Genomic DNA, 72,089 nt, shown 5'->3' with positions numbered 1-72,089 from the left:
CAAATATTAGGCCTTTGACCTTATAGATTTCTAGGAATCTAAAGATTTTTGCAAAGTCACCTAGGATTAGAGCTACAAGAATGTGCAGTTTCCAAGTCCAAATTCCCAGAAAATATTTTTTGCTTATTTCCAAGAGAGAAACTGGACTAATCCTATTTTAACAAAACTCTGAAATTATTTGAAGATTTCTGGAAACCAAAAGTTCAACTCTGAGCCATGGCTAGAATTCTAAAGCCTTTGACAACTAGATGACCAAAACCAAATGAAGCGTAAACACCTTGATCATGCCTGGGTAGCAGTTAGTTTATATACAAATATGCTGACCCTTATTTTAATGTGTTTTATAAGCTATGTGCAATTTGAGTGGTAAAAAAGACACAAAATAGCCAGCCTTTTCCATGGCCCATATCATCACAAGCAGATCCCTTGTCCCACTGCACAACAGGTCCATCCATTTTTCTCCTGATAACATATTTACAGAAAGCTGTTTTCCTACCCTTCACTTCCCTTGCTAATTTCAACTCAAACTGAGTTTTGGCTTTCCTCCATCCACTCTGACAAGAAGGGAAATGCCTCTGCATTTCTCCCATGTAACCTGTCCCCATTTCTGTCATCTGTATACTTCCTTTTTGTAGCTGAGCTCAGTCAGGACCTCAGTCTTCATCTTTGTTGACCTTTTCCCAGACTTGCCTGACAAGAACGGACTATGCTTGTGCCCTGAGGAGGTTGTCTTTGAATATCAAACAGCACTTGCATTTGGAAAATCTTCATCTAAAAAATGCAAAACTTAAGTTTGATTTAAAATAATAACTTTAGCATAATTTTTTTCTGTCAGTTGTCTGGTTTTTGTGTTGGTTTGGTGGTTGGTTTTTTTTGTGTGTTTTTTTGTTTGGTTGTTTTTTTAATTTTGTTTTTTGTGTTTTTTGTTTGTTTTTTTTTCTTTGTTTGTTTGTTTTGTTTTGTTTTTTCTGGAAGCTTGATACCTTGCCATCTAATTTAATTTTCCAAGATTCCAGTAGATATATAAATATTTTTTTCAGCAATGAAGTACATGTAAATACTAAGAATGGTGGATAGATTATGCTGCTACTTGTGTGTAGCTTCATTTTCATACTCTAAAACTCAGTTGTTAATTTCAATCTGTGTCCCCAGTTAACCCGTAAATATTTGATCATTTGTTGTGCAAACAAAAACATATAAATATTAAAGTGTTTCTAGATCCACACTTTAAATTTCTTTATTTTTCTTATTAGATGATCAAACTTCAAAAATCAATCCTCCCAATGGAGAAAGAAAAAACAATGGTAAAAAACCTGGAAAACTTAGGATTAGAAGACAATTACAACATCTTGTCCTTCTTACATATGAGAAAGTTATATACAGATTTAGAATCACAGCAGCAAGCTGTGAATGATATATGAAATGAAAGAGTCCTGCTGATTTTACTGCTGTGCTGTTTGCTATGACCTGTAGACATTCAGGCGCACAATATTCACATTGTGGACTGAAGAACAGCCCTGCAATGCAAGACTTTAAAAGTGTGTCTGAGAGAGTTTTCAGTGTATGCTCTGTTTACCTCTTGCCATTCTTTACTTTAAAGACCCTGTTTCCAGACTAAAGCCCATGAAGAAAAAATAAGAGCTTATTCTCCAAAACAACCTACTTAGCATGGTAAAGAGCCAATACAGGTTATTTGTTTTTCCCTTTCTCATCCCTAGGCAAGATATAAAGTTTTGTTTCATGCATAAAGATGAATGCAAACAGCTTGCAAATGGAAAGGAAAATAGTTTACAAGTGGTTTTATGTGCCTACATTTGAAGGCTCTTATCACAGAGACCTTATGGCTGCTATCAAATATTCACAGGCTTGTCTTGTGTCATCCAATGCGCTGGACTTTTCTTCTATATTGAGTAAAACGTAAGGACTTACCTCCTGTTTGTCCAGTATCAGTTAAAGAAGAATCAAGCCTTCAGATATGCAATGTTCATCAGTAAACAAATAATCTCTCACTGGAAATTACCAAATGTGTGCCAATTTTACTTATGATATATATCGATTTGTCAAGTGTGGTGTGAATTTTAAACTTTGTGCTTAATAAACAACTTCTTTCTAATTATTTTAAAATTTCCATCTCTTCGGGTAAAGGTTTTCAGATAGTGCAGACATACATTAGGTAGCAAATTATCTCTCCCTAATCTCTGGATCAACTCAACTGCTGCATTGCAACAGCAGTATTCCTTTTAGTGAAAAGATAATTTTAATTTGTGGAGGTTTTCCTGATTTATTTAAGTTTGTTTAAAAAAATAGAGGTAGATTTTCCAGATGGTTTAGACCTTTTATTATTTTGCCAAAACATGCATGGCATCAGAAAGCAGTGTCATGACACAGCCACGCTGACAGAGCTCAGAGTGCCACGTTGACAGTGATGAGACATGGGAACTGCAGTTATTGGATGGGTAGCCAGTAGACATTACTGACACAATGTCTAGTAGAGCGAAAATTTGTGTATTTTTAGTTGGGGTAAACTTTTAAATTTTGAGTAAAAAAAGAGAAGTCTATTCAGAAAAATATTTTCCAAAATATAATAGGCTTTGAAGCTGTACTTCAATATGACCTCTTTAGTATTTTCTTTAGTAAAAGCTTGGGATATACATAATTCATCTGCTGCTGATAAGGTCTTCTTGGAGATTTCAATGTTCTCCCATCTCAGAGATTTCTGAAGTAGATTGTTTAGTAATCTTTCTGACAGGTATTACATGCAGCAATTGCTGCAAGATTAGGGAGGCCTTATCACTGAGAAAGTCTATGGTTGCTTACACTTGTCTTTTAGACACTTCCAAATCCCTCAGAGGTATAGTAAAGAATCTGACCTCCCCTGTAACTAAAATGATAGACCAGTCTTTATGCTTATGCTTTTTTGCACGTGAGTCAGTGTGTACAGGTAAGGGCAGAAATGGTAGGGGAGCAATGGAATATCATCCCCAGTGCTAGGGCACAGTGGGGCCGTGGCTCCCTGGGTACCAGATGTGGGGAGTGGGGGGCGATCCACCAGGGCAGGCAGAGCATTGGCTCACAGCCAGAGCCCACCCTGCCATTGCAGCCAGGGCCAGGGCAGGCCTGGGGCGCCCTTGGGCACCGTGGGGCACCTCTCCAGGGATGGGCTGGAGCTGGGGCACAGCTAAAGCTGGGTCAGGACATCACTCTGTGAGTGAGGATCAGAGCCAGGCCTGGGGAGGGGAACCAGGGGCAGACACAGCCCTGCTCTACATTAGTGTTTCAGCTTTCTTTTATTGAAAAGTGTGCTTTTTCAATTGACTTCTTGTTTCTGCTCTGATTCCCATTATGCTTTCAAATCATTATGACTTGACTTCTTCCTTTAGAATTAAATTATTTAGGAAGATGCTCTCCAGAATCACACTGAATGTTCTCTGATTGCCATTGGTTATCATGTTTAAGTTGCCAAAGTAGAATTAGCTCAAAGTTAAATTTCCTGTCTTCTCAATGCTGTGCTACTGCATGGAGACCTAAATCCATTTTTCTGTTTTTCACTTGTAAAATGCTAGCTTTGATTTCTGAGAATATTGATGTCCTTCAATGAGCACAGAATGCATGCAGCAATCTGAGTCAAGCATATTTTCACATCACTAGTTTTGCTATTGAATTCCGTCTTAAGGCATTGTGAAAGCAAAAAACCAATCTGGTTTACTACTACTAATTTAGTAGTTTAGTAGTTACTACTGCTACTAGTTTCAATATTAATTGTAAGTTGTGGCCTGTTTATAGTGCTTTCTGACAAATACTTTTTTAGGGAACCAAAGGGAAACAATCAATTACCATGAGAGTTCTCATCTGTCTAGTTGTCTCATGGCCAATGCTCAAAATAACATGCAAAGGATCCAACGTACTCATGCTCTTTTACCTGAAACCTTGCACAACTTATTTCAAATTACACCTTTTCATTGCATAGAGTACAGACTTAACTCTGACCTATACTTTTCAGTGAAGTGTTTCAGCTCCTGTGAAGTAAACAGTTCATGACAGACACAGACTGTTCTATTCAAGGAGTGTACCTTGATGTCATACCTGAGATTTCAAATCCTTCCTCACTTTGTTGATTCAGCTATTGTACTTTTTCTTCCATAGTTGGCTGAGTCACAACTTCTATTCTCTTTTTTGGTCTCTTTTAAGGGCTCTATTCATACTCAACAGATAGCAGAGAACCTGAACAAACTAATACTTTTAGTGTGTCACTGTCGTAATAATTTTAAACAGTGTGGAAGTCAGTGCCATGTCTTACCTAAATGATAAAATGACATCAGATATGTCTGCTGCAACAATACTTAATGTCCAACCCACTGTGGATTGGCTCCTGTGGTGACATTTAGAAATATCTTGACTACTCATCCTCATCTGAAAATCTTAATAACTTGCATTTATGCTGATTAAAGAATATATGTATAAAAAAACCACCAGCCTTTATGAAGACATCAGAATCTGTCTGTTCATTCATCTAATTGCTTTTTCCTTGCATAGCTAAATAGAATTAATTTTCAAAACCCTTAATTATATCTAGATCTAATGTACTTGCCTGAGTTTAAACTTTTAAAATGCACCATTGATTTAAGGAGCCACTAAACTCTGTTGATAAACCTAAAATGCCTGTAGCAGTGAAGAAGCATCAGTGGATCTCTGTTTGACCAAGATCAAGCATGACTCACTGACAGAAGCAGAAATTCCTTCACTTCAGTCAAGATGATAGATTTGGCTCTTGTGGTTTCCACTATTATGTGGCTTGAAGAATTGTGCATGAAACCTTCATTATCATTATAGAAAATGAATGGCATTGCCAATTATTTAAGCTGGAATAATTTAGGAGCTGGCTGAGTGGAACCTAGAATGAAGCGAGCCAAAAAGCATTACTTTAAAAACAAAAGCAGTGTCTCTAGCAGAGTTATTTAAATATTTTCATGTGTTATTACCATAGACAGAACAATTCATGGAGGCTAGACTTGGATTTTTTTAATTGATATGGGCTTCAAATTTTCATTGATATCCTAAAATACACCAAAAAAATTTCATGTCTTGATGTTATTAGAAATCAGTTATATGAGACTGAATACTAATGCAGGTAAAAATGTAAGCACAGGAAGTGACAGACTTTTTTAAAGATACAGTTTTTCACTGTATTTTGTGAACAATACTGGACTTGCTGCCTAAAAAATAAACAGAAGAAACAGCATTATCTGCTAGAGGGTTTTCCTGATGTCATATTTAGCAATGTTGCCCTACACTACTGTGTTGTGTTTTAAAAAAAAAATAATTTACAGTTAACTTCTGCAAAGTCTTATTGTTCACAGAAATAAATAGATTATTTTGACAATGCAATACAGAAAAATAGCTGCTTTGGCTGATATCCTCAAAAGTATTTGTTGTCTCTGCGCTATTTTGTCGGTACAGTTTGTGGTAATTAGAAGTGGGGTTGCGGCTCAGCCTCATCCCCAATGGGTACAACTGAGAGCATCAGGTGAGCAGCATTGACAGCAATGAGCTATGGAATGCTGAGGTGCAGTGCATGAACATGAGGGTATAAAAAGTTGAGCTAAAGAACAGGAAGGGCAGATGCTTGATGCCTTTTGAAGTGCAATGTTGTATCGGTGAATGCTTTTAAGCCTTCTGGTACTGTATGGTGGCACTCCATGTGTTGTGGCTGTCTTGAATGTGATATGTGCTGTGACGCTATTTTTCTCGTTTGAAACAAGTTATTGTCCCTGCCCATGGAAATGGGTTTGGAAGTAGATGATCTTTCTGGTCTCTTCTAACCCAATCTGTTCTGTGGTTTTATGATTATTAGAGGGACTGACTGCTTGTATCATTATTAGTTATGAATTATGACAACTTCTGTGTGTAGGTGCAGTGTGGTTTAAAAACTCGAAGGACTTCTGGCTTTGTCTTGCATTTTCCTTAGCAATAATTATTCAAGTTGGTTTGGTTTTGGGGTCTTTTTTGTTGAGAACTGATTATTGAAGCAATACCGCTATTACTAAGTTAGTGCAGTGTCTTTCCTTAGCACCTAGTTTTGGGAACTGATAAGTAGGTAGATGAAAGTACCTACAGTTTTTCAGATCTCCTCTCTGTCATCTGATGACTTCATGACATTATAAACCATACATATCTTCCAGAATTGTCCATTGGACCTGCAAAATCACTATAAGAATCTAAATTGCAGTTAATTTTTTTTCTCAAATCTTATCTTTCTATTCTGTTAATGTGAGATATATACAAAAAAAAGAATAATAAGAAGGTGCAGGTAGGCTGATACCACTGCATAGAATGGTGATTAGCAATGTCCTGTGCTTTGATGCTCAGACTTTACACATATATGTTATTCTTACTGTTTTTACTTGTATTCTAGTGGCAGACATAAGCAATCATAAGAAAATACATTAAAGATCTTGGGAGCCATCATATTTTTCACCTTATCATTTCCTTTATAACAGTTATGCATAATAATGGGTGAATGCAAAAAACACTGCTCATCATATTTATTTTTCCTTTAGAATTATGAGATAGGCAAAAAGATATCTAATCTGGTTTTTGGGACTCTGACTTTTTTTTACTGGTATAATCTTTTAGTGCTTAATTACCCTTATTTGAAGGGTAATAGAGTAATTACCCTTATGTTAAAGAATGCAACTACATACAAGGTGGAATTTGAACCTATTCAAAGGTTTCACATTTTTTAATATCTCTGAATCAAATAATCAGGTACTCTGTCCAAGTTCTCTTCAATAAACTGATTAGACTGACTTTATTGAGTCTCCCAATGTGACTCTTGCTTTCTGTGCTTTGGGTCATTTAAGAGTCCTTTGTTCACTTTTCTGCTATTTTGACAAATTCTAAAAGCAAAACCAACCGCTTGATATGGTGATGTAATGTGCAAGGACAAAATCATACCCCTTCATGTTCTCTGTATTCTCCTTCTGAGCCCAAGGATCACATTTCCCTGTTTGACCTTGGCAGTACTTTCTGACCTTATGGTAAGTCTTTAGAGGTGAGATTTCCCTTAAAGAAGTTTTTCTAACTCAATCTGTATAGGACAGAGTCGTCTGCATTTTTCACGGCTACTGAAGTCATATGTGATGAAAAAACTTAGAAAAATTTAATTTCTTCCAATGGTTTTTCAGTAGTGGTCTTATGGTTGAGTTTGATGTGGTACTCAGAGTGTATTAGGCAAATGCAAAGGCAAACCTTAAATATACTTTTCTCAGTTTGTGCTTGATTAGTTTGGTAATAAGCATACATTTGGCCTCAAGACTTAGATCCTGTTGCCTATGTTCATAGTCAAAAAAATGTCTGTTAATGAAGATTGTAATCAGAAGCATGCATGTGTAACTGAAATAAATAAATATTCAAAAATATTGGATGCTGGAGTGGCAGGTAAGGTAACTTTGTCAGATACATGTTGAATTACATAACACTATCATATCTGTAAGCATACAGCAGCGTCTACTTTTTCAACAGCCAATGTGTCTCTTTTGCTGCTCATCTAATAAATAAGTGCTAAAATACTGCTTCAGGCTTGTTTGCATGACAGTTGACATTTCAAAATACTGACAAAAATGACATATCTTAAGAAAACCCTTCTAAATAAGTTGTCTCTTTCCAACATGCTTTTTTTTCTCATATAAGCAGCAGTAAGAATGCAACAGCGCCGCTGTCATTACTGGCATTTGAAGAAAATGTTTCTTTAAAAGTGGAAATTGAAACAAGATTCCAAGAAGTGTTACATCAATATGTTTTATATTTGAGAGCACAAAACTTGACAGTTACACTAGTTAGGTTTGATATGTAGAATAGAGAGAACTACACACTAAAAATATTCAGATTTTTACATGATTACAGGCCAGTATTTATCATTAGGCAAGATTTTGCTTGAGTTTAATCTTTTATTTGCTCTATGGAGTCTAGGAGAAAAGAGGGAGAAAATTTTCTCAGCTATTTGACACCTTTTTTTCAAACTGAATTTTAAGGGTGAATAAACATTATACAAAGAAATGTGATATAACAAAGATTAAGTGAGCTAGCACTTTTCTTTTCAAAATTCTTTTCTCTTAAAGCAGTTTAAGAGAAAAGAATTTCTTTTTCTGTGTCTTATTTCAATTTGTTGTACTGACTTGAACTGATTAAAACAGTTACTTTTTTCAAAGGACGACAAAATGTCTTTTTCTCTCAGTTGTCCTAATTTTTCTAGCATAAACTTTGTTAATAATTTCTTAATATTTGCCTAAGTTGCATTCTGTATACCTGTAACGTGCAAAAGCTAGTTGCAACAGATTAGCAGTATTTTCAGAATCAAGAAGGCTTACTTCCAGTGAGTCTGAGCAGAAAGCAAATATCTTCTGTCCTGGAGAATTCAGTAAATCTAGTTTGGCTCACATTTCATGCTCTCTAGCTTAAACCTGGGCACGAAAGTAATCTCATCTTGCAGACACGACAGGAGCTCCTGTTCTGCACTGACATGAATCCAAAGCATGAAAACGTTCACAAAAATTAGAGTCACATCCAAAATAATATTACAGTACTTTATTTGTCTTTTAGTAATCTATGTTCAAAACCATGGCCTAAATCATCATTAATATTACTATCATTATCACTATCGTTATTATTTTCATCCTTATTCTTTCACTTTGCATCTCTGTCTTCCATTTTCCTTCTCTACAACTGTCTTTCTGTGTGCTTCATTAGAAGTTGTATTTTCAATGTGATGTTTTCAGGAAGAAAAGCATCCATTTTAATAAAGTAATGGTAAATCATTTCATCACAACATCATTGAATGGTTTATCCTACATAATTTCCCATGCCAGCTTTATTTGTTTCATGGGATAAGCTTTTGAGGTTTTAATTTGCTTCCTTATAGTTACTATTATTTACTTTTTTTTCAAGATGGAATAATTTTAGTCATAAAGGGTGAATCCCACACTAATGCTAAGGTTTAGGCTAGCACCTAAACAACATGTTTCAGAATACCCTTTCTCAGACTGAAAGAGGAAAAGAAGTATCAGCTCTCCTGATTTCTGAATAATATTTTTTCAATTCTTAATTTACATTTTTGCTACATTTAAAGATTTTGGGGTTTAGTCTGTCACCAGAAAACCTGCTACTCCCAACAGACAAAGCAGCATCTGAAAGTTCTTGAACCACTGCTAATTCTGTAGCTGTTTGTTTTTGGGGTTTTTTTATGTTGTGCTCTTCTTTCCTCCATTTCCTTGTTCTCTGAATGGGCACAAGAAGAACAGACTACCACACTTGCTATTTGTTTTCATGAGAGTTATGCCTGACTGTCTAATGTTACTTGCTTATCCTTACATTCAAATATGATACAATTTTTGTAGATGTTCTAAATGAAGCTTTTCCAAAAATTTTAGCATTGAGCCTAAGTAACAAGCATGTTTTTAAAGTATTGCAATTTTCCCTTTTGTAGCTGAAAAACCATTTTTTTTGTATCATGCTAGCAAACACATTGTCCAACCTATCCTCATTTTGTTCTTCAAAAGAGGTCAGAAAAGCACATTTTTAGTAGAGGTAAATAAAGTATTTGGAGAAGAGTTGGATAATGGGGACAAACCAATGGAGTTGTTACTTTAAAATGTATGGGTATTGTTCTGATACTCTACAATGATGATTTAGACTGAATATTTTAATACCAATCCTTTCTTCACGTCCTAAATTTCCCAGCAGAACTTTAGGCAGGATTACTTAACTTTCAGGCTGCTCTCAAGTTTTAAAGAAACTTTTAATTTGTGGTTGTGGTATTTTGTAGTTTGTTTGTTTGGTTCATTTTGTTCCTTTTAAAACTTGTAGTGTTAACAGCTTCTTTTGGAAGAAGGCATCACATTAAAAACCATGAGTTTGGCTTGTGTATGTGATTTCTTAGGGTTTTGGTCAATATATACTACCTTCTGTGTATAATTCTTAGTAAAAGTATAATTTATTATTTGAAGATATGATTGAACCTATTCATTGTTTTATGGTTTGTTTTTTTTTTACCAGGATAAAAATACTAAACAAGTTTCTTGAAAAAATTGAGAAAAAACCTAAAAAAATTGAGAAAAAATATGTAGACATTGTTTATTTGTATTTTAATGGCCTAATAATACTTGAAGTATAGCATTTCAAGATATCTGTGTCCTGGTAAAATTGTGGTATTGAATAAGAGTTCTTGAATACTTTTTGGTTTAACATGTTAAAATTAAGACCTTTGCAGAACTCAGAAAAGATTTTTGAAAGTTCATATGCAATACAAGAATACTTCCCTTACAAAAATCTTTCAACTTGCATACTCAATGAATAGAATAGCCTTTAGGAGCTTACCTCAGGACAGAAAACTATTTTTTCAGTTTCCTTATGTATGCTTTGAAGATCAATCTAGCTGTTTCAGTTAATTAATTTAAAAACAGCAACAAAAAATTTCTCCAGAATTTAAAAAACTCCAAATCTAAAAGCTAACAAATTCTTTATGGTCTCAGAAACCATTAGTAGTTGCAGGCGTATCAGAATACAGGACATCTTCAGCATTTAGATCATTATGAAAGCATGATTAAATGTTGATTAAAAGATAATTCAATCAGGATTAAATTTGCTATTTTGTTGCTGGGAACTTCTCTGTTGAAATCTGTACTACTTCCCCTGAGAAGAGCAAAATGAGGTATGGTTCTTTATAGTTAAGACATACATTTTTGTGATTTTTCATGTGTAACTATAGCTTGACAAAAGTATGGTTGTTTCATGCCTGAAAAAACAGAAACAAAAAAAAAAAATTCCTGAAGTTTACATTTCCTTTGGGAGATAATTTTTATCAATTTAATCCACCAGGGAATCGTTAATCTTTGAATCAAGCTACTTTGATAATTTATTAAGATTTCCATTAAATGTTCTGAAAGTTTTCCCAAAAGAATGAAGTTTTCTAGAAATTTCATTTCTGCTAGTTGCCTTCAGAGATTCTTTTTGAGCATTTTCCATGTTCCCACTTTCATGTTTTTTTAATGACATATAAATCAATTAATAGTATCAAGGGATTTGGAATTAAAAAGCTGCCTGATTACTCTGTTTGCCCAGGTAGGCAGTGTCAATCTCTGTATGATATTTAAATGTAAAATAGATTAATAACACTTATGAACTCTGAAGATGACTTGTCAATGCATTAAAAAGTCATATATAATCAAATAAAAGAATCATATGGGATTTAATCATCAAATGTGCACATCATCAGGATACTGATTCTTAAAACTTTTAACAAAATACCATTTCTTTACTCTCTCAGATAGAAGATTAAAAAGATTTAAAAAAAGAAACAAAAAACCCAAAACAGAAACAAAACAAAAATAAACCCCACCTGTAACTACTAGGAGGATATGGTTTCCTTTTTCTGAAAAATTCTGAAATCATATAGTATCTGGCAAATCTAGAAAAAAAAGTATTTATAGGAATTTTTAGTTACTTAATATGAAAGCAGTAGTAACCAATCCCTGTAGTATGATGATTATATATGCAAGCTAATAAGAAAAGGGGAGAAACAACTCAGAAATGGCAGACACTCCCAGCATGTATTTCCTGTCCTACAATACACACAATTCTTAATGAGCATTTTCCATGCATTTTTCATGAAACGTAGGTGCTTTGTGAGCTTTTCATTTAAATAGAATGATGATAGTTTGAATTACACCACTTATTAAACTGACTAATATTTAGCCAGCTTGATAATCACGGACTACATTGTTTTGATTCATTGTATTCAGGCAGCTGGGGAAAAAAAAGGAAAGAAACTCTCTTTGATCATAACTCTTAAGCAAGATAAAAGAGAAGAGTGTACTCAAGCAGTTATTACAGAGCAATCAGTGCATTGTTAATCACCACACTTACCTTGGATGTGAACAAACCTAAAATTAGCTTTCGCTGAAGAATTTCTGGGAAGAGTTAAGGAAATAATGTGAGAAGTAGAAAAGGATCACAATGTGATTAGAAATACTAAAAGCAAATTTATTATTTAGTTAAAACTTCACAATATCTTTTTTCTTGTTTTATGTCATTCAGTTGTTTTAACTGAAATAATATTAAAGAGAAAGTAGGCAAATGGAATTACTTTTAGGATAACACTCTGATTTTGTAGAGTTATATTAAGATTATTTTATTACCTATCTTGACAAATCTCATCTATTTCATCAGAACTTCAATACCTGATAAAATCTTTTTTTGACCCCATAAAGCCATTCTTCACCCACTGTTCCATTTCCTGAGGAACAGAAGATTCCTGTAAGGAGTTCCTAGGACACCACATTCTTCCTTTGCGCAACTTGGAATAATTTCATAATTCCTGTAATCATTAAAAAAATTCTTATCCTCTCTTCCTGTAACACAGTATGGTCCAGCTTCTCTCGTTACCTGTTTTGACCACAAACACTGGAGTGATTTGACTTTTCCTTTCATTCCCTACATAAAATGCAAAAAAGTCCCTGTGTTGCTTTGAGTGACGGTTCATGGTCAGATGAAACAGATTTTCTATTATATAATGAGCATATGCACTCAGTATAGATTTTTAAAATTTGTCTGTAACTTTCCAGGTTTGATTACATAAAACCAACACCCACCAGCAAAAATGTTTTTTTCATAAAGAAAATCTTCTTAAGCACTTAAACTTGAAGCACATGTAACTAACCAGCCAGTTGCCAAATATAATCTTTCCTCCATTCCCTTTGTTTCCAAGAAAATATTCAGGCCACATCCAACAGCTCAGCAGTTGTATCTGGCCTCGTGTCACTCCATCACAATTGACTCTCCTTCCGTTCCAGTAGAACGCCCCTAGCATCTTCCAAAGAAGATGAAAGTGCATCATTTTCAACCTGAATTGAACATGTAGTCACCAGTTTTAGAAGTTTCATTGTAAAAATGAAAATGTTTATGTAATTTGGAGAAAAGAACTTTATAGCACTCATTTTGCTTGCAGTAACTATATTTCTTTTAACCAGTTTTTATTATTGGCATTCATCTTTATAGAATATACTTAAAAGTCTACATTTTAGTACCTCACTTCCCTCCATGTGCATATCTTTAGAATTAAAACATTCTCAAACTTTAATTGTTCCTTAATTTTTTAAAATTTCATGTTCCTACCTAATATGATCTATTATTTTTGTAATAAACTTGCTCATAATTCAGATAGTCAAACTACAACATCTGATTTCCTAACTCTTATGAACAAGTAGAACGATGTTTTAATTGACAGAACCAAGTATTTTACATTACTTATTTCTGTAAAATTATCACAGTATAACAATCTTCAAAACTTTGCCTCCTTTTCAGAAAAGTCTTCACTTCTGAAAAATTAGTAAACTCAGTAAAACAAGGAAACTAGAAGTGGTATAAACTATTGATTCCACTCTATTTTATGCCTATTAATTTTCAATAAGTTATCAATTATATTAAAACCTGAAGTCTTTTTTGTGCATAGCATAATACATTTTCTCTCTAGACAAAAACCTTAACATGTTTTATTGCTATTCTTTTCTGGGTTTTTCATTTTGTTTGTTGTTGTTGTTGGCTGACAGGTAATACCAGTTAAATACATTAAAAGAATTTTTTTTCCCAGCAAAATTGACCAGTCTTAACTGTAAGGATTGTCTCTTGTCATTTCTATCATTTCATAAGTTCACGGTTTATGAAATTCTTAAGAAAATTAAAGTAAACCTTCTTTTCTTTTAATTGAATGAATGTATAGGCCTTGAAGGAATAAAAATATCTTCAAATCTGTCACATGTAAATTTTTACCTAAAAAAAGTTTATATATTATTTTAATAGTTAAATACCTTATTTCTTGAAACAATTGCTTTATTTCAAAGTGGTCAAAACAAAGAAATAAGATAAAATCCTTAAAAAAGGAAATTCCTCTTATACTTTTCATTTAATTGTCAAGCAGGGGAAATCGTAGAGTCATAGAGTTATAAATGTGTTGGCTTGGAAGAGAACTGAAAGATCATCTAGCTCCAACCCCCCTTCCATGGGCAGCGACACCTTCCACCAGACCAAAACCCCATCCAGCCTGGCCTTGAACACCTCCAGGGGTGGGGTATCCACAGATTCTCTGCTCCAGTGCCTCATCACCCTCAAAAGTGAAGAATTTCCTTCTAATACATCGTCTAAACCTGTCCACTTTCCCTTTAATGCCATTTTCCCTTATTATAGGCGCTGACAGAGTCCCTCCTCACCCTACTTTAATTACTGGAAGGTTCATCTAAGCTCTCCCAGGAGCTGTCCCTTCTCCCTGCTGGACAATCCAACTCTCCCAGCCTGACTTCATCATTAGCCTCCTTTCACTGCAAAATTGCCTTTCCCTTCCCAAACACGAGCCTCAAGTTTCCAGATTTGCTGTGCAGCACTTGAAGAAGCAGCTCTCATATGACCGATATAACTGCACCCATAAATACCTTCTCCTGCAATTGGGAAGAGCTGTATTACAGTAGCCAATGAAGTGAATCCTCACCATTAAGAAATATTGTACCACTTCATAAACCCTCCCAAAATGCTGCTGTACCGAAGAAAATTACAAGTCCTTAAAATTTTTTACTACTGCGTGTTTAGAAAGAATGTCTAAGGTTAAGATGTTATTTGTACTCTAAGCAATTTCAGCAACCAATGACTTTCAGAAGAATTCTGTAATAAAAAGGACATGTGCAGTTTATAAATTGAAATCTTACATGCTAAAAATTTTTGTGCAGCACCTCAATATGCCAATTATTTGACTTCTATTATGGGTTATGACTTCTTGATGTTGCCAACAGAACCCTGTTGATATTCTATTATCCTCTACATATTTTTCATTATATTTTTCTGATATGTGAATTTTGCCTTTTAATTTTCCATTTTTGTTTTCTAATATGTTCATTTTAAAATTTTTTCAAGTGTATTAAAAGATTAAAAGGACAGACATTCTATTAGCTACCGTTTTGAATCCTAATGAATCTTTAATTGCTTATATTGCAAAGATGGGATATTTATAGTATGTTTTGGATTTTTTCTTCTCATTTTACTATATGTGTTTATCTTGTATGTTAATTCCTGTATTTTACCTTTTTAAATTATATGTAGAAGAGACTGAGGCAAAGCTGAGTCATAAGGAAGAAAAGCATGAGAAATTTCACGTTTTTTATCACAAACAATACAATATAGCAAACCTTTTTAAAAATAAAGCTGCAAAGAAGAGAAATATAAGTTTTGGCTGGTGAATAAACATAACGCAAACACCTGAAATAATTAAAAATAAAAAAAAATATGAAGTCTTTCATGCCTCTTCTGGTCTTTTCTTCTATGCTACTTCAGAGCATAGACAGTTGTGCCCAATTTTATTCTGGCTGAAAATACAAATGCCTATATTCCCTTCACCAAAATTATACCTCTTTCCTCTTCAAACACCTGAAAATTTTATTCTGTATAGAAAAGACAAATGAAACCCACTAACTTGAATAAGAATTAATTATTGAAGCACTTAAATGTTTAGGTGTTATTATTCCCTGGACCTAATGGAATATTCTAAGCATAGGGGGCTCAAATTCTTTTGTCCTTACCTTTCCCCAGTTTGCTTTTAGGTTGATTTTCCATACTATGAACTTTGCATGTCTGAGAACAAAACTCTGATATTGGCAATTTAGAAAAAATCCCCACAAACCAAACATTTACATTAAAATAATGCTTACAAATTCCTTTCTTCATTCTGATTATTTAGCATAATGTATGGCATTATATGTTACCTGAGATTTTTAGGTGTCTCTGCTTCTGAAAGACATCAGTTTTATTTATTAAAAAAAAAACTTAAAGTTTTTCCCAGTTCTGAAAATAATTTATAATAGCAGGAAGAATAATGAAAATATAAATGCAAAGATGATTTCTTATTTTGCAACACTTATCTCCCAGAATTTTTATTATATTCCCCATTTAGAATTGGTACAACTCAATCCTATACATCATTCTCAAACCAGTATCATAAGTTATAAGTCTTTTATAGATGCATATGATCCATATGCTATTCTTAAAGCTAATTTTGGGTCACACAGAGAAAATCCTTCAGTGTTCCAGTGACTCTTACAATATGCCTTAAAAGCCAGTACAAGTTCATACAGAATGTCATTATCCAACTGGCCCAAAGAGGAAATGCTTGCCAAAAAAGCCTCTGTTTTTTAATCTTATAGAATCTGTCTCTCCAAATCAGGAGAGTAATAATTCTGAGTAATATTCTGGAGACATAGATTTTCCCATGCTTTTACTTCATCTGTTACAGAGAAATGTTTCATATTACCTTTTGGTAGCAGCAGAAATATTTACTATGAGACAAAGTACTTTGGAGACCCACCTTCCCCCTAGGATAATAACACACGGGGAAAAAAAAAAAATAGAAAAAAAATTTTACCGAGTACTGAAAAAATTATTAGTTAATTAGCATAGAAAAGAAATTGATTCACTGTTTGAGTTCAATATTGACAAATAGGACAAAGGGGAGCCACAGCTGAGCTTACATTTCGTAGCACTTTATGAAAAGCTACATTTCATAACCATTCCCTCTGAGAAATATTCCTGCCTTGGGAGCAGTTTTATATGGATTCCTTTAACTGGTAGCTCAGTGTGAACTAAAGGAAACAGAGTTCCTGCCTAATATATATCCAGTACTGGATGACAGGTATCCTAGTTCTGATATCAACAATGAGAAATATCTATGCTACCAGTTACACTTTCTTTCCTCCTTCCATTTAAAACAATACAAATCACAAATACCCTACCCCATCTGTCTGATGGAAAAATGCTCCTCTAGAATACTTAAATTGCTCTCTGTGAAAGTTGGTTCTTGTGGCTTAATGGCAACACTTTGTGTCCAGTTTCATCAGTGACAGACATTTGGTTTGAAAGAACTCTGAGGAAGTAATAAACTCCTGAATTCACACACAAATTCTAAAAGGCAAGAAAATATATAGGGGGAGAAAAAAGGAAAATAATTATTTTTGACTCTACGTATGCATCTATATTTAAAAGCAGGATTCTTTTATTTGTCACCCAATATATGCTGTTTCATATCCAGTTGTACCAAAAGAATTTTTCTTAGATTTTATCTCTTTGAACACTTAGAGGGGGATGATTCTGATGAATTAAAATGTGACTTAGCCCTGATATCAACCTAAACTCTTAAGCTGGCAGACTTAACTGGCCTCATGTCATGCAGTAATTCTGGATTTAGGCTTTTCTGTGTGCTGGGAATGTTGTCACAAATAATTTCATCAGGTCATTGCTCTCCTTAAGTGTTCAGAAAGAACAGTGTTCAGAGTTCTGTGAACAGCAATAAGTAGTTCTGCTGTACATTTCTGCATGGAAAGTCTCAGAGGAATAATTCTATCTATCTATCATCTATCTATCTATCTATCTATCTATCTATCTATCTATCTATTTTTCTATCTATCATGCATCATCAGTCTCATCTCTCTTTTGTACATTTCATCTCAGCTGTTACATTTGAAATAAAATGTAATGCATATATGTACATATATGCTGCTTATAGACATTCCATTAGTGTGCAATAGGGCCTCTTGATGTGAATCAGAAAGCTCATTCATATAAGCGCCTTCAAAATTTTACTTAGGATATTTCAATCAACGTTTGGAATCTAATGTGAAGTAACATGGATCCTAATAAATTCATAGGGAAATATGCAGATGGCATTTTAAGGTTATTTTATAAATGTATGAAAATGACGAAAAACTCTAGAATAAATATTTTTACAGGATGACATCCAGTATTACATGTACCTTTGGAATTCTATCCCAGGATTGTCTAAGTGAAAAAAAAATTAAAAATCATCATTTTTTAAAGAATTTTTATCTCTGTACTCTAGCCAATTCCTGTGAGTATTTTATTTCCTGAGGATAAAGACAAGATACCTCAATTTTCAGAAAATGGAGAGTTACAGAGGAATAACATTAGGCTAATGATGAGAAACATAAGAGAGAAGGTGAAACTTTGGAGCCTTCAGAATTTTGGCCCAAATATTTTTTATGGATTGTCAAGATATATGGAAAAGTAATGCAAAGCTTGCTTGTGACTATTGCCTGTGCATAATTTCAATGAATATCAGCCCATGAATTCCAAATGGACAAAGGTCCTTTTCAGTAACTTTCAGCAGGAAATAAGATTTCATGCATTTCAAAATTAATTATTTTTGGATAAGCAAGGGTGTGTAATTTTCTCTAGGCTAGTCTGCTACTAAGACCTGGCTAATTTTGAGCTGCTCAGCTCTATGGCCCTGCACTACTCTGTGCTTAATAGATCCTTTTGTGCTTAATAGATCCTTTGTAACACTAGTACTCCTAGAGCTGTTTGTCCATATTCCCACCCCAGAAGGCCATTGGGAATGTTTTCAAGAAAAAATCCAAAACAAGAGGTGTGATCAGTTTTGTAGTTCTTGATATCAAAGGCAATGCTGTGCAGAAACAACATGCTTCTGTAGCAGAAATATTTGCCATACGTAGCTCCTTTATATTCTGCATCAAAATGCAGAGGAGGCTAATAACATTCTAATCTTGTTCCCTGAGCACATTTTCAAATAATTTTCATTTTTAATTCACTTTTCATAAAAGCTAAAAAGAAAAAGCTAAAAAGATCTGCAGTATTGTATAATACATCTAAGGAGGGGAAAACATAACAGCAGAAGAGAAGAAACAGAAATTGGGTACTGTGTGACTACATAATACATGCAATAGATAGATAAAACTATTCTAATTACCAACACAACACACTTTTCTTCAATAAAATTAAAGAAGTGTTTGTTTGAGAGTTATAGATTTATTTATTTAATATCCTTTCCCTAGAGAGTTATCAGAGGTTGTTCTCTTGCTGGAGTACATTCCCTTGTCTTGAGCTCTGAGTGCCACGATTTGAGTGGAAAGCTGATTTTTGCCTGCTTCTGAGTAGATGCACATTGCTGAAGGAGCTGTTCTCCACTGAATCACCAGCGTCCACCTCAGCACTTTCAGCCTCCAGGGCAAGCTTTTGGTATTAATCATAAATTGAATACATGAAGAATAATAATTAAAGAGCAAACTGTAATTATGAGCAACATCCAAAGGGAGCAAAAAACCACTGAATATAGGGCCTAGGTTTCCTATTAGTGCATTTAGGATTAACTACAAACAGTCTTGTTAAACTCAATTAAATACTTAATTAAATTGATTTTTCCTATTAGGACAGGATAAGAGGCTTGACTTTTAGAACTATACTGTTTGTAGGTTTTCCTTTTCCTAACTCTTACTGTGTATGGATTTCCTTTCCCTGGGAGACATAGTTAAAAAAAAGGGAAAAAAATTCCTTTGCATGTCTTTAGGGGGCTTTGGGTTTTTGTTTCTTTTTATCACCGTTCCTCCTACACCCAAAAGGCAATTAGTGACGTGTCAAATATGTATGTGCCTGAGAAACAGTGATATCCCCTTGCTGGTAGGTTCCTAGCAATTAGGATCTCTTTTCTTCATCTACAGTTGTCTACTTTACTAAACTTGGGTCACGTTTGCCGTCATAATTTATAGTAGATATCAGTCTAGAAATAACTGGTTTCTTTGTATGTTTGATGAGTCAGGCTGAGCTGTATTCTGGTGTGTTTCTTCATGATGTTTCCCCATTTTGATTTTGTCACCTGTTGCTAATGTGTGACAGCAAAATTAGATAGAATGAAGCAAAACACATTTATTGCAGTACAAATGTTGTCACCTGTTAATACCTGACAGACCTTCCTGAGGATACTTTTCAACACTGCAGAAGTATAAGTGCAAGTAAACTGACAGAAAAACTTACAAATATTTTATGTTTCCGTGCTTCAGTGCTAAAGTCTCTGGTCTTCAACAGCTGCATAAGTGCTGATTAAAATTTAACTTAAAATTCACTTTGATTTTTAATTATTCTTCAGTTATGATCAAGTGATTTTTACACTGTGTAATGGTTAAAGAGACTTGATATCTATGAACAGCTCTAAAATGGTCAGCCAAAGAAATATAAATCTGGAGGTGGACTAAACTTTTTGGGGGTAAGAAGCAGAACACAAACATGTCATTTAACACACATAGAGAGCACTTACATGGTAATATCAAATGTAACTTGCAGGTTAATTGAAAATATCCAGAAGTATAAAAGATGTATATGAAGTATATATTAAAATAACACCAAGTGGATCCTGGACTGAAGAAGGAAAATAAGCTAAACATCATATTCTTCCTTTAGAGTGCTGAATGTTGTCACCCTGGAGCCACCATCAGGCTGATTACATGGACCTCTAGAGTCAAAAGAGCAATGGAAGGATAAGGATAAGCACAACACCAGCAAAAGGGGTAGGTACCATGAATCTTGTGCACTTAAAATTTTTGTGGTACAAGAAGATAATTCACCAGTTATCATCATGGCCATCAGAGAAGATAATCTGTGACAATGGTCACAAGGGTTGCAGGTGAAGAGAGGAGACGAGAATGTCGACTTCATGTTCAGAAGGCTTGATTTATTATTTTATGATATACATACTACATTATAACTATACTAAAAAGAAATAGAAGGAAAAGTTCTCAGAAGTCTAGCTAAGCTAAGAAGAGAAAAGAATGAGTAACAAAGTTCTGTGTCCAGGCAGAAAGCAAGAGCAGCTCTGCCGTGAGTGGTCAGTAAATCCAAACATCCACAGGAGACCAATCACGGATCCACCTGTTGCATTCCACAGCAGCAGATAACCATTGTTTACATTTTGTTGCTGAGGCCACAGCTTCTCAGAAGGGGGAAAAAATCCTAAAGAAAGGATTTTTATGAAAAGATGTCTGTGACAAGATTCAACTTGTGAAAGACAAATTTCCAGTTAAAAACAGATTAAGATAGTAAAAAGTAGAAACAATAAGAACACCTTCTCCTCCCAGCATCCACCACATCTTCTCAGGTTCATCTTTACTTTATTTGTTCCCAACTATGCTGACTGTGGGAAGAGTAGGATAGGGGAATGTTGTTGTAGTCATGTTATGAAACACTTGATGTCTGCTGCTCCTCATTCCTCCCACTGTAACTCCGCTCAAGCTTGAGGTCCCTCTGACAGGATACAGCCCCCAAAAAGTTCCAACATGAGTCCTTCCCACAGGCTGAAGTACTTCAGGAATCTCTCCACCACAGCATCTCTGAGGGGCTTAATTTTGGCCAGGAACAGGTCCATCTTGGAACCAGCTTGAACTGGCTCTGTCTGACGTGGTGGCAGCTCCTGCTTTCCTCTCCCAGAGGCCATCCCTGCAGAGCTCCTCACTCTCTGCGGCCAGAAATTTGCCATGCAAAGGCAATGTAGAGTATTAACACTAATTTTTGTTCTTTGTATTTAATGTCTTTCCTTTCTGCCTGTTAATAGGTCTGAGAGTAATAGGGTGTGGCATTTTTATCTAGAGGGCTTAGAATAGAATTTTGAGAAAATGTCAAAATGTTATTTAGATGTCTGCGTTTTTAGCATTTATTCAAATGAGCGAAAATAAGAGGTCATTGAAATCTTGTTTTTAACATGAATTGAAATTCAAACTCACAACACACTACTATCATGTTTAACTTGACTAAAATTGTAGATTATATTTAGCTCAAGAGATCAGACAAGATGGTCTTGAAAGTAAATTTTGGTTTTAACCTCTCTGTATTTCGAAACTTGTCTTTACATTGCATATCCTCTGATAATATAGCTGCTGGCATAGCAATAGCTAGACCTCGAGTTTGTTAGAATTTCCCTTTCAGAAAGAATTTAAAAACAAATGAATCAGATGAAACTTAACTCTTTCTTGTTATTGTTCAAGAAATCAGTTTCCTGGTTATCACTAAATGTCACGTCTCTTCTCAGTAGTTTATTTTAATAATGTATTTTACACATAGGTAATCTCTCAATTTCTATACTCCAAAAGCAGCTTTTTTTCTCTTTTTTCTTTCTTTCTTTTTTTTTTTTTCTGAAAGTTTTAAACATCTTCACTAATCCCATTCAATTTTCCAATTTTATCTACTCTGGAATAATCTTTTTTTTTTCAAAAAGTTGATAGTTATTGGTATAGTAGGTGGACAACAACTAATGCCCTAGGCTAGCTGCAGAGACAAAAAATAAATATGTATGAGATGTAGAACTTAATTTCAAATGCCAGGTGCAGCCTGCTTCCTTTTTTTTCCCCTAGAAATTCTATTGTGTGTGATTTGTATCATAACTTTATTCAATTCTATGTAGTAGGAAATCAGTCTCTCTCCTGATCTTCCTGAAAAACCAGTATGCTTATTTTCAGCATATTTTAGCATTTTCAAATTGATGGGAATTTTTTAGAGGTGCATACTCTGATTAACAGGGACAAAGCTATTTTGAATACTTACTTCTTCCACTCTGCATTAAAATGTAATGATTGCTATTAAGGCTCATTAAATAATTCAATCATGTATAACTCATTGAAATGAAAACATGTACAATGCACATATAATCCAAGAATCAGGAAAATAATGATTTTATGTGGTTTTGATCTTACTATATTAAAACCACAAAAATTGCTGCTGATAAACCTATATGCTGCCAGTTTTAAACTCCAGCTGAATTGTCAGAACCTGCTCTATGTTCCAAAGTCCATTTTGTCTAGATTTTCATTTGATATGTTTTGTACAAGTGTGTAGACCACTTTATAGAGTTATTTTGAGAAAGAAATGTTTAAAAGAGCTTTTGAAGTCCTACACAATTTATGTTTCAAGAGTCATAAGGGAAATTAACTAATGTCATTCCTGCCTTCCATAAAGCCATGGACACTAAGCAGATATGTGGGTAGGATTCTACCACTTATTAAATAGAAACCATGTCAGCTTTCAAATTCCACAAAAAACAGAGGGGAAAAATGAACCAGGATGAAAATGAAGCTCAGCTCAGTACTTCAGAAGGCAGAAACTTTATAGCCTTTTTCTTAAATTACAGGAGTCGTATACAAATTGTTTTACATTCTTTGTTCTTGTTCAGTATTTCAGAAGTCACTCCCTCTCTTATGATTTTTCTATTAAGTTTTTCATTATTGTATGTCTTCTATTTTGAAAGAGCTACTGTAGATGGTTCAAGGATAATTTAGTCTGTATCAATATGAATCCTTTCTCTAATTTTATTGAATGCTAGTTTCCTCTTGCACATTCTTTTCCCATTGTAACACCATGAGACTTAGAAGAAAGAAAAGCCACATGTTTTTTCTTGGCCATTTTCAATTGCCTGCTTCACAAGGAGGTAATATAATTTGAACTGGACTTATCTTTTATCTCAAATTTCCTGTAAGGACACAGTACATTTGAAAAGGCTGTTACTTTCCAGCTAAGAACTACCTGACTTTCAGTGATAGATGAGCTGATGCTTCAGTCAAGAATGTATGACACACTTATATTCTTTTCAAAGTGCTTTGGTTTCTTTAGCTAAAGGTTAAACAGTGTCAGTTATTATTATGTTGTTATTATTATCAATAATAATTTGTTCTTTTCATATGTGTGCACAAATGTGAATACATATTTTGAAGTGCTGGATGTTGATCTGTAACTGCCTTTTACTATATCAGAGCAGAAGGTCATACAACAACACAAAATGACAAGTAGTTATAGATAAAGTGTAAGCAAAACAAGCTGAAATAGCCTATTTTGAGAGAAAATAAATGTTAACATGCTGTCTCATTTGTTATAACAAGACATCCTTTTTCTTTAAAATAGATGCAATTCTAATTTGAAACAGATCCCTGAATCAGTCACTGTCAAAAGGGTCTTTCCCTTTCAATTGTAGAAACTGAAAAGATAAGTATGTATATAAACACACACACATATATATATATATATTTTCACAGAAGGGGTTTTAATATTTATACACACACATCAGAGAGCTTGAAATTTCTATGATAAGGTGTTTAGAAGACTGCTCAGTCAGGTCAGTTTTAAATTTTAAAACTGAACTTTACTGATTACACTCATTGAGCAGGTGCTTATAAGTGATGGTAATTTCTTGCTCAGTATTAACTATTTTCGTAACAAATGCAAAAGTCTTAGTTCATAACACTTCCAAACTGACTTTGAATTTAACATACAATGGTGGTGATGCAGTGTGGTGGGCCATCTGCAGTTCTTGGTAGCTTTTAGTGACCAAGAAATGGATGTTCCAATTTGAAAGCTCCTAATCAGAGATAGGTGGGATTGTTCTTTCCAGTTTTTATTTGTTTTGTTTAGTTTTGCCTGATAGTTTCTATGCCTTTGACTCCATCCTTGGCTTCTGTAATTGTTCTTTTTTTCTGTTCTTTTGCTAGTCTCTGTATGCTTGAGGAACAATCATTTCACAATATTATGCTTCCTTTTCTTGTTCTCTGGCAACTTCTTACTTCCACTTCGTACATGCAACTACACCCAGCTTCTTTGGTGATCACATTGCATACATAGTTAGGTAAAACTGTGTTTGATTCTGACATCACAGTGTTACAAAACCCTTACAAATTGCTTTTAGTTGCACTGTTTCAGTACACTTTTATTCAGGTTCAGGTGACTGTTTGTTACCCTGTTAGCTTATTTATATTGGGACTGTTTTCTGGTTTAGTATTATGAAAACATAGAAACATTTTTGTTGTCAGTAATCTTTGGAGATACATGAGGCTGCTCAAGATTTTTCCTAGACAATTGGGAATAGCTCCTCAGGTGAATATTCCACAACCTCTCTGAGCAACCTTCTCCAGTATTACACCATTCTTATCTTACAGTGCTTTTCCTTATATCTTTTCTGGTATGATTGCGGTTCACTGCTTTTCATTTGTGCACGTATGAGAAGTGTGTCCCTTCAATTTAAACTTTCATTAGGTAGCTTAAGACATCCTTTGTCTTCTCTTTATGGTGAATAAATCCAAATCTGTCTTACTTTTCATTAGCTCATGTTTTATGACCACTGTGATTGACTGCTATATTTCCTCTAGTTTTTGAGTCTCTTGTATGGAATAGTCTAGCTTTGGACACCATATTGCAGATTAAATTGAAAAAGTGTCAAGTAGAGTGGAATAATTACTGTCTTTGACCTGCCACTATGCTTTCTCTTGTGCAGCCTAGCATGAATATTGTAGGATCTAGTTAATTCCTTCACTTAAATGTCTCACAATTTCATTAGATTTCTTCCTTTTGGTCTGATATCCAAAGGGAAAAGACACATAAAGCATGGCTAAGTAATATGTGTGTGAATAAACATGTGTTCCTTTTAGTATTTTTGAAAAAAAAAGAGAAAAACTTATTATCAGCTACACAGTTGGTTTTTAAATGGCCTTTTGTCTGGACTTTTAGTTGCTTAGTTGGCTGAAGCAAGCACTTACTCCTACCCTGACTTTCTCCTTTAATGTTGTGTCTTTGATAACAGAAAGTTTAATCACAGTGGGTACAATGCAAGTGTGTTTTTATCACTGAACTGACGTCTATCAAAAGAAGACAACTTGTTAAATACTGAAACACTCATATTAATGTTAATGTCCCTGTGCATTAGTAGATGATAACAGATGCTGTGATAATGGATATGATATATGAATTAAAACTGGAATTGAATGCAAGATTATTTTAAAAATGCAGGATTTTCAAATATACAAGAAAAATACAAGAAATTCAGGTCTTGAGAATAAATTCTGGTTATTTCTGATTTGAAAATTCAAGTCCATTAATTAATCAACAGTATTTAAGATGTCTCTGATCTGTCAAAACATTTTCTTCCATAGAAATTGTAAAAATGCTTAAAAGAGCAATGTATTCATAATAGTTTATTGCAATTTGGTGATTCCCTAGTCTATTTCATTTGTTATGCCATCATGTTATTCATTGTAAAAATCCATCCTCTGTAAAGGGATTTCTTCTAACTGTAGAACAACACGTGCATTTAAGGCAGGAACATGTTTGGATCCTTCCTTACATCCAGAGCACTGTCTCTGACACATCAAACTTTAGCGTGTTAGCTGCAAATTGAGGTATGTGGAATTTCTCCAAGAAGCGTGAAATCAAGTTCCAGTTTTGCAAGTGAACATTTTTCCCCTTGAGCAGAAAATACAGTGCAGAGGATGCACGGTCAGCACACCAATAAAATCTTGCTTTATTCTACAAGTTAGGAAGTTAAAACACAAAGAAAAAATCATGCAAAAAATATGACAGTTCAAGGCCAGATGAGAAATCTGCATTCTGTCACTGAAAACAAAGCCGCTAGATCATGGATGCCTGAAGTTGATATTTTTCAGAATTCTTATCTGCAAATTGTTGAAGGAATGTTAGAAGGCTGTCTGCTCTTGTCAGAATCCAGAGTTGGAGCTTAGCCTGAGGTTTTGAGGGGAGTAACTCTGATGAACTCAGCATAAGCTTTATCGGCTACTTGTAAATATCCCTGCACCAAAACACTTGGGGCATATTTTCCCCTAACAGTCTAAATAAAGTGAAGTATTTGCTGTGAAAAATTGGATTTCTTCCCATATTGCAATATAGAGAATAAGAATGATCCACCAGGGATAAATTTGTATCACACAGGTTACCTCCTGTAACTTGCCTGTAATTTCAATTGTAAGTACAAATTATATTTGTGTCTTTAGCTGGCTAAGTATTTCCATCCATTTTTAACAATTATTTGTTTCAATGCAATTATAATATTGATTTAACCACTGAACAAACAATAATAAAAAACGTCTTGGAGTCTTAGAACTGTCTAAATGAGAAAGACAAAAGAAATGCTGCTATCTCCCACTTACACATAGGGAGGTGAAACATACTACAATTACTTTGCAAATGCTTTTCATCAGCAATGTATACATAATGCAGTGATGCACAAATCACAGACACTGTAGCTAGCCCTGAGAAAGATTTGTCTAGAACCTGAACTGGTAGAGATTTTTTTTTAAATAAGATAGTTCTAGAATAAAAACTATTATAGCAATATTAGGTTTTTCTAAGATGAGAGAAAAAATAAAGGTAAAACTGCATAGTGGCATAGGTTATAGTTATCCTGAGATATTAACTAGCACTATACCTACGCTTGGCCATGCAGACTTCATGCCTAGTAGTGATACTTCATGAATAACAAACACCAAGAACTGAACCTAAATCCTCAGATACCCATTTCCACAATGTACTCAAAGACAGAGCAGGGTGTGAACTGGGTGGGAACTGGGCATGAACTCTCACTGTGTGATTTAGGAAAATAGAGCTATATGTTGCACTCCGAGTTCTACTCATTCCAAGATATTTCTAAGGAAGCAATTGATTTCACTAAAACCACAAGAAAATGTACTTTTGAAAACTTCCCAGATATTATAAACACCTAGAAAAGCACAGATTTTTGGCCAAAATAGTCATTAAGAAAAGTTCCTGCTTCTATTTCAAGTTTGAAGTTTATCATGAAAGACTACTGGCTTGAAATGTACAACAGAGAAAAGTTTATTTCTAAGACCTCTATTCAAGTTGCTACTTACTATCTTTTACACTCCAGGTTATAAATGTTTCACTATGTAACTCTGGAAAATGCACATTCCTCTTCCAAGACATATTAGTGTACATCTACAGAAATCTATTAGCTGTACCAAAGGAACAGATAAGCACACACCCCACAAAAAATAAAAACCAAAACAAACAAAAAACCTCAAAACAAACAACTCTCCCCAAACCAAACAAACAAGCAACCCCCACAAGGGAAAAAGAAAAAACCACAAACAATTCTAGAATGGTTAAATTGCTCTGTGCTACAGATCATCATAACACTATAAAAATGTTAGGTATCTCAATGAAATAATGAATGAGACATACAATTGATATTGACACTTACTTAAAAGGTAGAAGTCTAGAAATTTGATTGCAGTCCTTTTATTTATTGAAAAAATCAATATTGAAAAGAATACTTTAAATGAAAATATGGAAAATACTTTTAGCTTTGGAATGTTAGGATCAGTATATAGTGTATGATGCAAGCATTAACAGCAGCTGTCAGAATGAATTAACATGTTTGAAATCTTAACCTCAGCAATAAAGAGAAAATAATATTAGGTTTATAATTAAAAATGTCTAACTGGCAACCTGAGTTTACTTGCTTATTCAAAATATGGGCAAATAATACCTTGTGCAGTTATTTGTGGATTAAATCAAGGCAAGGTCTTAAGCATAAAATAAAGTGGAGTCAACCCAGCTCCACTGTCTCCACTGCAGCAATCTGGAATCATGATGTAGCCAAGCTATCTTCAGGCAAGAACAGGTGGCCAAGGGAAGAAAAAATAGGCTTTTATCCATAAAGAAATCCACAGAAGTCCTGCTAGAGCAATTATTTCTAAACCCAGGGCAGGATTGTACATCTGCTAAACACTCAGAGATTTTTTTTCTCTTTCTTTTTCTCTCTTTTTTTTTTTTTTTTTTTTTTTTTTTTTTTTTTAAGTAGGCATCATTTTTTATAAACATAAAGGATCCAAATACAACACCAGCAGAGAGTGGAATAGGGTGCATGTAAACACCTTCTCTCCCCACAGTGTTCCTACACCAGATTAATTTTTTTTCTCTTACTAGCTTATGTTATCATTCAGTTTCTTGTTCTCTTTTTGACCTTGCAACACTTGAAACTGAGTAGTTTAACAACATCAGATATTAGATCAGATTATTCTATTTCAGCTTTCTAGAGCTGCTTTCCAGAAAAGCAGGAAATTAATTTCTGCTTTCTCTACTTTTTCTCAGCTTTTCTTTCTTTTTCCAAGCTCAACAAGTAATAAAACAAAGAATACAGACAAGAAAACAGATTAAAATTCTGACCACTCCCCATATAAAACATGTGCCAAAGTGCAGGAATCAGCTGCAAATCACAATTTTAGCCTCAAAGGGGTTATTAATTAAGTTTTCAGGTTTTTAACTCTGTCTTGGAAGACAATGGCATTTCAAACAATCCTGCTCTTATATGTTTTGTGTTCCGGTTTAAGCTTTTTTTCTGTATCACAATCTGAATCCATTTCTCAGATATGAAAACACTTTCCCTTTTCAGTTTTTAGTTAAATGTGTGCTAAATCTGTACTGTAAATTCAGCCATTGATTTCAGCTTTATATTCTGCACATGCTTGTAGGGAGACAATAAATTTCAAGTAAGTAATCAGGTATATTTCTGGATGTAATTATTCACTAGACACACATTAATCAATATAATTGTAGTTATACAGATCTCCATATACCCTACCTGTGCACATGCGCACTCACATAAAGGCACACAACCACACTTTTCATCTGGAGAAAAGTCATAGAAAAGCAAATTTTCTTCCATATATGGAGATACTTGCAAGCAACAGAAACATATGTAAATATTATTAAATACAATAAGCAATGTAACATTTATATATATATATGTGAATATTATCTGCTGTTTTTTCTTCTATATTGTTTCTTTCCTTTCTGAATTTTTCTTCTAAAACACTACTTAGAGGACACCCAACTGTTATATGACATTTTCTTTGCAACTATTGCATTTTAAATGTTTCCTTTTTGTTGGCATCATTTCTAAATTAATATAGTCAATAACAAGCAGTCAAACCTTCAAAGAATTAATCAGCAAAATAAATAGAACATATATGCAGCTTCTAGATTTAGACTCTAAGAACTGCATTTGTAAAACAATTTTCTGATTTTTTTTTAATGCCAGATTAGATAAATTCTCTTTCAGAAAATGTTCACACATCTTAACAGAATAGCTTTCTATAATTTTGCTCTACGTTGATGCTTTGAAACATTTTATTTATACAGCTGTGTTTCAAAGTGATGTTTAGGGCAAAACTATTTCTAAATGTGAAAAAGCGGAGAGAAAATAAACATATATATATTAAGCTTTTTATGTTCTTTCTTTCCTAGCCTGGAGGGCAGATCTCTTTATCAGCATTTTTTCTCCTAAGCACTTACAAATTATTTAATTATTTGCTGGACTTCTGGAGTTGAGGACACTCAAGTGAAAAGTGGCTCATGATTCCTGAGGATTTCTTTTTTTCTGTTTTTTGAAGAGCTGCCTCTATGTCCCCATTTCATTCCATGTAGTTTCAAGTACTTAGATCCAAGACTTCTGGATTAGAAGTTTTGTCATGGTGTCTTCTCTTTGGCCAGTCATATCCTTTCTACATATACTTTCCAAAAAAACTATTCAGTTATTTTTATTGTCAATCTACCCAAAAACTAACCACAGAGGAAAAAATTGTGGGTAGAGTGAGGAACGTGCACTTTATCAAGCCAGAGTGAGGTAAGAATGAGAATGTAAAATATTTATGTATTTTTATCCCTAGACAATAATAAAGTACATACTACTACTACTACAACTATTACTAAATGTTATTATTATTTTTATTACTTCTTTTAACCACCTATATTTATTGCTAGTTTATTTTGAAATTATTTTTTTGTTTAGTTACTTTTAAGTTTACTTTTTAAATTTATACACAAATTAGTAATTGGATAAATTCTCTATTTCTTTTGTTTTGTGGGGGTTTTCCCTGTTTACTTTCAGTTAATTGGTGAAATCCTGATTTTTCCAAGTGGGTATCTCAATAATACTTATATTTTTCTTCCATTAGTGTGCTTGTATTAGCTGCAATGTTCTTTTGTGAAACTGTCCTTTCATTGTGTGAATTTGCTATTTTTCTCCTTTGAGGAAACAATCAGATCTGCTTATTTGAATCTATGAATTTTAATACACACATTTTTCTGTATTAATAAATAAATTTCAGCATTTACAATGATCTTTCTTACCCAATTTACATTTTCATTTCATGTTCTCGGTTATTTTGCACTTACTGATCAGAAACAAAGATAAAACAGTTTAGATTTGTCTTCAACTTCTGTATTCAAATGTTGGCTCCGACAGACTCCAAGAGCTTGCTTGATGATGTCTTGCAGATTTCTGTATCTGACTGTGTCTCTCTCTTTGCTCACAGAGGCACAGCTGGTAGCTCATAAGCTTTTGCTGACTGTGCAACTTCCTGCTCCCAACTGACTGGAGCATCTCTTTCTGCACTGTGCACTGCAATTCTCTTCACAAACATCACTCCAAGTCACACTTCTGCCATGGTGGGCATTCTAGGGACTAGCTGGTCACAATCATAATTTGAGTTGGTAATTTACTTCTTTTCTCATGACAGAATAGTTCCTAGCTCACATTGCTTGCTCTGTTAGGAAAAAAAAAACAACAAACCAGCTTGGGGAAATCCAGGTCCAAAGAATTCTGGTGATCTTTTTCTTTTACATTACTTTAACTGGTTTTCTATACACTTTGTACTTTGCTACTAATTACAGTGAATTTGTGGTCTCAGTTTTAATTGCAAGGTTATCTTATCTGGAGCCCAAATATGAATCAATAGGAGACACTAGGAATGCAGTCCTTTTTAAATATTTCTGAATGTTATACTTGTTTTATGGTCAACAGGCCCTCATCCTACCATAATACAGTTGTAGATCTTCATTAACTCTTGGCCTACAGATATCCTGCTGCTCAGCTTTTTTCTTAGTAGTTTGTCACATTTTAAATCAACTGTTATTCTATGAACTCCTTGTTATAGATGGATAATGAGATGATTGGCTCTCACAATTATGGGATAACTATTGTGTGAATTTTAAGAAAGTCTTTAGTGATGTATAGTTATGCTATTGTAGCTTAGATGTCCTCTGTTCTCCCCACAGTTCCCTTTTCCTCCCTGTATTGTTGCCACCAGACAGCCTGGGTTATCTAGGACAGGTACAAAGGAGGCTGCACATGCGCCCCTTGCTGGGGACAGTGGGGAATGGAAAATCTTGGTGCTTAGGGGGTGAGGCATGGCAACCCCTGGCCTTCTACCAAGCTACAAGAAAGCAGCTTCCATCAATAAATGGCAAAGAAGAGCTGACTGACAGACTTTGGGAGGGGCCAGGGCTGGCTGATGCAACCCCCCTAGGGGTATAAAAGACTGAGCATCCAGCTTGAAGAGGAACCAGCCATGTGGCATCCACGGGGGGCAGCTCGCAGCACTGCAAATTTTTCCTCATATCGTCCTTTTGTCGTATTTTTGTCAAGGTTTAATAAACCTTTTTCAAAGCGAGCAGTTGTTTCTCACATCCTTATTTAAATTTTCCAGTTACGAAATCCTCTTCTTCAGCATCATATGGCATTGAATTTTAGTCTATGTTTATGACTTCATGTATCTTTTTCCACAAATAAATGCTTCAGTACTTAAATTCCCCTTTAGCAATAACCTCATGATATGATATTCATGTGTAGTCTTTGTCCCTCTTGAGGATGGCATTTTTATTCTTTCCTCCTTTCTACTTGGCCCAGCCACTCTTCTTATTTTGTAATGCAGTAAGTCCTTGATTTGTCTCTCCTCCCTTTTCCCACTGCTGGTCTTTCCTAAGCTGCATATATAGCAGTATTTCTAATTTAAATTTGGTATTCCATTCATTTATGCACTAAGATTTCCAGATTTAATATTTAAAAAACTTTGTCACAATTTTAAACTTGGAGGGATTGTTCCGTGGCCCAATGAAAGGGAGACCAGGGCTTTTCCTGAGGGAGTTAAAAACTGAGGAGAGTTCTGCATATGAATAGTTTCCAAGGGACAGGACTGACTAGATTTACAATGCTAATTCCTATTCTGAGAAACTGAAGATGTAGGATTGCATGTTTAAACTGGTAGTCTAACAATTTGTCAGAGAAAACTTTGCAGCAAACTAAGTGCTAGGAAGCAATGTATATCACTGATATAATTTCTATGTGCTCATATACCTTTGTATGCATGTATGTGCCCTTGGAACTGTGCCACTCATTTTAGATTTTGTTAGAAGGAATTTACTTTGTACTTTGCAAGAACTGCAATTTTAAGGGCACTAAAATCAGAACAATTTTTCCTGGGTTTAATTAGAACCAGAATACTAGAATAGTCTAGATACATCTAACTCACTACCACTAAGTTATTTTAAAAATAGCGTGGTCAATAGTTTAAAACCAGAGTCCACTTTAAGTGGACATGGTGTCCCCTTAGAATGGACTCTGAATTTAAGCTGTAGCTGAGGCTGCACCAGTGCTGAATGCAGTGGGATAATCACTTTTTGTGAGCGGCTGGTGATGCTGCGCTTGGTGCACCCCAGCGTGGGTTTGCTCTCTGGGCTGCCAGGGCACACTGCTGGCTCACACTGAGCTGCTGCTGATCAGGAGCACCAGATCCCTTTCTGCAGGGCTGCTCTCCAAGCAGTCCTCTGGCAATTTGTATTTCTGCCTAGTCCTATTCTGTCCTTGGCGCAGAATCCGGAACTTGTACTTGCTGAATTTCATCACATTAATCATTGCCCAGTGCTCTAAGATGTCCAGATCCCTCTGTGAGGTAAACCAGCATCCCTTCCTGTCACAGACATCTTTTGTGAAAAATCCCTTCTTTAGGATTTTTCCTTCTTCTGGGAAGCTGAGGCCCCAGAGAAAGAATGTAAACAATGGTTCTCTGCTGCTGTGAAATGCAACCGGTGCACCTGTGATTGGCCCATGTTCCATGTTTATAATTAAGGGTCAATCAAAGACCAAGCTCTCTCTGGGACAGAATCAGAGAGAGCTCCCTTGTTGAGGGATTCCTTTCCTATTCTTAGTTTGGTAGCTTCTGAAGTTCTCTCTCTACTCCTTTTAGTATAGTCTTAATGTAATATATATAATAAAATAATAAATCCAGCCTTCTGATCATGAGATCAAGATTCTCGTCTACCTCTTCACCCCTGAAAGACCCTTGCAAGCCCGGTAACACCTTCCCAGTTTGGTATGATCACCAAACTTGCTAAGGGGGCGTTCAACTCTTGCATCCACATCATTGCTGAATGTATCAAACTCAACTGGCCCTAGGATCAAAACATGAGGAAAGGACACCGGCTGGAGCCGTTCTTGAGGAGCTGCAGCCCACGGGAAGGACCCACACTGCAGGATTCTGTGAAGTACTCTCTCCTGTGGCGAGGACCACACACTGGTATAGAGAAAATGTGTGAGGAGAAAGGAGCAGCAGAAATGGAACTGTTACCTTCATTCCCTATTTCCTTGTGCTGTTCAGAGCTGGTGGGGTAGTGTTGTGTTTAATTGGCAATAAAATAAATTAATTTCCTGAGTGGAATCTGCTTAGCCCACGATGGCAATTGAAAGATCTTGGTGTTTCTGTCTCTACCTAGAAGCTGTTTCTAAGCTCCTCCTGTTATGCTGATGGAGGGGGAGTGGCAGAGTGGCTTGGTGGGCACCTGGCAGCCAGCCGAGGTCACCGTACCTCACCAGCTCAGTATAGAGCCGCTGAAGTAAAAAGGAGATTTTCATTTGTGATTTAATAATGGAAGTTCTGCACAAGACTTTTTCAGTAATTATATTTGTAAGGCCTCAGTGAGTACTGTGCCCTACATTTGGCATCTGTCTAAAAATAATACACAGAGAAATGGAGGAAAGGCTCAGTATGAGGTCAGAAAACATAACCATTGAAGGAAAGAAAGATTTTAAGGGAACAAAAGATCATGTCATCCTAAAACTAACTGTCATTATTTGTGCCTCATCTTCACTGAGAGGAAGGGAAAGAAATCTTTATACTTTGAAAGAGTAGCATTAGATGCTAAGCATTTTATTTTTTAACTATCTGCCTATTTAAGTTTCAGAATTTCTTCTACTGAAGCTTCTTAATATTCTATTTGAATAATGTTTTCCAGAGATAGATGCACTATTTGTGGTCTTTACCAGTACATAAAAATTTGTCAATTTACTTTTAATGACTCTCAGACTTTATAACATCCACGAAAAACTGTGGATTGGCCACAAAAACATAATAAATCTATAATGTAGTACGTAGTGGTTATAATGGAAAAAAAATAAGATCTTAGCAGTTCCATGAGGAATTTTAATCCTGTAAATCTCCATTTCCCTGCACAAGGTTAGAGAGTGCAAAAAGAAAACAAAAATCAATGGTATACTTTAAAGATAATATTTCTAGGTTTTAATATTCTATGGAAGCCATGAGTGGAAAACAAAGAATCTGTTACAATGTTGTTTGTATTTTGTGGGTAACCTAGTTAGACTTTCATTCCTGTAGGACTTGGGAAAGCTTTCTACATAGATAAAATGTTGACTTTACCTCAATAAATGCAGTTCCATATATTACATTCTACACTGAAATATATCTATAATTAGAATTCTAACAAGTGATTTCATAAATTTATAGGATGCATTACCACTTTATGGACATTTTAATTTACTACTTGAATTAGTAGTCCACATTAGTGACATTAGGAAAAAAAAAAAAGGAAAAAACACGAACAGTTATAAACACTAAATGGGATTAAGTAAGCATTTTTGTTAGCCCCAGAGCTATCCTGATATAGCTTTATTGTCTTAATCAACTTAGTTGACTCATTTTACTGCTCTTCTGAGGTGGATGTTGTGGACACATGCTGGGATACTAGTTCACTTCTGCCAAATTAAAAATGATAATTCTCATGCGTGAAATAACTGCATGGACTAATGACCAAGTCTCAGCATAATTTGAAGTGAAGCCCCAGCAGGTGGCAAGCAATTAAACACATAATATAATATAATATAGTCAGAAATATTTTTTTTCTTTTCTTTTTTAAATAAAAAAGTAAGGGAGGGAAATAAGAAAAGCAAATACTCCTTTTCTTGAACACTGCTAAACTCCACAAATAAATTCAGAGAGACAAATGAGGAAGAAATTAAAATATGCCACTGGAAAGCCACCTATTAATAGAAGTCTCCCAATTCTAATCCAGACTTCTAAATAAAAAATAGTCGTCTTCTTATGAAAGTGCAAACATGATTCTACTCCTACTGAAAAAATAACCCAAAATTATGAACCCAAATAATTATGACCCCCAAAAATTTCTTCGGCAGCAGAACAAAACTTGAGAAACACTTTGGGATTTCCTAAGCTTCAGAAATACTTTTAAGCCAACTTGAGGAACAAATATGTAATAATTTAATTATTATTTAAATGAGAAAAGAAACTGTAACCCCAAACCAGAATAACTTCTCCCTACAGAACCGTATCTAATTTTTCCTTACTTTTATATTGGATTTTATTTACATGATTTCTAAAAGTATTATGTGTAAGTGCTGAACTTGGGTCTCTGAGACAATGATGAGCAAGGTGTTTCTTAAAAAATATACTTTTTGAAGAACATGGAATGTTTTCAGGGGCTCATTTCTTGTGTCTGCAAGCATTCAAAAATACAGTAACTGGATTGTAATTTCAAATATAAACTTAATCAGTTTACAAATATTCTTAATCTGAGTTTCAGATTATTTAATGCAAATTTCTATTTCATTGTGAAATTTCAGGTTATTTTAAGAGTTTGGTGACTGTCTGCTTAAGGTTATATTTCAACTTATGCTAAAACATAAATAGCTAAGTACTTCTATAGAATGGGCACTCAAGATGCCAGGTAGCTCTTAGCGAAAGAATTGGGGTGTCTGCTACATTCTGGAACAGTCCACACATAAAGCAGAAAGGATTGGTGTAATATTAACTCTTAAAATCTCTGTAGATTTGTTTTGCTAATGAATATTTAAGTTAGTTAATACTGAAGGGGTTTTTTTAATAAAAAGCTAAATTATTTTTAGAATCATTAAAATAGAATAAGACCTGGCCCAAAACCAGCAAAATATTCAGTTCTTGAACTTATAACTACTAGAACATATATAACTTAATAGTAAAATGGAGTTATTTTAAAAGTAATACTTTCTGTTCTTACTAAATATAATAACTTTAATACAAGAATAATGCTGAAGAATGAAATCAAGCAGTTCAATTAACATAGAATTTTTGCACTCTGTTAGTGAAAGCCTCTGAATGTACTTGTTATTTTTAATTTTAAGACAATCAGAGAAATGTTGATTTTCAGGAGGAAACAAAAGAAACCCAGGGCAAAATATTGGAGTTGCTGTATTTGCTTTTATTTAATCTAATGTTAAGGGGCAATTTGCAGCTGCAGCTATCATTTTAAAAGGCTTCTTTTGGAGAATGTCATGCTGGGAAAACAACTACAGAGACAAACTTCAAAAGAGCAGATGAGTACCCTCCCAAACACAAAGCACTTCTGATAAGGGGACTTTCTCCTTCTAGTCACAGTGTGAGGGGAAAACCTGAACAGAAATTTTGTGAAAGGTTTTTGTCTGAAGAAATGTGGAATCAGAACAATGTAAGTGTGTTTTGTTAGAACACGGTTTCTTGGAACCTGGTGTTTGTATTCTCTGATTGTTCAGGCCTGGTTTGGGGTTTTTTAATTGTTGTTTTTGGGGGATTTCTTGGGTTGTTTTTATAATAAAGTTTCTTCAATGACTCTGATAAACAATCTATGAGGCCCACAAATGCTTACAAATAATTTTCTGCTCTCTCTCCCCAATCTTTTTCTTTTATTTGTACTTTTGTCTGGTCATCTCAGCACAGATACCATACAATTACATGTGGAAAAAAGCCACATTGTCACATTTCATTTTAAAATGTAATTTTGTCTTTAAGCTACATAATTGTATTAATTTAACTGAAGATTTACCTTAGTATTGTCATGCCTCTAGACTTACTCTCTCGTCCACTTTAAATCTAGCGCCAGTGTATGGAAAAAAAAAATAATGTATTCCTTACTTCTTCTTCTTCCAAGAGGACGTACATTTTGGTAGCGATGCCTGCTTCATTTTTCCCATTGCAAAGAACTCCCTATGAAGAAACACCCACAAGGGAATATGTTATTCTCTGTACTATCATCAACTGCAGCTTATCTCCTGTAGTGACTCACTCTTTCAATTTTCTCAGAGCTTGAAGTAATTTCCTCCATGAGGCCTGAATTTTGCTGTTGTCAAGGAAAGAGGGATGAAAAGACAGGACAAAAAAATTATTTCTCCCATCTTTTTACAAAACCATCATCAGGGCAAATTTTTTTTTTTTTACTTTGTGACAAACTTTTGCATGCTGAGAAAGTATAGTTGTGATTTAATTGTAGTACGCACTTGGAGCTATACACAGATGTCAGAACCCTCCCAAAGTAGTTTAGTGAAGGGATTATACAATATGATCTGAGAGCAAGCCTATCCAAACTCATTAGCATGAATTTTCCCGAATTTTTATTGCACCTTTTCAATTATTTTTATTAACATCTTTGACACAAAATCCACAGGGAAAAAAAAAATCAAGCTGCACTTTACAAGGTATTTCCTGTTAACTCAGTGTTGTAGATGTTCAACAGCAGTACTCAGCAGCTTACATTTTCACATAAATGTAAGAATGAGAGCCTGAGGCAATCTGAATACAGGCTTTTCAGACTTCAAAGGAGTAGTGAATGATTCTTGCCCTGCTTTTGCCATCCAGAATTGGCCTAAGCTTGGGGAGCAATTAAAATTAAATGCCACTGAACTGCAGAAAGTGAAGATCGGCAGCTCTGGGCACGAGCAGACTTTCATGAAGTCTCCTGACTAATTCATATCTTGGTGTCTGTACAGCGAGGAAAGGAGTCAGAGTGAGGCCATTTATACAGGAAGAGAGCAAAGGGCAGCTGCATTAACCTTGAACATAATGATTCACATCTTTGTTTCAAATCAGCTGATTTTCAGTTTCTGGCTGACACATTTTCAGGAGAGGAACCCTCTGTAAAACCAATTAGCTTCTAAAGATCTGAGTGTCTCCTCTTTAGTCCTAATGTATTCTTTTGTAAATAGCGGTCAGGGCACTTAAACATATAGACAAAGCAAAATGTACCAGATCTCTGACTCCGCTGAAAGGTGAAGCCTTTATTTACAGAATGGGATATTATTTTTTTAACAGAAGTTTTATTTCTTTTTGTTTCATAAGTGTCAGAAGAAGTTTTAGATGGATATCACTGAAAATTGCAATCATATTCAATAATATATGCCGGACTACTGAATTAAGATGTATATGTATATTGAAACATGTTTCCTGACATAGTTTTGAATTTTGAAGTTAAGGGATATATGGATTGTAAAAAAATAACAATTTATTTTCCTGAAATTGTTTCATGCATCTTTTGTCCAGCAACAAATACCAGAACATCACTTTCAGTAGAAGTTCAGAACACATTAAAAAAAAAAAAAGCAAATTAGTAGTCTGATAGGCATACTTGAACTCAGGTGTTTTAATTTCATTTGTCTTTGAAAGAAAGTACATTCTGATGCTTCATATGCCATTGACAGTTTATGTAGTTTGTAATAGCCTGTGTAGTGTTCCATATCATATTTTGAATGATTGATACAGGCATTATTTTGTGAAAGAAAGTAAAAAACAGAAGAAACGTGAAAAATTTTAGGAAGACTTGCCTATATAAGACAAGAAAGTTTTCAAGTATATTCCTTTTAAAGTCTCAAAAATACATAATCTGCAAGGATTAGAGTTTTCCAGCCACTTGGTTTTTTTGTGGGGCCAGAAAAATACAACATTTTATTTGTTGTGTTGATAACAGAGCTCCAAAAGACAGGACCCTATTGTACAAAATAGAAACTGCATAATAACCTGTGTTTGCCATCTACAACAACTCTTCATAATTGCTCAATTAACACATATCACCCCACCATAACTGGCGTTTAATAATCACTAAAAGTCCCATTTTCCTACATGCTAAAAGTTCTCACAGAAATTAACATTTTCCTGAGTACAGACTCCTGATTTTGAATAATGTATTTATAGAAATCATTGTGATACCTTTATGTTTTCTTTAAATAATTGCAATGTGATACAGGCACGTGTAGATTGTCCTTTGCTTCTCAAAAGGTGCCCTGCATTTCAGATGTATTTTGCTTTATTGTTGGTTTGCCCCTGTCTTTCCCGAGCACATAGTCCAATACTTGTCACTTAGCAGCTCTGTAATACACTATTGTCATTGCTAGGAACACATCATTAGCTTTGTACTGAGTTGGTAAGGCCTCAGGATAAAGGCTAAAGCTAAAGCTTGTTCTGTCTGATACTTTTTGACCTGTCCATGCATTTCTTTTACTTAGTTTAGTTGTAGCAGCAACATTTCACAGAATGGCTTGAGTTGGAAGGGACCTTAAAGGTTATCTGGCTCCAACTCCACTTGTTGGCAAAACTTGCTCAGAGCTCCAGTGATGGGCTGGTGATTCCTTGTTCAGAATGAGCAGTGACTGCATAGAGCAAACCCTGAAACTGAAGAGGAGTCATTTCTTTTTTGATTGTTTGCATGAAAAATTAATAGAATCCTGTTGGAATGGGTTTATTCTTCACTAAGAACAATGTTTGTGATTACCTAGGACCCCTGGATGAACCATCCAAAACTCAACAGTGCCCAGAGCACAGAAGTTCTCTATGAAAGAGGTTTCCAGTGAATCGGCCTCTGAAACAAGCTGTCTTTCCTTCTTGACCCACTAAGGACAACTAGGCCTGGTTCAGCTCTTCAGGTAAGACTGACAAAAAGTGAGGTAACATTCAGGAAATGCAAAACACCACTCCTAAACAGCAACATGGCAAATGAACTTCACAGAATCACACAATTTTCTAATCAAACAGGTCTCTACAGTGATTATTTGTTTGTTTTTCTGGGGTTTTTTTACTCTTGTTCACCATTTATGGCTTTACGTCTCTGATAGGCTTATACAGTGAAAGAAAAACACATCTGGTAGGACAACAGAGGGCCTGAGAAATGGTGATGCAGGATGCATTTTGGAGGATTGCAGTCCTGGGATGATAAGGGATAGGGAATGGGCCTGGCACTCAAAACTTCACAGGCATAAACAACTCTCACACATGATAGGTTAAAGAAAAATCTGCTTTTAGAGGCAAAACAAAACAAGAGTGTTATCTACACATTGTTAAAGTCACCATGTAAAACAAATTTGTTTGTAACTTGATGTTCCAGAACAAAATGTAAAACCAAAAAAAGTATTAAATCACCTTATCAGACATAGAAATTACACCAGGTGGGCCATACAGTAAGGAATAAGCCATCAACATTTACATCATACTCATCACTCACTCAGATCTTCAGGTGCTAAATAATCATCATAACAACGAAATAAAGCCACAAACTTTAGGATTCAGAGAAGCAGGAGAAGTGTGAGCAAAAGAGCAGAGTAGAAAAGAAATTCTTGTATAATATTTTTAACTATTACTCTGGTAATTTCAGTCATACTGAAACTTGTTTTGGCATGCTCCTATTCCTTCTTTTCCTGTAATAACTAGATCTGCATCATCAATGATTTTTGGATTATAATAAGACTAATTATAATAAGAGTAAGTTTTCATTTACATATCATGTTTCATCTTTGCTTGTAAACAAGATTTTAAGCATAGCATACTGCACCTTCATGCTTCCAAAAGTGTATTTGAAGACTATATTTCTTGGATTTACAGTTTGTTACAACACGTAAATCAAAATTTATGACAAATTTTACAGTTCAAATGTGATTTTAAAAAAAAAAAAACACATTTGAACAGAATTTTCAGGAAGAGCTGAGAACAAACTAACATGATCTGGAATTAAGAGGAGACATGGATATAAATTATTATGTGTTGCTATCACTTATTAATTTATCAATGATTGAAAAACAAAGATAAAAATTTTATGCTGAGATCTTAAATTAGCTCTATATTTTAGAGAAGTTTATTGTGATTGCAATATTATATGACATATTTGGCTGGGAGTATTATTAAACTAGCAAAATTATATCTAACATTATTTTAACTTCTTGGTTTAAAATAGTGTAAAAGAGATCCTAAGAAAGTGTATTGCGTATATATATAATAAAAATTTAAACAGTTGGTAAATTAGCTAAAACTAAGCAAGAGTTGTTGGCCTAACTCCTTTTAAAAATATTAATGGTCACAGACCTTCCAAGGGCTGTTTTATTTTATTTTCTAAATAAAAATACAGAGAGGAAGTTCACAGATATAAGAAAATTTTATTTTATGAGAAACAAATGCACAGTGTAGAGAAATGCTGAACAATTATTCACAAAAATAGATTACTTTTATGGTGCAAAATATCAGTCAAGGATATGTACAAAAATGTCAGTGGACCATTTTCAGCTGTAGAAAAACTATTTGTGGATGAAAGCTGTGGAAGGAACATGGAAAAAGGCTGCATCTCTGCGTAGTCTTTAATAGCTTCCAAAATGATCTTAAGTTACAGAAAATTTAACTGTGGAGGATTGGGGCTTTCCAGCAGGTGTGCCATAAAGGGGAAAACAAAATGTAGTGCATTAAAGCACAGTGGTAATTTAAAACCTGATGTCATTAGATTTTGGATGAAGAACAAAATATTGCTTGAATACAAGTTTCAAAATGCTGTAGCTATATACTTTGAAATTTTGCCCGGTGGTTACAAGGAACTAAGAGCTCTGACCCTCCCTCTTTGATATTTTCTATTTTGTCTCTTGTGTATGTTTTGTGCTTTATCCACACCATAATTTTTCTTTAATTTTCTATTTTCTGGGGTTCTTTGCCTTGTATATACCTAATTTTTTACCAGATGAGTAATTTTTATTTAATGGAATCAAATGACTACAGAGATACTCGTAATACAAACTAAATTCACTACTCATTTAATCACCTCTATTACATATCAATCAGATAAATACAATTGATTGATATAAAAGAAAAAAATAACTAAGATTAATAAAGTCTGTCTTTTTTACCTACCTTAGAGCTTTATAGATGTCATTTACTGAATAAGCACATTATAATAAAAACACTAACAACAATAAACTAGTATGGAATTTCCAGACATTTTCCTTTGTGATGAGAATACTGTTTAGCAATTCTATAAATAATATTAGTGAAGATGCTGTTAATTATTTTATTGAGAAAAATAGATTGATACATAATGTATTATCTACAGAATGGCCTCTTCAGTGTTGGAAGGGGAATCTTCTCAAACTCAAAACTAGTGATCTTTGCAGATTTGTTTCAAAATCAGGTAAGCTTTACCGATACTGATTTAAGCAACACCCCCCAAAATGTGTCCTCCATCTGGCCTTCACAAAATTATTTCACCCTACAAAGGACTTCAGTTGCTATAACGTCTCATAAACAACTGCAATAACATTAGCAGAGCTTGTCATGGGTAACCCAGATTCTCCATTAACTGGGATGGTTGTATTGATAAAAAACAATTGAGAATAAAATGTTTTTTAAAAATAAAGAAGGCGAAATACAGCATGCAAATAAGCTTCAGTTGGATGAGGTATATTATGTCTAATCCATCTTCTGTATTTGCTACTCAATATAATTTTTCTTTTAATGCATAAACTCTTCCAGGAGAGGCGTGATGCAAATACCACACCTCTGATAGAAGGCAAAAGGTATGCCACCTTACACATTCATCCAAACAAATGTGGAAAAAGTTACTGCAAACTTCACATTTTGAAAAGAGACCTGTATGTTTAAAAAAACTCCAAAGCAATTAACTTAAATTTTGGCACATAGTACCTTATGCAACAATATATAATTGCATCTCTATGCTACATATTCAATGAATGAAAACAAATGTACTGGGAAGTAGGAAAGGATACTCAGTCAAAAAATTCAGTTTCTTAATTATAGTGTAAAAATACTATAGGGTAATTCTATCTCTATTCATTAAAATCAGAATTTTACATGAACTAACATAGGCTAGATAATTCCTATTACATTTTCAGGACAAATCTATTCACATCTCAAAATTATTAGGTTTTCAAAAGCCTGAGAATAATTGGTCAGGAATTTTCTATGGATTCAATAATTTCTTTCCAGAAATCAGCATTTGGAAAAGGAAAATTTTAATTTTTATATATTTGGATTATTTTATATTTTAATTTGTATAGAATATGTATCTGGTGTATTTTGTTATGCAAAATTTTGATTAATTCCTTGAGGAAGACTAAAACAAAAAAAACCAAGCTGAGTATTAAAATAAACAACTTAAAAAAAGTGATATCTTAAATCATCTTTTAAACACTGACAGGTATACCATGGTAAAGTTCTTATATGAAATATCAAAAATTCTCAAATTAGATAGGAGCCAAGAAAATATAATAAATAATGTAATACTTTACCCTGACTTCAAGCTTGTTAAAGGAAATTATCTCTCACAAAAGCTAATGCACTAGGCTGATATCAGTCTTTATAAAAAGAACAGTCTTGTGGAAAGTATTTTATTAAAAAGTCATAATGAAATATTGAATGCATCAAGAATACAATATTTGATACAATATTTGTTCCTGTGAAGACTGTATTAGAATGCCAAGGAAAAAACAGTGGAGCATGTTTATATAAATGATGTCTTTTTTCCTAGTAAATTCTAAAAGCAGGAATTCAGTTGTGATCCTAATAGTATCCCATTGGATAAACTTCAATATTTGATACAAAATGAAAATATCAGGAAAAAAGGGGTCCATACAAATAGTAGAAGGTATGTGATAAATATTTAATAGTTCTGTACAAGAATGTTGCACAGTGCCTTAAGTGTCATTAGATTTTTATGTTGCTGAGAGACCTTCATTTATACCTCAGTAGCCTGCCTTTCACTTGCATGATTACTGCTGTGGCACTTTATTTTCCACATGCACTGTGGCAGCATTTTTTCCCTTATTCTCATGGCCTTGGACCTGCAAACCATTACTTTTATTATTTTGGGCTCTCCTGGGAAGTGACTGTCACTGGCATCAGAAAACCCTTCCTTTCCCCACTGTTTCTAACACAGAAAAAATTGATTTACATTAGGGGACCTAATAATGTTCGTGCACACACCTCAGTCAGCTGCTGGCAGGTAAACAGCTGCTCCTGAGAAGGGAGTTCTCCTGCCACCCAGAGCAGTGCCATCAATTGTTATATGTAGGGATATACAAGGAGACTGAGTAGGTAGTCAGACCTTTCTGTTGAAAATTATGTTCTTTTCCCTTACATTGAAGTGAGAATTTTACTCCACATAACTTAAAACAGAAGAGGTCTTAGTCTTTATCCACAATTATTGCAAACGCTTCTTGCTAGCCAAAGACTAGCTGTTTCTAAATATCTCTCACTGTGTGAATTCCAACTTTATTTTCACTCATAGGGAAACATTAGTTTGTCTACGTCTGTGTACATATTGTGTAGGCTGCAACCACTGCAAATTTTAATAGAGTTTAATAGAATACTCGTAGAAGGACTGTACTTTAACAATCGAGTCAGTTTATGCCTGCAAGTCTTGTGTCTTATGGAAATGGATAATATACCTAAGGCACACTGTTGTAATCCATTATCTACTGAACCTGAAGAAATTTTTAGTTAGAGTATCATTCAGCTGTGCAAAATGGTTCCAAGCCCTGAAAGCATGTCACACTGGAAGAAATCAAGCAGAGAGTTTTGCTGGCACGAACATTTCATGTTAAATACTAGGCTGTCTGGAAAACAAGTATAGGATATTCAGTACTACTGTGGGCACATATCTAGACTATTAAGATTATGAAGCCAGGAGACACTGGTGTAACGTGAATGAATACAGGTCAGCTTTAATGTATAAAAATACAGATGAATAAAAAATAAATATGTAACCCAAGATTCAGTTATAAGGAGAGAATGCAGGAAAATAAACCCCCAAATATATGGCCAACAGTCATAGTCATGAGATCAGATTAAATTTCCAACTTTTTCCCTCATTTAAGAATATTGTCACTAGAGGCTTTCCAGTTCTGTGTCTTTCATTTCTCATTAAAATAATTGGCACTGAAACCTTTGACTAGAATTTAAATACTATAATTTGCAAATGATGCCTGCAAACTCTACTGTTTTAACATTCTAAATATGCTCTTATTAGGTTTAATGGTCATTCTCATTCACCTGTATTTTTAGTTTTTCAGTTAAAGGAGCCATCTGAAAAGTTATCAGTTTCCTGCATCTCAGATCAAAATACAGAAAAAACTTATTTGTATGGTTTATTTTAATCAGACACTTGACACCCTTTACCTTCTTTCACATAAAGTTTACACAAATTTTTATTATTGATGAGGTGCAGCAATTTAGAGAAAAAAGGATCATTGATTGTCAACAGCAGACAGAAAATTTTTGTAGTGTTGAGTGTATGATTGCCCTCTGTGTGTGCTCAAGCTGCTGTGCCAATTGCATGCAATTTCTTTTTTATATATTCCATAGGCTTCCAGCCCTAAAAAATTAAGGAAATCGATGCACTCTTGGCTTCTATTACAGAATATGCAACTTCAGTTTAAATTAATGTAAAATTTTATTTATGAATTAGCACTTTAATCTGAGTATTTAGCTAATAGTGGTCTCTACACCCCTGGCCTCACTTCAGCTGCTGGCCTCAACTTTACCCACACTGTTCCTCCCAGTAGTTAGCACTGAGTCCCTGCGGCACCCCTCTGCACCCAAATGAGACAGGGATTGAGATTATTACACAGGCAGATAGTTAAGGATAAGACAGGACAGACTGAAATCAGGCACATGGCTCAGTTGAACAAACTAGCCTTATTTTGCACACCATCAGCTCCTCTTATGCCCCTTTCTGTCTATTCCTATATTGCTTCTTCCCAATCCCTTTGCTCTACACAATGTGCCATCAGTTTACACAGCTCCAAGACAGTCCGCGTGCCCCCATACCTGTGACTCTCACATCCACACCCCCATCACTTTCTAAGGCCATTTTTCAAGGTACCCCTGCAGTTTCTTGACAGATCTGCAGTTATTGTCATTGATGTTATTGGTTTCTTGTCCTTCTATCCATTGCTGTTTTTCAGGTCTGCATTTTTCCTTTTTTTTTTAATTGTCTTCTCCCCTCTCATAGCATCCCATTCCAACAAGGACCTCATCAGGTAATCCTACTGAAATAAATATTATTACACTCCACATACACTTACAGAATGCACTCTTTTCATTATTACTGTATGAAATTACATTTAACTTCTCCCTGATTTTTAGCACAAATTAAAAGATGTCTTCTCTATGAAACCTGTGGTTACCTACAGATATAAGGGGAGATTCTTAGGAACCAGTGAAACAGTGGGTGGAAATTAACCTGCAAGGCAGCTCTCCATTTTAGGAGACATCTGCTATCTGAGTAAATATAGACTGTCTTTTTTGGTTGTACTGAATTGGTATTGTACTTTTCTTGTTACTGGGGAGATGCAAGCACTCAGTCAGCAGTTCACAAAGCAAAACTCTGCTATCACCTAAAAACTGACAGCAAAGCTATATCTGAGGGTTTATTGAAACAAAATTAACTTATCCGGAAAGTAAAATTTATCCTGGCACCAAAACGTAGATGAATAAGTTTCATGGAATGAAAGTCAATTTTAAAGATGTAAAGTTTATCTAAAAATGTAAAATAGCGTTCTTTTTAGATAGACAGGCATACACATTTTAAACATTAAGTTGAAGCCATTCTTACACGCACCTTTTGGTTTTGTTGTTTCATAATATTGTAAATTATCTAGTCAAGAGAGTTAATCCATGCAGTGAAGGACCTAAACAGGGCCTACAAGAAAGGTGAAGGACCTTGCACAAGGGCATGTGGCGATAGGGTAAATTTAGATGAGAGATTATGAAAATAATTTTCATTGTGAGGGTGCTGAGGCACTGAAGAAGGTGTGGGTGCCTCATTATTGGAAATGTTCAAGGCCAGGTTGGATCAGCTTTGAGCAACCTGTTCTAGTGGGAGGGGGATGAAAATGGATGATCTTTAAGGTCCTTTCAAATTCAAATCAGCCTATGATTCCATGACCTTGGAGAAAAAAAGGTAAAACATATCATTGCACTCCATTGGATGTCTGCAATGTAGCATACAACCACTGCTGATTTTATCTTGTTTTGTTTTTTTTTGGTTTATTTAAGTGGCACGTGTTTATCCTTAAATACTTAGAGTTCTACAGTAGAGAACCAGAATTATTCTAACAATAGCAACTACTGGGTCCCAACAGATTATATTCACTATGACACCTTTACTGACACAGGTAAAATTATTGAAATTATCCAATTCTATTAAAAAAAAAAGCACAAAAATTGAACAGAAAAAAGGAATGGTAAGCAACTTTCTGTGAAGGATGAAAAGAGAACCTGATATAAACAGTAATATTCTCACTCCGTGTGAATAGACAGATAAGAATTTATCCTGAAAGCAAATATTTTACATGGATACAAGCTTCCCTTCTCTAAGTTTCTAAAGAAAGATTCTCAAGTATTAAAAATGTTTCCTTTCATGAGACTTCTGCATAGAAAATCTTCTGCATAGATGACTAGATTGATTGTGAGGAAGCAGTGATTTCAGCTGCTTTGAATTTGTACAAAAGTTACCCTGAATGAACAAAGTATATTCAACTGAAAAAGCTGTATAATTTTTAGGAGGTAATTATAATATTAAGAAGAAAACAGTTTTCAGAATCCACAGGAGTGGCATGAGGTGGGTCATTAATGACAAAGTACAGCGAAAACATTCAGTAATTGTCTATATTTCTATCAGTGCAATATTAATCTCTGTATGAAACACAAAATGCAGTTTTTCTTAATCAAAGATGTTCTATTATAGACAGATTAGTGTACTATACAACCTGCATTTATAATCACCCCTTCACAGCAGCAACCCTTATATCTGCTTCAATTGAGTATTTTGGGACAGGGACACAAACAGATTTAAACCTTTAAGTACACCTTTCTCTTTCTTAGGGAATTCACACTGTCCGCTGGAAGGTTGTGCTTTCTATCAATGCATCCTCACAAAGAGATTGACAGGAGATTGACAAGGCCCTGCAATGTGCACTTGCAGCCCAGAAAGCCAAATGTATGCTGGCCTGCATCAAAAGAAGCGTGACCAGCAAGTCCAGGAAGGGGATTTTTTCCCTTTATCATGCTCTCATGAGAGCTGACCTGGAGCACGGCGTGCAGCTCTGGGGCATGCAACATAAAAAGGACATGGACCTGCTGGATGGGTCCAGAGGAGGACACACAGATTATGAAGGGAATGGAGCACTTTTGAGTTCATATTGTTCAGCCTGCAGAAAAGAAGGCTCCAGGGAGACCTAATTGAAGTTTTTAGGACTTAAAGGGGACCTACAAGAGATAGGGAAAGGGATTTTCCACAAATATACTTTATATGTAGTGATACGGCAAAGGGGAATGGCTTCAAACTGAGAGTAGGTTTTGACTGAATATTAGCAAGAAATTTTTTCCTGTGAGGGTGCCAAAACACTGGACTAAATTGCCCAGAGAAACTGTGAATGCTCCAGGCCTGGAAGTGCTTAAGGCCAAGTTGGATGGGTTTTTGAGCAACTTGGTCTAGTGGTAGGTGTCCCTGTCCATGGGTGGGTTGGTTGCAGTAGAACTTGGAATTAGATATTATTTATGGTACCTTCCATCCCAAAGTATTCTATGATTCTATGATCTTATGAAACTAAAATAAACTTCTGTTTTTCAGTGGATTTTCATAGGAAAGAGTTATGGCAGCTCAGACAGCTATGTGGCACTTGTCATGGCTAAGCTATTTTTTCAATTTTTCTTTGTGGCTGCGTTCATTCAAGTTGCTAACATCAATTTTTTCTATTGAGTGCTTTGATACTACAGTCTTGATATTTTAAACAATCTGCTTCATTTATTTTGCGTACAACATCAAGAACTTTTCTACAAAAAGTCTCAGGAAAAAAACAAACAGATGCATCCCTCAGTCCTTTTCCAGATATCTGTGTCCTACTGAGTACAGCACTTTTAGGTGGCACTGACTTATGCATCAGTCATGGAACGTAGATTATAGGAGGAAAGCCTGAGAGACAAAAGGTTTTATAAAAAGAAAACAAATGCCTTAAGACTCACATTATTTTTTGCAAGAAGAAAGTGGCCAAGACTTTCAATTACAGTTCCCAGTTCAATATAAATAAAATGATTAAAAAGTACTTGTTTTGGTTTTAAAGTACACTATACTTAGTCTCTGTTGTCTTGGAAAACTCATGAGGTCACTGAATATTTGTCCACAAATGTTTTAAAATTAATAATTATGATTTTATTACTAATTATGATTTTGTATAAATAATGCTTATTTTATGTTAATGATTGGAAAACCTTTTAGAAGGTAAGGAACAAGAGTTTGGGGTTCTTCCAAGATTCATGCTATTTGAGGGTTTATATTTTACTCAATATTAATGATACTTTTTAGTAGTCTTCTCTTTTAGTTTCTAGTTTACCACTATAGTGATGCAAAAAAGTAGGTGCAAGTCTTGCAAAGCGATTTTCAAAATAGAATGAAAGACTTGATCAACAGACACACGTTGTTCTTACATGTCATAAAAATAATTAAATACAAAATAAAATATTAGCACAATAGATAATAATCAAATATAATCAGTTTGTCTGGATAGGGCTGTCAAGAGACAGATTTTTGAATTTGATCAAAAGAAGATGATGATTTTTTTTCTTTTTTTTTTTCTTAGTACTGAAAATAAAAGATTTATTACACTGAAACTGGCTGAGAGATAAAGACTACTGTGCCTTGCCTTCAAATCTATGAGTGGGCAGCAGTACGTATCATAAGTAATGAAGAGTGTACGGATTTTTGTCACGTAGTTACCTTTTCCTGATTTCATTGGATTACAGAGAAATCAAGCATAAATTTATTTCTGGATATTCACAATCAATAAGTTTCAACCATCAGAGGACCACTTTTTTCTACCAAGTACCAGTGTTATTTTATCTGTCTTAATAGCACTCACAAAAATCGGTGTCTTGAAAATGGCAAATTTATTAGAAATGGCAAAAAATATTATTTTTTCATTCTCTAATAACCCTTTTTTGAAAATAGAAAACAATTTTATTCTATGGTATTCCACCTCAATTTGAAAAAAATGTCATGCTGGAAGAAATTTTAAATACCTTTAATTCCTCTATGTAAGAATAAATGCCTACAATGTAGTCTCTCTGAACATCTGAAGATTTTTTTAATGTTTCCTCTTGTGGCACAATTAAGTAGAACAATTTTGATTAAATAGCTCCCAAGATAATAACAATTATAATGCAGCAGACTTGGGAATAGTTTAATCTGAAATGCACATTGATGTACAGCGTGCATAAAATATCTGTATTTCATTATGTTTGTTTCTATGAGATCTCTACATGAGATGAGTATAACATAGATTGTCCCTGACATTACTGAACTATAAATACTAAACTGAAAGATAAATTGTTTATTTGTTATGGAACTGTTGTATAAATATTTCAATAATCTATTCTTTAGTAGGCTCTAGAAAAGACAATATATTTGAAATGGTAATACAATTAACTCTGCATGGGCATTTTAGATTAGATTATCAGTAAAAGTAGACACAAACCAAATTCCTAATATGAATATGTTATAGTAAAAGTGTTATATTCTTGCATCATTGATACCATAAAATCAGAAAAACTACTTTAGAAAAACTGAGGTATTAAATGCTGATAGTGAGGAGGTTGCTATGATTAATCAGTAACAATACAAGGAAAAACCATGCACAATATTCTATATTTCTTACATTATAAAAAAAAAATTCTCCTAGGAGGAAAAAGAAAAAAACAATTAGGTCAAAAGATCAGTACTGTAATATTCTGACAAAGACAAGAATGAAGAAGACAAAGTGATACTTAATGCTTACTTTTGTGAGTTTATTTATTTATTTATTCTTAATCTGCTTTATTGCCTTTGAAAATTTCAGCATCTTTGCCATACTTTTCTCACACTACTTTCATGGCTGCTTAAGCTAAACTGTTGGCACATTTCTTACATATATAGATTACTCTTTTAAAGTAGGCATCACAAAACTGTATTTCTATTTTGCCTGTTCAGTTGGGTTTAGTACAAAAATAAGGAATCAGCAAGCCAAACATCAATCGGTAGGGTCTGTGAAATTAAAGTGAGAAAAAAAAAAAAGTTTGCAAAGAGATTTCTGAGAACCAGAAAGCAGTATGTAAAACTCTTAGGCACTAGCAAAACATCTTTAATAAATCTTTTATGATTTTTAGCTAGCTGTCCATAAACCCTTGACTGAACTTTCAATCGAAAGTAAAGCAACAGAAGACACTTTTAAGCACACTCAGCAAAAGAATCACTTAGACAATACGACAGCAGTAAAGAAAAGGCAACATAAAATATGGGGTTTTTTATTCGGAACCAGAAAATAAAAAGGTGATTAAATTTGCACATTAGTATTTATGGGAGGTTTTGTGTACTGCATTGCCCAAATACGGGTTGAATTATCTCTCTAAACTATTGTCAGAGGAAGAAGTATTGATTTCCTTTAGTGTTGTGCCAATTCTATTTTATGGTGCAAACTCTGTCCATAAATGTTCATCTAGAAAAAAGAGGATTTTAATTTTTCTCAAGGTTTTACATTTCAAACTCTGCTTTAGTGCTGGAATATTTTAGAAGGAAAATTTAAACATCTTGAGAACAGCAAAATTAATGCTTACATGATTTGAGAAGATACATGCATAAATAATTTTGATAAGTACAAGAAAAATAGTAAATGGAAAACATATTTATATCATAAATCATTAAGATTGGAAAATCCATATCACTATGCCCACTAAACCATTTTTTGAAGTGCCACGTTAACTTGTTTATTTAAACTTCCAGGGATGGGATGGTGGCTCCATTACTTCCCTGGGGAGCCTGTTCCAGTTCTTATCCCTCTTTCAGTGAAAACATGTTTCCTAGTATTCAGCCTGAACCTCCCCTGATACAACTGAACGTCATTTACCCTTGTCCTCTTGCTAATTGTCTGGGACAAGTGGTTCCCATCTCACTACAGCCCTCTTTCAGGTGTTTGTAGGGTGTCCACTGAACTTTTTTCTCTTAAGGGCAAAAACCCAGTTCCCCCAGCAGTTCCTCACAGGATTTGTGTTCCTGACCCTCCACTATCCCAGTTGCTCTTTAGTTTTGGTCCAGCACCTCAGTGTCTTTCGTGTACTGAAAAGCCCAAAACTGAGCACAGTGCTTGAGGCGTAGCCCCATCAACGCTGATTGCAGGGGGATGATAGCTCCCCTGGTCCTGCTGACCACACCACTTCTGACACAGGCTGGCACTGACATTCTTGGCCATCTGGGCACATGCTGGCTCATGGTGGCTGTTGACCAGCACCCCGAGATCCTTTTCCAACAAGCAGCCTTCCACCACTCTTCCACCACCCAAGCCCATAGTGATACATTGGGCTCTTGCGATCCACGTGCATGACTCAGCATTTCACAGTTTGGATGTATTTCACCTTCCTATATTTGATTGCTACTGTAAGTCCTCAAAAATCGCACAGTCTCAAAAAATTATCTTTGGTTGTCTTCATATTTATGAAAAATTCAAAGTTAAGACCTTGGTAACCAGGATGTGTGTCACGACTCTGTCTCTAGTCCAACATTTATTACAGAAAAGTGTGGAGATAAAGTTATAGTATCTAATTGTTACTCCACTTTCCAGCTCATACCTGCTTAATCCAACAAGAGCTGGACTTTGTCTGGAAAGTGCTTTTGGATAGGCTCAACCTTGTGACAGATGATGCATACCAATTGAGAACTTTCTGAGATAAATGTAAATATGAGGACAGAGATGTCACGGGTATTGTCAAATAGAGAGAACTAATGGTTATTTATGGTGAAAATATGCCTATATTTTTGAGACAGTTCAGTTTTTTGTGGATTGGGATGAGTAATAAATGATGGCAAACAAAACATAATAGGGTGAAATCACTACAGTGAAAAGTACATTTCAAAGGAGAATATGTCAATTACTAGAGGCATTAGTTTTATCTATGAAATAAAACATGCCAAAAACAAACGTGGAGATTTTACTTCAGGAAAAGACCAAATGAAATAGCTATGATGACATCAAAATTAAGATATTGGTCTGACTCCAGAAATAGCTGGGAGAAAGTGAATGGCTTCTGAAATATAGGCCAGGCAGATTTAGTGATTCTCACTAGACTTAAACTTTGATGAATTGAAATAATTGTTTGGTCAGTGTTTTAGCTATCTGCACATATTTCTTTCATATTACAGGAACTATTCAAATGGTGGAATACTTGTTGGCTGAGAGCCTGAGGCCTTTTTTCCCCCACAGGAGCTGCATTAAATCTTTTCAGTGCACATGGAGAATTACTCCTTATTTAGAAAATCCTGTTTTGAAAAGCCTAAGAAGATAAAGTTTGCTTTTCCTGTAATGTCCTTCAAGACAATATTTTTGAATACAGCTGAATGTTCTTATTTACAAAGCATTCTTTGAGATACACAGTTGCAGAAAAGGGATGGAATTCTTCTTTGCACCTGCAAGATTAATTTGCTTATGCAATTAAAGCATTCACAGTTTGTAATGTTCATATGTTATTCAAATTTGATACACTTTAAGAGGAAGAAGGAGTCAATGAAGATTTTTCCTCTGTTACAAAGCAAATGTTTCTTAAAGGAAGAAAAAAAAAAGAATAATGATAGAGTAAGCATCCAGATTTCTCTCTCATGTCAGGCCATGTCAATGAAGATTTACTTCACTGTCACTGGTCCTTCGTTGCTTTCCCTCTAACTCTTCATTATTTTTTTCCTGACCTCTGAATTATTAGTCTTTTTTACCTGACCAAACAAAAATACTGGAAAAAAATCCCACGCAGAGTAGGTCAAAATCAATGAACTGATAGCCATAAGAGGTAGTGTTTCAGTCAGTTGAGAAATATTTGCTATTATAAAACAGGGGTATATCAAAGGTCAAAATTCCTTTGGATGAAAATCACATGTAGCTAAAATAGTTATGATCCTACAGTTGCTCCTTTCAATTTTTAATTTTTTTTCTGCTTGCATATTCTGACTACCATACCTTTGGGAGTACTGTAAGGAGAAAGCAGTTTACTGTGCTCCCTTTCCTTTAGCTGTCTGACAGCTCCTTCAACACATCCCGCACCACAACAGCTGTTCACCAGCATTTTTAATTCCATTTCTGGCTTTGGTGATTTTGGAAAAGTTTTTAGACTGACTTTTTTTATCCTTTCTCTTAGTGTATAATACATACACAGCAGTTCCATCCTCTTCTGTTGCTAGAGACAACAGTATCTAGCTGTGCTGGCCACAAAGTTAGCAACAGAATGCTCCCTTTTTTCACTTCAATAGAATCACTGAATGACTTTGAGTAATTTTCTTGTCCTTGTTGTGACTCTGATTTTTTTGGAATGCATATTTTTAAGGCAGGGCAAATCTCAGGAACATAGATGTAATTTGTATGGATGAATGAACACTGATACCAATATACATATATATCCATAGACACTATATATATATATATATATATATATATATATGCACTTACGTATACACACATGTAAAAACATATTCTATTCATTATTAAATCCAAGGAAATATTATTATTATGTTCAATATGATTATTCATTCTCTTCTCCTTAGCAGGCTCTCAATGTCACTGCCTGGCCATGTTTGGCTATTATAAATCAATATTCTATTCCTCAGTAGGGTTGATATTATATTACAGATAATTAGTCTCCAAATAATTTCCCAATCTAAATTATAGTGTATTTTTAATCAATGCAATATAATTTAAAAAAAAACCAATACAAGCAAACATGTTTAATTCAAGCCTACACTGTGATAAGTAATATATTTTTATGTTATCAATTCAACAAGGTGGGCAATTATGAGATTGAATTACCTATTGGTTCAATAATGTGATTTTCTTTTTGTCCTAATGTTGGGCTGGAAGGGATTTTTTTGAGCACCACTAAAAACAACAACAATAAAACCTAGAGAACCCAAATTGTACTAACCTTTTCTAAAGCTATTCCTTTTTAATGCAAGGAAGTATCAACATGACCTTTTAGGCTGTCTTCTGAGAATACGAATTAGATAGCTTAGATTATTTTTTACTGTAGTCTAATCTCTACTGAACTAGAATATTTCTTGCAGAAAAGGATGATTTACTTCATTTTGACTGTATTTTCTTCTAGAGAAATAAAATCTTTGCTAACTTCTTCTCAAATGAGGGATATTTGTGTGAAGTGTATATATGAAATCTTAATGGTTTTCCACCAGAAAAAAAGGATTAAAAGTCTATTACAAAGTCTAATTTACCTGTAAGTCTCTATCTAAAAAAGTAGACATTAAATGTAGCATCATCAGATTATATAAATTAACAGTGAGGAGCTAAAAGTCAATTATAGCATTTTAAGGTATATTACTATAAGGACATTATCATAAATGTATATCAGAGGGAATAAGTCTCACAGAACTGTGCTTATGTCCCTGCAACCCAAGAATTAAAAATTTAAGACTACATTAAACTTCTTTGTACTAAGGAAACAGTGATGCTTGATTATCAATGAGCACATTCAGCTGACCCAGCAGGGCTACAAAATGTACCCAAGATCCATGGTGTCCCTCCCAGCAGCTCCATGAGTAATGTCATCCCATCCCTATGGTATCAGATGTACCAGATCTGAGGATGGTTTATAGATGATACCAGATCTGAATACTCCAAGATACATTCTCAGTGCTAAGGCTTTCTTTAATAGTAACAAGAATAAAAAACCTGCTCATGCATAGAAAGATTGAGATTTTATAACTGGTAGAATTTAATGCTGTTTTTAAAGTACCATGTGTTCCATAATGTATAAGTCATGCTTTTGAGTGATAGCCTTTAAAATGGTGTACTACAAATGCCAGACATCTAGACTCTCAGATTCTGTACTCAGAGGTTTAAAATCCCACTTTGCAGAAGGTTAGACTTTTTTTTTTCTCTTCCATTTATCAATAAACTTATTCCTACATTCAAGATGTTTTTCTAAAATTCTTCAGAAGTGACTACGGAGAAAAGTTTTCTTTGTTTTGAAAAGATTTACTAGTCCTTATAATCTTTTTTTTTTACTGACTCCTTTTTTTCTCTAAAGAAATTTCAGGTTAATAATTTTGTCCCATCATATCTGAGAGAAAAATGTCCTATGATCATAATTTTGGTTTGCTTTTTATTCAAGTTGCTAATTAATGACATGTGGGGAAACACCTGTGTCCTTTGCATTCCCCTCACTGACTGAAAGAAATATTTCATTTGATTCCTTTGTACTTATTTCTCTTTAAGAACCTTTAACTTAAATATTTTTAATATTCTATCATGTATGGAGGATAAGGGGTAAGACCCTGAGCTAGACATGTGTTCTCATTATCTACAGACATACTTTGTGGTTTTCAGTAATTTTCTTGAGATAAGCTTTATCTCACTTAACTTTAGAGTAGTAAATTCAATCAATGGACACAGTGGACAAAAGATGCAGGAGACAATAGTCCCTCTAATAATGAATTACCTAGAATAGGAAAGATGATTCTTTTATGAAGGTCCAGATTGAACTTTTACATGACCTAAGTTGAGGTAGATATGTCTTATTTTTCAGTTTAGCTTCTTTTGGGGTTTTTGTTTGTTTTGGTCTTTTTATTTTATTGGTTGGTTGGTTTAGTTTGATTTGTGTTTAAGCAACACCAGTATTTATCAAGAGAAAATACATTTGTCCAACATGGATTTACAAGATCAGAGGGATATTTTGAAGAGACTAATGACATGTTTTAGCTCTCCATCTGTAAAATGATGTTATTTTTTCCAAATAGAACAATAAAATTATAAATGAAAATTTATGGTAAAAAATTGGCAATGAGAATTTCAGTAAGAAAATATGTAAAGTCACCTTGACATGCACACTCAAAATTATTCTAAAATTATTTCAGTTTATTCTTACAAACCTTTTAAAAACTATTCTACTACCTCTCACTTCATATTTTCAGTAAGATGTTAACATCAACTACAGTTTGCATAAAAAATATTTTCTTTAAATCACAAAAGTTTACCATTTGGCTAGTTCTTATTACTGTATCTTTCTTCAGGACATAATCTACATATTTTTACTAGGTACATTCAGTGCTATAATGTCATATCCGAACCTTTTTTTTCATGGGTTACTTTTGTTACGAAAAATTTCTCTGATACTAGTTTGAATAAGAGATTCTAATTTGTCTGAGAAAAATATATGAAAATCGTAATGATCACCCAGTTTTATGGTTGAATCACCCAGTTATATATTTCTCATTTTTACAAGACTAATATTATAGGAAAAACCAAACTGACATTATGGTTTATGTCTAAGGTGCAGTAGAAAGTTGGACAATTTAATTGAAGGTTTGTTTTAAAAAAGCAAATTAACAGTACTTTTATAAAATCAGAACAGAAAGACAGTGGTGAATTCTTCTCTTCAGCTTGCTTAACTGGACTGTATCTCCCATTGAGAAAGTGTTCTTGCTGTAGTATTTGAACACATTCTGACAAACATACATTCAGGAACTTATTGAATGATTTGTCAGATACTCTCTTTAGCTTTGTCATAAATAATGTATCTTTACAGTGTGACTAAATGGCATTGCATAATATTATTTCATTGAAGAGAATTTTATATTGCATCTAGGTCTTTTAGTTTATTTGTTTGGGCTTTTTTTCTTTTTATGGGTTATTTTATTTTTTTGCTTTTAATTTTGCATTTAGCAATCAATATTATCTGGCTTTTCTTTTTTTTTTTTAATAGAAGCCCTTCATACAGCTTTCAATTAAAAAAGCTGGTATAGTATTCAACAAAATACAAAGCACTAATCTTACTTCCTGAATTCTGATAGAAGGTTCAAAACCTGAAAATAAAGTTCCAACTCACTGCACAAAAAAAAGGTGAGATCACTATATTTAAGTGAAAAAACTTTAAATGAGGACTCACATAGTTCCATTTAGCCTTTTGTGCTTGCCATAACTCATCCTCCTTTACGAAAAATGTGTGAAAAAAGGACAGTAAGCAACAAACCATGATGTACATCTTGTGATTCTAACGTAAAATGATATTAGACATTAGAAAATATTAAGGATTTTAATTGCATTCAGTTCAAAGACAATATACAAAATTTTATTTCCTTTATTATTGTGAGAATATTCTGCCTTTGAAAAGAACACAGTACATAAAATTTTTAAGATGTAACAATGTTTATCATTGTGCATCTGAAATTTAATTGTTTGATAAAATTGTTATTTTGTTTTTTCTTCTGTTTTTCTGGAAATTTCATAACTTTTTTTGATATACATCTGTTCAGCAAATTCAGTAACTGACTGTAAATGCAAGCACATCGCTTTTGCAGACATATCTATTAATAGGTGTTATTAAATCTATGTAATAAATTCCCCATTAATAGACTGTGATGGAATGTGGAATGTGAGAAGACCTGCTTCATTTAGGTTATCAGATCAGGATCCCTTTCCAGTTCAACAGGAGTCAAAGTGATGAATGAAAGAGACAGAGATACCAATCTGACAGACAAGTGACAGGGGGACTGAAGGCTCAAGCTCCTGAAATGGTAATTGATGGCCATTAAGAAACCCCTGGCTTGACTTTGGAGGCTGTCAGTCTGGAGTCCAGAGCTGTCGAGAACAGGGAGGCAAGAGAATGAAGGTATAGGGATATTCAAGGCAGGCTGTGGCACTCTGAAAGACTTACTAAGGGATGTTTAGGAAAGCTCAAAGGGAGAGGAAAAGAGGGAACCAGAGGCTTAGAAAAGGAGGGGGCACGATAAGAGGAGGAACAAAAGGAGACAGTTGTGTGCATGCAAGTCATCAGTAAATTGGTGTGACCAAGCCCTATGCCTAATCATCACTATCTATCCTGCCTTCTTACAAGATATTTTCTAAACTGTCTCTGTAATCTCACCCTTTGTCCCATGTGTGAGTGCTCAGACTGCAACAGGAGAGATTGTTGGTGAACGCAGAGCTTGGCCTGGAGTGGCAGGACTGACAGGGCCTGTGTCCATGGTGCAGGCCCTGGACTGGGACAGTGGCTCACAGAGCCTATCTGCCTGGCGGTCAGCAGCTGTCCGAGGAGAATGGGGCATTTTTCTCAAACCTGGGAGCTGGGAGTGCAGTGAATTTACTAGCAAGTTTTAAGCTGTCCCACATGGCATAGGAGGATCCAGGTCCAGGCAGAGGTTTCAGGCAGGGAAGGGGCTCATGGAAAGAGGCACAAATGTGTGGAGTACCTTTGAAATTGAGTGTGCAGGTGTTTGCTAGTGAACATTTGGCTAGATCAGACAGTGAGTAGGACACCTATGGAGTGAGTAAGAGGGCTCAAGATCCAGGCAGAGGTATTGGAAACAGGAATTGGGCTACTTTAGGGATACATGAGCATGTGAACCTGCTTGCAAACCTAGAGAATGAGTGTGTGTCTATTTTCACTAGTGAACCCCAGTATCCATCAGCTGGAGTGGAGAAAAGGTACCTGGATATTTGTACTTACATTTTAGAGACATCTTTATCTGTACTTGTGTTTTCTGTGAGTCCTGGTGGTGCCATATTTGGGGATTATTGAAGACAGTGCCCTGTCCAGTCCCCACTGCAGCCAGCCATGTCAGCATTCCCAGCGAGTGCAGGAGTGGGTCTGGAATACACGCTCAGGCTCGCTGCCTCCAAATGGGAAAGCAGCAGCTGCATGCATCAGCTTGGGAAAACAACTCCCAGGCCTCCAGGGCACCAGGCTGAGCTCCAGCAGCCAGGACTGAGAAACACCTGGGCCCCAAAGCCTGCCAGAGTCAGAGACTTCATAACATCCCTTAGCAAAAATATTTTTTCAGCCTCACATCCATTACAAATGCCTAAAATACGCCTGTATGGCTAAGACACTATGGTTTTATTTCATAATCAGTATTCTAAGGAAATATCCACCTGTTCTCTTATTTGTTGAAATTAAAAGCTATTCATAAAAATCATTTATGTAAAACTTTTTAAATTAAGTCATTTGCATTCCCTTATGACATGGTAGTCACACTTGATAGAAGACAGAAGCTGAATAAGCATAATCTTTTTTAATAATTTCAATACATTCTGCTAAGTATTACTGATGATTAAATTATACTGTCTGATATGTTTTGTGAAGGCATATTGTGAAAGAGAGTGTTGCACTGGAATAAATTACTGAAAGATGTATGTCCTTAGGCATTCAGCATGCATGAAGGAAGAGTTTCTGGGTGTGATGTTAATCCAGGTGGGGGAAGGACAATGAAGGTCAAGGAGGAAAATCCTTGAAAGCTTTTTAAGATATGAAGTATTACGGGGAGGGGGGTCAATAGGATTTGCAAAGCGAACAAGATAGTAAAGTGTTTTCTGAACTAGAGATAATCATAAGATCTTTGGAAAAAAAGCTAAATTTTTATTCACAGACATAAGTCATTGTAATATTCTTGACAATTCTTATTATAATTACCATATTGCACTTACTTGCTACTTTCTCTATGGAGGAGCAAGAAAGGATATTCTGTGGTGATTCTGAAATGAAGCACTAATGTCATTCCACAGAGAACAGAAAGTAGAAAATGACTAGGCTGGAGGGTTATGAAAGAAGCACCACAGGGCACACATATTTCCATAATCAAAATAGATTAATATTATCTCCTCCTCAAAGACATTTTTTTTCTTTTTCTTTTTTTGCATATTTCAAGCCAAGATTGTGAATATGATGAACGTGATTCCAAAAATCTTCAATAAAAACATACTGGCAGTGCCTACCAAGTACTCTAATATTATTTTCAAGCAATATAAATAAAGCCTTAAAACCTAAATTGAAAGATTTTTCTTTTGTGATCAACCTAGTCCAAGATTCTAGCACGGCTAATATGAACTTCTTTCCATTTCCATACAGATCAAAGTTCTCTGTCCCCCATATATAAAAATAACACTATAAAAGGACACTAAATTTAAAGACATTAAGAACGAGCCATATCACAAATTAGATAGATGCAGTTACAACTGAATAAAATAATGATAAATTTTAAGAAAAATAGTAACTTCCTGAGAGTGTAAGATAACTCTTTAAAGTACCATGGTTTTGATATATTGTTTATTTAATCATAGATTTGACAAATAGCAAATCAAATAGGAATAAAATACATAGCACATAAGGCACAAAGACAGTGTAACTTCCCTGTACTTTCAAAATGAGAAAACCAGCAAAGAATGTGGAAAAATACTGATAATTGGTAACACTGGCTTTTCTTTATAACTTTTCATAGCAAAACTATCTGACTTTTAACAGTAATATTTCGCATGAATCGAAAGGAACAAAGAAGAGTTATTTGCATTTTGAACTGCATTATTCAGCTGTTGAAATGGGACAATGGTATTATTCAGAAATGAGAAGGACATCCATTTTCTCAAAAAATTATCTTACATTGAATCATTATGAATATTTGTAATAAGGTAAAAATTATTGCTGTTCACAGGGATATCAAAAATTTACCAGGTTGAGATCCATATTTAAACTCATTTTAAGCAATTTTTAAAGGTATTCTGTAAGGAATCCATACATAGAGTTCTCATAAGGATTATTATTAAGTACAAACATAGCCATTTTTTATAAAATTGAAATAAAAGAGAACATCATGTTCCCTAGAGAAATAAAACTGAAGTTTTAAAAATCTTGATGAATTTCTTTATTGTGAATTTTTGCAGCCGTCTTAAAGGGGCAACGCTTTTTTCTTTTTTTTTTGAAGGTTAGTGTCGCACAATTACTGCAGCTCCATTTTTGTTAATAAATATTATTATATTTTAATTTCTGGTTTCTCTGCTAACTCAGCATTTTCCTGTTTGGTAACTTAGTGAGTGAACACATTCTGACTATTGATATTTAATACACTTGCGTGTGCTTAGAGGGGGTTTGGAGGTGTTAGTAGGGTGGTTTTTCCTTTTGTAAGAACTGATTTTACAAGAGCTTTATGTCCTCTCCATGAAATATGAAGAACTTCTTATAAAGCTGCCCCAGATACAGGGATAACTGGTGGGGGTTTAGAGCTGTTTATTCCACACCACACTCATCACCATGGTGGGGACAGTCTTCGGCAGGGAACACTGAGCTCCAGGAGACGGATTTTTATCTTACTCTCTTGAGAAGGGATTGAGTTTGTGCCCTGTAAAAATTGCAGGTGGAAATGCTGAGTTCACTATGGAGAGGGAGTTTCCCACAAGTCTCCAGCCTTTGCCTGACTCAACTGAGCAGCTTAGAAGCATCGCTCCTTCTGAACGAAATAGCCTTCCCAATTTTGCTGTGCCCATTTTCCATTGTTTTCTGCTGGGTAAGGGCTTTAACAACAGAAAGTCTTTCATTGTCACAGACATTCTTTCATAAAAATCCTTTCTTTTAGGAGTTTTCCTCTTCTGGGAAGCTGAGGCCCCAGAAAGAGAATGTAAACAATGGTTATCTGCTGCTGTGGAATGCAACAGGTGCACCTGTGATTGGCCCATGTTCCATGTTTACAATTAAGGGCCAATCACAGGATCAAGCTCGGGGCCAGATTCACAGAGAGCTCTCTTGTTTTTAGATTCCTATTCTCTTCTTAGCTTAGCAGCTTCTGAACTTTTCTCTCTATTCCTATTAGCATAGTCATAATGTATTATATGTCATAAAATTAATAAATTCAGCCTTCTGATCATGAAGCAAGATTCTCGTCTATCTCTCTCACCCTGAGGAACCCTTGCAAAGCCTTGTAACATTTCATGACATTTTTTGCTTTTTTTCTTGAGCCGTGTGATCCCATGTAAGACCCTCCTGCCATTCTGGCTTTGCTCCCAAGGGGCCCATGTGGCACAGAAGGCAGGAATGGCCACCATCCTGTCTTTGTTGTAGGGGATCAGGCAACATCTTTTGGTGGTGAATACCATTTTTGTGGATATTTATTTCTCTTTTGTACAATATTTTATTAAAACTGCTGTGGTTTTTGTGATTTCTTCAGCCATAAATTGTAAATTTATTATTGCAAATTTATAATCCCTCCTTGTATTTTTCCTCTCCTATTGAAAGGTGGTGGTTTGAGTGGGCTTAATTTTCTTGATGAGTTTTAAAACTAACACAAAACCAAAAAGAACAAAAGGAAAAATCAATCTTATGATTTTTGGTGGGTATTTTTTTGGTTCTATTTATTATTTGTTTCCCTGCATACCCAAAAGCCACAACTATGATTTTCTGTTGAATGACAAGTACCGGTCATACCGCTAAAGATTATCTCACAGCTGCAATACATTATGGGTATATTAGACTGAATATGTTAATGCTTATGCTATAGCAAGTATGAGAAGAGTTGGAAACAACCTAATAGCAGTGCTTCATCTTTGCTGAATCTCCATATCTATGTCATTAGTGACATAGTTTAGAAATTCATCCCAAAAACTCCATATTTTTCAATACTATTCTGCAGTGGAGGAATAATTTAAACTCTAAACTGAAAGAAAATGCAACTTTTTTTCTTTTTTCTTTTCATACCCTAAGTTTTTATAAAGAAACAATATTAGACATATTCTAATAGTTCCTTTTGAAATCACGGGAAAATGCTTGCCAATTCTGTCTTCATTTGATGTTTCACTCATATGAGATTAATGTAGAAATGCATTACTTTGATGTAATAGTCTATTACAACAAAAGAAAAAGATGAAAATACATATTTCCAAATAATATAAATGAAGCAAGGATATGAAACAATTCATTTCAGTGTTTTCACTCTTTTAAAAAGAAATGTATTGTTAAGTGTTACTTTCTTAAGAAAATGAGAATTACCAATCAAATTAATTTTGCAATAATCTCAATTATTTCTTATCAGTCTTGTGTAGTTCATGGGACATTGTAGCAGAATTTGTTTGCTTTCCAAAACAGCTGTAACAAAGGACAATTTTCTGTCTATTTCAGTACAGCAGTTACAACAGGGCAGAGTACTCAAGGTACAGCTATGGAACATATATGTAACAGAGACAGGAAACATCCCAGATGGGCTTTGAATTGACAGAAGTACAGCATGATTTGGCCTTCATTTTATTTACCCTTCAAGAATGCCTACAATTCATTCAGTGTATTGAAACAGTTCCATTTTTTCCTCTCACTATTCAAAGTCCTACATTATAAAAGGATTTCTCAGAAACAAGGTCTCAAAAAATATTTTCTCAGTGTATTTCAGTCCCTCCGGTCTCTTCCTCTTTCATCTGTTGTGTTCTGTGACAGAACCATCAAAAATTGAAAGGCTCTGGTGGATATTCTCTATGTTATATTCTTCCATGACATAGTTCTTCCAAAAATTCTCAAAAAAGAACCAGACAGTATGAAGGAGAAAATACCAAATTTTTAATGGATCTTTAAATACTCCTTTCATATAGTTTTTGTATGTCTCCTCAAATTACTCTTTATATTTAACTAAATAAATAAAAAACAAAATTACTAACATTTTTGAGGGGGAGAACTTTTCAGTATTTAAAGGTGCTCAATGGAGTCTACAGATTTATTAAACGGACCACTACGTTGCTAAAAAGCATCAAAATCTAAATACCAGGTACCTTTAAAAAGAAATAAAATGTCATTAGTTTAGCATCTCATAGAATTATGGAAAATGAATTTTGAGCACTGATTAGTTTAAATGCTTAACAAACGCTAAATCAAAATTTATTTTTTAACAACTAAGTGATTAATGGGAGAAAATTACCTGTGCAAATGGAAACACAATCATTATTTCAATAAAACTGTAACGATTTTTTAAAGTGAATTAAATTTTGCATCAAAATTGAGGAGGAATATTTTGACTCATGTTAGTGGTATTTGAGACATAAATGTGTTTCACAGCTTTCCTCTGTTTGAAATTCTGTGTAGTTGTATTTTGAAAACTAGAAATAACTCAAAATATTTTATATGAGGAGAATCTTGATCCCCTTTTTTTGTCCTAAACAAATAAAACAAATTCCCCTAAATGAAAATATTGTGATTTTTTTTTATTCTTCTGAATTGATCTTTATTCACTTGCCAAATCTACTAAATATGTGTTTTTGTAACCATTTAAAACTGTGATGAAATACCATCAACACTGCAGAATTTTATTTTTGTTCAGACTTTGTGGCTTCTACTTTAAGAAGTATCAGTATCTTTATCACAAACCCTTTACTCACCAACTCTAGTGGTCTAATTTATTCTTTCTGTTATACATAATCACTTTGCCAAGAAATGCACTTCCTTTTGTAATTAAACTAATGGATAGGTTTTGCTGACCTCAAGTATGCATATATCAAGAAAATTTTCAAGTGATACATGAAATTATCCAATCAGTTCAAACCAAATTTTAGGTTGACATTCTGTCTCCATTAAGATCAGTTCAGTTTTTATTACGCGTTATTTCCGCTTCACTCCCGCTATGTAATTTGATCTGCTTTCCTAAGCAGAGCATAGTTTACTCAGAGAAGGAATGGTACATTGTAAGGACTCCAGGGATGGCACATTCACAACTTTTCTGGGCAAACTCTTTGAGTGTCTCACTACCCTCACAGAAAAGAATTTCTTCATGATATCTTACCTAAACCCACCCGTGTTCAGTTAAAGGCATTATTCCTTGTCTTATCTCTACATAACCTTACAAGCACTTCCTCTCCAGCTTTCTCACAGGACCCCATCAGGTACTGGAAGAAGTCTGTGAGGCCTTTCCAGATTCTTCTCTTCTTCTCTTCTCTTCTCTTCTCTTCTCTTCTCTTCTCTTCTCTTCTCTTCTCTTCTCTTCTCTTCTCTTCTCTTCCTCTTCTCTTCTCCAGGATGAACAATCCAGCTCTGCCAGCCTTTCTGCATGGCAGAGGTGCTCCATCCACTTTTAAGGGTCTAAGTCCTGTTTTGCATCCCATTGGAAATTGGTGCCTTAAGTTCCCTGGAAAGTAGAGCAGTTTAGGTACATGAAAACCTCTGTCTTTGTGAACCTTACTTGGTAGAGCTGAAAAATGTGTCCAGACTGCAGAAAAAAATGTTTGCCAGTTGTCAGTAAAGTGCATTCTAATGCTTTAGTTTCTACTCTATGACAGCAAACGTTTTCCCTATTAGGAGTTAAATAGTCCATAAAAATCAACTTCTCCGAGGTTTTAAGGATTAATTTCTAACTTAATTCCTTTTAAGATTATCCATTAAAATACCCTAATGTCTTCTCTGAAATCAATAATTTTTGTTTTCTTTTTGTTTAATTGTCTTATCCTAGTAGTGTACAAGAAGAAAACAAGCATACTCTTTCATTAAAGACAATTCATACAAATGAAGCAGGCTCATAATGGTTGATATTACTACACTTACTCTTTTCTTGCTTCTACCTCCTAAATTTAACAGTTTCAGTTGAGATAATTCTTAAAGCAGTCTTACTCAGACTAAATAGAATAAAATGTTTGAGTCAGTCTGTTGCTCACTAAATAAAAACACCTAATGAAGTCTAAATTTTGGAAGATCCACAGAGAAAAGTTTCTGATTTCCCAATTTTAAGTACAGTAACTGAAGTAATTGTAGACAAAGGAATAATTTATATTGAATTAATTTGTTTAAAGAGGAGACCAAAGCAGATTTCAGTTTTTGCAATTACATTAGAAAAAGTATTTTTAAAGTAATTTTTTATTAAAAAAAAAACAAACAAAACCCCCGTCTTTATTATATTGATCAGTCTATAAAGGCATCACTCCTGTCAGAATAGGTGGGCTTTGGTCCCCAAAAAAGTGAAAAAATATTCCACCTTACCATCAGATGCCACGCTAGAAGTATATGGGTTTCACACAGGTCCTGTGTCATGTCTAAGAGAACAATGAGGACGGCTAAAATCTCAAGGCATCTCAGCTGAAACTCAAAGCTTGTCTTCAAGCAACAGAATTATTTTACTCAGTATTTTATGTATTTTTAGTCACTTATTATATATACATGGAGTACTCAGAATTCCAGTTCTGATTTCTGAAGTATTTAGAAATGTAAGCAATCTTTTTTTTCTTTCTAAACTCTATACATTATTGCTTCAGGTAGTTTGGTTTAGAAAGGATATTCTTGTTCTAATTCAGCTAGTCCTAAAGTACTCTTTCAATGAACTCTCTTGTCTAACAGCAGTCTGGATTAGGAGTATTAACATTTCTTCAGGCTTCCTCTTGCATTTAAAGACTGAGCAACCAGTTGGACTGCCTGGCCACTTCAGACCAGAGCAAAAGTTGTCCAAATGCCTCTCAAACTCTGGCAAGCCTGGGGAACTGACAATCTTTGTAGGAAACCTGTTCCAGTGTTTGACCACCCTCTCCTGTCCTAACAAGCATTACTTGAGAATTCCTGAAAACAAGAATGACGTTTTAACCCCAGTGTTGTTATTTAGCCTCCTGCCCCCCAGCCTTCAGATCCTTTTTGACTGCATTCAAGGGGAGGATCTTACAATGTGACCTGCAGTCACTTTGAGCCACCTGCCCATGGCAGGGGGTTTGAAGGAAATGATCTTTGAGGCCCCTTCCAACACAGATCCTTCTGTGCATAAAGTTTAAATTGCAGGGTAGTTATTAGTTTTATCAGTGAGAAAATTAATTAAATGCACTATACATAGCAAATAGCTAAATCCTTTGCACGTATTTAGAGGTATTTTCATCATGAGAGAAAACATTTAATTTGAGAGTAATGATTAGGATCCATGTATTCTATTAAAGCTTCCTTACTTTTGTATCCTCTGTCCTTTGAACTGATAACTGTTGCTAGTCACACTGAATAAGCTAATTATTGCACACTTATGTTTCTGTTTAAACACATCTGCTCTGACTGGAATTGCAGAAGAAATACACTTATGGCACTCTATTGATTGGTGAGCCATTAAGGTTCCAATTCAAGAAACACCTGCTAGTTACTCAGCCTCAGGTGTCTTGCTTGATTAGGTATTAATTCTTAAATTGATGCCAGATTCTCATTAACCTCCACATGAATAAAGATAAGCACTAAATATACCAGTTTTGTAAAGCAAATGTTAAATGTACTATAAACTGGCCTCTTTTTTAAGATAATTATTAGATCAGAAGGATCATTGAGAGCGACTCCTGGCCCTGCTCAGGACCACCCCAAGAGCCACAGCATGTTGTTATGACCTGCCTTTTAGGCAGAGTAACTGAGGCTGGTCTTAATAGATCCCTTGGGGTGAATTAAAGTGAAATAACACTGAATGACCGGTGTATGTATGAGGCAGGTTTATTTTAGAGAAATCTGGTTGCAGCAGAAAGGACGTACGTGTCTGGTTTTGTTCTTGCCATAAAAATATCATGGAGAAAATATATAGGGATAGAAAGAGAAGTACAAGAGAAGATAGTAGTACAGATTGCCTCCTGTGGATTCACTGATGATCTTTTCTATTTTGATGTCTGTGTGCAGAGTGGTGGTTGCAATTTAATCCATGGGGATGGGGCCCTGCAACAAAGAGTTTGTCAAGCTACTTACATGTGGTCTTGCCTGGGAACACCCTGGTATCTCCACATGGAGGGGAGTTTACACTGTCAGATGCAGTTGTGTCTTATCTGAAGGGAGGAGATTAGCATGATAAAAAGCATTACCCCATCTCTGCAGGATCTGCTTCTTATCAGCCTTTTCCCTTATCTGGTCTGAAAACACTTTGTTTAAGACAGCAATCCCTGGTTATCAGGGAAGTGACAGATGCAGATGTCCTGTCCAAACAAAGGACAAAAAAGTTACATGTGCCTCAAAGTGTTGTGTCAATGCTTCCTGAGCTCTGGCAGGCTTGGTGACCGATTCCTTGGGGAGCCTGTTCAAGTGCCCAATCACCCTCTGGATGAAGAACCTTTTCCTAATCTTCAACCTAAGTCTCCCCTAAAACAGTTTCATGTACTTCCTTCAGGTCCTAAAATTGGTCACCAGAGAGAAAACGTCAGTATCTGCATCCCCATTTCCCCTCATGAGGAAACTGAAGACTGAAATGAGGTCTTTCCTCAGTCTCCTCTTTAAGCTGAACAAACCAAGCGGCTTCTCAAAAGGCTTCCCCTCTTTCCATCAAATTCTTTTCAATTTAAATGTAAATAATTTCCCCAAAATTTTAGTATTAAACATAGTGCAAAAGTATTTTCCTATAAAGAAAATGCAACTGGTCTCATTAAGATGATCTCGTTAATAGTTGGTCAGTTGTTCTAAAAGTCTTTTTCCACAAAAAAAGAGGTGAAAATGTGAGAAAAGCAAGGCATTGTCTCATGGTGTCATTTAGAACAAAAATACAGTTTCATGAACCATTTGAACCAACTGTCCCAAAAAATGCATGTATAGTATAGTTTTCAGTTAATAGTCCTCTTACTGTGGTTCTGCAGCTTGATTACCATTGGAACAATCTTGCTAGTGCAAATGGACTGGAGAAGTTAATAGATGTTTTACTCTTCCTTTCTCTAGGCTCAGTAACAAGGAATGCTAAGCTCAAGTTTACAACTTTATTTGAGAGTCTGTTAGCAAAAATACACTCAAAACCTGAGTTTCATTATTAGGTTTCCTTCTTGGCCTTCTCTCTGCTCAGTGCTTCCAAAGATCCACAGGCTGATAATGTCTGTCTATCTGATTTAGGATATCAAGGTAAAGATAAATGGCAATTAAGTGCAATATAAAAAGATGGACATCAAGCTGGGATTGTACAGATCCTCAAGTCTGAAGACTAAAAACCAATTTGTAGGATTCCTAGACATGAATTAAGATCTTGGTTTCATCATTGGCAGTGCTAGGTGAGGAATTAGACTTGATTATCTTAGAGTTCTTTTCCAATCTAAATTATTATATGATGATATCAATAGAAACCAGGACTTTATTGTTCAAAAAAATTTATCGCTGAAGAAAAGGCACAATGAATATCAACAAATAAACAGGAGAATGCAGTGGAATAACTGTGTAATGGATTCATCTTGGCCTATTGCACTGGGCTTGGACTAGATGACTTTTAAAAGTCTCTTCCAATCAAACCATTCTACCTTCTGCAGCTGGCCCTGTTTGTGCAGGTGGAAGCAGAACAAAGCGGCCTCCAGAGGCCTCTTCCAACCTCAATCATTCTGTAGTTTTATGAAGAATAATTTATTACCAAATAAAACCAGAGCAGGAGTGTTAAAAACCAGTTAAACAGGTCCCCACCTCCCCTCCATTTGTGCCAACATTCAAGTTTACTCCTTCATTCCCAACTTTTCTATCCCTCCCTGGTCACAGTCTCTGCCAAGAATGGCAGAGGGAGGATGGTAGGGGTAAGGATAACTTCTGCAGGATGGATCCTTCCAATATGGATCCTTCCAGACCTCCTTTGAGGTCTTCAGGAAAAAGGTCTCCTCCAGCATGGGATCTCTGTGGGTCATGATCCCTGTCAGGGAATATCCAACTGCTGCACCATGGACTGCAGGGAATACTTGTTCTGCCATGTGGACCCCTAACTTCCCCTGCTTATTCTGTGAGCTTGATGTCCATTGCAGAACTACTTCTCTCTGGCATGGGGCAGCCCTGGACTCTTCTCAGTGAACTCAACTCTGCAGCCCTCCATATACTGCCATGGAACTCCTAATGGAGTGTTGCATCCAGTTGTGTTAGTGCTGTTCTTAGAAAAAGGAAAAATGTGATCCCGAACTCTTTGATATCTCTCTTGAATTTTTACAGATCAATTACAACTACCATTATTATTATTATTATTATTATTATTATTATTATTATTATTATTACTATTGATAATATAATTTCCCCTATTTGTTAGGATTTAAAATAGTGATATGCAATTCCTAGAATGCGTAAGAAATGGAAAGTAAAGCAGTCTTGGAACTAAAGATAAGGAACTTAGAAATTTTCTCTCAAATCAAACACAAAGGAATGCAAAAATGTTCTCTGACAAAAAAAGATATCTTTAAATACTCTGAAATTTCTAATTATTTCTATTTCCTAATCATTCTGAAACATGTCTTTGAACAACTTTCATTCCACTTACTCACTGCTGAGTTCCAAAATCCTTTAGTGTCAGTAAACAGGATATTCCAAGAAACCAAAAGCAACTGCATTACAGGAAATCCTTATGGATAATAGTAGTCTCTGCCTTTTCCTTGAAGATTGTGAATATTTGATTTTCTCGACTCTAAAATTCCACGGACAACAATGATTGTGGTTTTATGGTTTCTTTGCACTAAGGTTTTGTTCAGTGGTGTTTGGAACAAAGAAAGTAATGCATATTATATTTTCATAAACATTATTCTTTAATAT

The sequence above is a fragment of the Melozone crissalis genome, unplaced genomic scaffold (assembly GCF_028551555.1).
Source record: "Melozone crissalis strain CALT ecotype California unplaced genomic scaffold, PUWL_Pcris_2 ptg000006l_1, whole genome shotgun sequence".
NCBI classification, from domain to species: Eukaryota; Metazoa; Chordata; class Aves; order Passeriformes; family Passerellidae; genus Melozone; species Melozone crissalis.
Note: the sequence above shows the minus strand (reverse complement) of the source record.